Here is a 67,849-nt window from a genome sequence, read left to right as displayed (position 1 = left end):
CCTCGTAGTTCACCACAGAGCACCGTGCCAGCTCGCTCAGCCTGCCCTGAGGACCAGTACCCACCATCTCACAGTCGATGGCCACGTACTTGCTCGGGCGCAGGAGCGGGGAGGACGTCCGCACCCTCTTGGAGCTGCCATTCCCCTGGGACAGCAGCACGGAGTGGTGCCTGGCTATGCTGTCCGGAGAGGCGGATGGGGACAGGGATGTGGAGTCAGCCTGTTCTGGCTTGGGGACCTTCCCACAGTGCAGTGCTATGGTGCCATCCACCTTGGTGAGCATGCTGCGTGCCTCCAGCCCTGCCATGGGGGTCTGGCTGCCTGGGCGCTTGGGAGGGCTCAGCAGCCCCTTCTGCTCCAGCAGTGCCCGGCGCTCCAGGAACCGCTGGTGCTTACGGCTCTTCTTCTTGCTGCGACCCTCGGGGGGCTGAGCGTGGGCCCCTGCAGCGGCGCCATGGGTGCTGCGTGGGGTGGGTGCCGCGACCTTTGGGGTGGGCAGCAGCGGGATCATCTGCCCTTTGCCAGGAGGCATCCCTGCTGGATGTGCACAGGGGGGTATGAGTGACATTGCAGCTCCCATACCCCTCTCAAGTAAGACCCACACACCATCACCCCCCCTGCGGTGTGGGCTGGCATACGGAGTCCAAGCAGGAGATATGGAGCGGGGGGGGGGAACACGGACACTTTGTCACATCCTGTCCCCACGCCCCTGCCTCTCGCGGCCCAGGCCCTGTCTGCCCCAGCCCGGATCCCAGGGCCGTGCACACCCCCTCGCCGGTCCGCAGCCCCCTGCCCACCCCATTACACACCTCTTAAGGCCCTGTCTGCCCAGTACCCGGGCCCTCTCTGCCTCGCTCCCGGCCCCAGCCCTCTGCCCGCCCCATTATCGACTCCGGTCCCTGCCCACCCCATTGCTCACCCCATTGCCCGTCCCAGGCCCCACTTCCGACCCCGGTCCCCCTCCGGACCCACCGGGCCCGGCGCCGTTCCCACGTGTCACGTCCGGAAGCGGCCGTGCTGACATGCCCGGGCAAGTCCGGGCGTGGCCACGCCCTTCACTTCTCCCATTGGCTGAGCGGCGGGTGATTTGCATACAAGGGGCGTGGTCCACTGCTGCGGGAGGATATGGTGGGGCCGCTTAAGGCGCCTCGGTTGCAGTGAGCTGGGAGGGGTGGTGGTGGTCGCCCATCTGGGGCTCCACATCTGCTGGTGCACATCTGGTGGTGCACATCTGGTTCTTGCATCCCGGACCTGAGCGCTGCTCAGGGCTTCCACCTGCTTTGGGGTGGGATGATGCTCACCAGGTACCCAGCACCAGTTCACTGCGGTGTTGCTGTGTGTTTGCTGGGGTATACTGCTGAACCCAGTTAAGTCATGCTCAGGCAGCCAAAGAGGCCAGTGGCATCCTGGGTTGTACCAGAAATAGTGTGGCCAGAAGGATCAGGGCAGTGATTACCCTGTGCTCCGCACTGGCAAGGGTGCAGCTTGAATCCTGTGTTCAGTTTTGGACTCATCGCTGTCAGAGAGACACCAAGGTGATGGAGCAGGTCCAGAGAAGGGCAACGGAGCTGGTGAAGGGCCTGGAGTACCAGTGTGATGGGGAACGGCTGAGGGACCTGGGGAGGGTTTAGTGTGGAGAAGAGAAGGCTCAGGGGGGACCTTATTGCTCGCTACAGGTACCTGACAGGAGGTTGTAGTGAGGTGGCGTTGGTCTCTTCTCCAGAGTAATAAGCGATAGAACAAGAGGAAACAGCCTCAAGCTGCGCCAGGGAAGGTTTAGGCTGGATGTTAGGAAAAATTTCTTCCCTGCAAGGGTGCTCAGGCGTTGGAACAGGCCCAGGGCAGTGCTGGAGTCACTGTCCCTTGAAGCGTTCAAAAATCATGAGATGAGGCCCTCAGTGGCATGGGTTAATGGTGGACTTGGCAGTCCTGGGGTAATGGTTGGGCTTGATGATCTCGAAGCTCTTTTCCGACCTGGTTGATTCTATGACCCTGTGCACATCCCTTCTCCTGCTGGCAACACTTGGGCTGCTGGCTGCGGAAGCACCACTCCTTGGGGTGTGCTGAGGGCTTGCAGCATGGGCTTTGCCCCCTCCAGGCTCTCCCATGGTGCTCTGTGGGGGCAGCTCCGGCTGGGACATGGGTGCGGATGGGGTTTCAGACCAGCCCCTCGTTGCTTCACTCTCAAGACTCACAAAAGCAACAGCTGAGGTGGTCAGAAGTGCAGGGCCACGGCAGCCCCAGCCACCAGCTTGTCCCTGTGCCTCCAGCATGGCGGAGAGGCCGTGCGCCCTAGGGCAGACTGTGACTTGTTGTGGTGGGATGAGCCATACAACAACAAAATCACTAGTCTTCCAGAGGGAGCCAGGCACCACGTCGTCCCACAGGGCCCTGTGCTGAGCATCCCCTCTCCCTGCCACCGAAGGAGGGGTACAGGGAAGCAGGACAAGTGTTTTCACGCTCCATCATTCCCCCTTTTCACCACCCATCAGCTGCTTCAGCCTAGGCAGAAAGAAATGGCTTAGATCACCCTGTGATTTATATTTTCCTCTTTCTTTCATGTTTTTCTTCTGGCTAGTAAATCTCTTCCTTAAATCTGTGGCTCTGTGTTGTGCACCTGTTGCTTCTGTTCCTGCTGTTCAGCTAATTAACCCCCCCTAATGAGAGTCGTTCAAATGTCCCACAATACCTTACTAGGGAGCCCTGGCAGGTCTCTGTATAGGAATTTATACCCTTTTCTGGTGTCTTTGATGAAACTGTGCGTTCTAGCTCTTGGGGATGTAATGATGTAAACCTCACTGGAGGTTCCTGGGCCTCTTTGCCCCTTTTTTCACCCCCTATCAAGGTGTGAATGACTGTCACCACACGAGTGGGAGCAAACTCAAGCTCTGGTGTGAGGGAGATGGGCTTGCATTGCTGGTGGCATTTCTCTGCCAGCTCTGAGGAGGTGGCATTGCTGGCTGCTCTTCACACCCTGCACTGGGACAGGAGATTCAAGTGCCTGGACCATTCAGTGCTTCTTGGTTGGTAGCTTCTCCCCAGGCACACTGTTGTTGCACTCATGGGTCTGGTCACTCTTGGTTTGTCCACAAATGACCCATCTATCTCCCCCCAGCTTTGCTTGTAACTCCTTCCTTCCCAGGCTGCATGTTTAGCAAGAGACAAAAGATTCTCTTTGGCAGGACAAACTTTTAGCTGTGCCCTTATGGTTCCTTGACGGGAGAAATTATGGGCACATAGGGAGGAAAGGAGAAGCTCTTACCCGTTTCCCAAGGCCATGGTAGCCCAAGGAAACCATGGTGTCATTTTTCTTCCTTACCCCAGACGCAAGGATGGAGGTGGAAAAAAGTCAGAACAGCTTTGAATGGGTCCATCGGTGTACCATGGCCTCCTCCGATCCCAGCCTCTGCATTGTCAATAGACGGTTCTCACATGGTAGATGGTTCTCCCTTTGGCAGAAGCCTTGTGCAGAACAGGGACGCCACTCATCCCACAGGGTCCTGCGGCCTCTCTGGGGATGGAGGTTTTGTCACCAGATGGTTGAAATCCCGTTTCAGATGTGGCAGATGAGCCGAGAGCTGAGATGAAGCCAGAGCCCGGGAGAGGTTTCTGTGGTGTTTGCACAATTTGAAATAATGATGAAATCTGTAAAACTCTGGGCAGAGCACGACTACAATAACAGGCTAAATTTGTCAGATGAATAATTTACTAGAAGCGATTGGCCTTGCTCCAAGCGAGACAAGCACCAGCCTGATCTCGGGCTGAGCAGCCCCACTGGCTCTGTCCTGGGAGCTGGTCCCTCTCCAGCCACCTCGTCATTGATCCTGCAATAGAAACAGGTTTCCAGCCAAGGTGCCTGTCCCCAGGTCATCGCTGCCAGGGCTACAGAGCATCCTGCATTGCTCCCCTCAAGAAGGAGTCTGTGGTTTGCTTTCAAGGCGCTGCTTTGCAGAGCAGAGTGGTGCAGTGGGTGTCTGTCACCAGCTCCAGGCTCATGGACTCACCTGTCCTCTGCCTCTTCCCCTTCTCTAACCACCTCCCTGTCCTTAACCAAGCAGGTGTAGGAGCAGACACATGGTGACAGTTGGGATGGGGAGGGAGATGCAGTCCCAGCGCAGGGAGGAGATGGAGGCTGCAGCCACGACAGCCAATTAACGTGATCATGCTTATGAATGTGGATCAGTGATTCCAGGTAAGCTCCCTGCGAGCAGTGCTGCGGGTGAGCCGAGGCTCCTACACACCCTGGAGCCTGGCAGCGGTCCCTGACAGTGCCAGCACGTTCCTGCTGTGACTCTAAACCACTTCATTTCCCAGTCCCAGCCTGGACATGGCTCCTTTGTCTCCTATCACTGCTGGTCTTTTCAGGGCTAGTCGTATCCCCTGGACCTCTCTGCTCCTGCCCTGCTATGGTGAGAATCCTCAAGGATAAACTTACCCACAGTAGGCAGCAAGGCCCCAGCTTTGCTCCATAGCTAATGGGGGACCACTTCTCCATCCTGGGCTCTGCAGGCTGCATGGTGCCTCCCCATCACCCACCCCACCGGATCTCCCCTGAGCTGCTCCCATCACTCCAAACAGGCTTGCGGCAGTGCTGGTTTATGTCCACCAGCATCTAGAAGATCAGATAGGAGCTACAGAAGTAGGTCAGGGCTGTGACCAGTCCTTTGCTTGACCTGGTTTCCTTTAGAGAAATACTGGTCATGAAGGGAGCACCTGGGAACACCATGACCATTCTTTGGTGCGAGGGACCAGGCAGCTGGTGCTGCCTGGCTGCTGTTGTCACCAGCATGAGGACATCAGAACAGACAGGCACCATGTCGCTTCCTGGCCTTTGCCATGATGCGGCTCAGAGCTCTGCAGCTCTCTTGATCCATAGCAGAGGTCCAGGACAGGGGTCCCTGCAAGACCTTCTCCTTTGCCATGCCTCAGTCCCCTCTGAAGAGGGCAAAGTAGTCCTTCCTTCAACACTCAGCCAGTCCTTGGCTTCTCTGCTCAGGGGAGCTGGGCTGGGGCTGGACATGTGCTTCAGCTCAACCACTTTAAACCTGAAGGGCTTCAAGGCAAGATGTCAACATTAGCCACAGACACCAAGGGTTTCTGCAGCTCCCATTAGCAAGGACCTTTGGAAAGAAGTGAGGAGTGTCCGTAGGGTGTCAGTCAATGAGTGCTTTCCTTATTCCTGCTTTACACCCTTCATGCTTCAGCTGTAGCTGGTCTTGTGAGTTCCTCATCCTGAGCCCACTTGTGCAAAACCTCTGGGGGAGCATCCCCATCCTGGCTAAGGACAGGGATGGACTCAGTGTGACAGCACCCACCCAGCTTTGAAGCCTTCTCAGTGCTGGAAACTCCTGTTTGGAAGGCAGAAAACCTTTTCCTTTCCCTTCTGACACCTCCTCCACCACTCTGTGGGAATTGCCTGCATCCCTCCTCCATAGCCTGGTGGGTGCTGATGCTCTGGGGATGCTGCTGGGGATAAGGAAGGATGCTCCCAAAGCAGGAGATGAGGACAGCTGCTGCCGCCACACATCTCTCTTCTCACTCCCCGTTTTCTGGCTCTCCCCCAGGAGAGCAGTGAGCAATTATGGGCCATGCGGAAGCTTCATTATCGCCCTGTCGTGGCCTCATTTGACGAGATGTTTTATTGCCAAACTTATTAAAAGTGAAACGTGCGGTTTCTGCGCAGCAATTTCCTGTCTGCAGCGATAAGCAGGGCTCTGCCTGCTGTGTAATAAACAGTTATTTTTATGTACGGCTCTGGCTGGGGCTATGAAGAGGAGAGAGGGCCTGGCTCGTGTTAATTGTGATGGTTGATGAGATCTATTCTGGGACCAATGCGGGAGGAGGTTCGTGCCCTTCCCCTGCCATCACTGCGGCAGAGGTGGCCTCAAGTGGCTTCGTGCTTTGGGTTCAGGGGGTCCTCCCTGCAATGCACTGGGGGGTTTAGTCCAAAACCCACTTGAAACTCCCTTGACACCCCTTTGCCTGCCTCATCTCAACCCTTCATCACAGCTGGACCTGCTGCACATCCCCACAGTGTGAAACTCCATCCTCTACAAGGGATGTCCTCCCGTGATACAGACCCAAACCCCATTCAGCCTCCCCACATCCTCCCATCAGCCTCAGAACCACCCCATCTACAGCAGCATTTGGAGGCAATGCTGGTGTGCAAAGCCCATGTCACCGTCCCTCCTTGGGTGCCCGCAGCAGGCAAGTGCTGGAGAAGAGATAAATAATAACAGCAATAAATTCCAAAGGCAAACTGATGTCACAACAAACCTGTGTCGCTGCTGGGCTGGGACCAGCAAAAATCTGATGGGTATCAGCAAAGCTGATAAATATGGTTCCATTTTGTCAGAAACAAACTGTCCTCATTAGGTGTGCAGTCTGTATTTGGGTTTAATTGCATCTTTTTAATGCGTTTCAAAAAGAAACAGCTTTTTTAAATGCACCATGTCAACACTGCATTTCCATAAACCCTGACTGCTTTCTTTTCCCCCTACCCCCATACCTGGCCAAGGCTTTTTGTTGAACTCCACCTGAAACTGCATAACTTTTCCCAATAAAGAATCTGTCAGAAAAATTCCTCTTGGCTCTGGGAGACCTCGTAGTTATTTGTCAGCACTCAAAAACCCTGTTGGGCATTTCCCATCTGACTTCTTTTCTTAACAGCAGCTTTATTGGTCTGGGAATTAACGGCGGCAGATGCGATACTTGCTATTCATTGCAGTCATCCCAAATGCCACTCATCTCAGCAGGCTATGGCTCTGCAAAGCAAAAGCCCTTCTCCTTCCTCTCATCCAGCTCTCTATTTTTTTGACACCCGTGGGGTATTTTACCCTAAATTTGCTCCCTGCATCCTCCCAGTCCTGCAGTGCACACCGTTATCCCCAGGCTTGGAGCCACATCAGATCCCCGCATCCCATCCCCATCCCAGCCTCTCGCTGGGTGAAGACCCCTCCGTCGCCCTCGTTAATCTGTCTTGCAGCGTGTGTCACGGGCTGACGTGTAATTAGAGATCCTGAAGCCTGTCTCATGCTGTAATTGCCATGACAGGGGCCACAGCATATCCGCTTGTTAATTAGTAAACCACAATATCCCGGGGGCACGTTGAGAGCTGCCTTAATTGTATTTCAGCTGGAACAGAGGGATAATTACCCAGTGGGAGCGATGCCACTTTTTAATTCCTCAGAAAAAAAAAAAAAAAAGGAAAAAAAGGGAAAAAAAGAAAGAAAGAAAACCCCAAATTGAGCTCCTGTTCCACTCGGTGGCCACTGCCTCAGCCACCCAGGGGACCGGGTTTCTCCCTGCATTGAAGGGGAATGCCTGTGGAGCTCAGGATGCCAAGAGATTTGCATAGGGACACGCTCTTGGTCCATCCTTTAAACTAGTGGTGGTGGAGATGCGCTGGCTCCGAGAGTGATTCCTGTGTCCCTGCACTTAGAACTCCACCAGAACCTGTGTTTGCAGATGCAGGTTGGCTTGCTGGGAGTCCTGTTTCCTGGGAAACACATCCCTGGTGGTGGGCAGCCCCTGGGCATCACCACCAGCAACAGCCTGTGTCCAGGGAGGAGCGAGCCAAGGTCTCCAGGCTTCCCATGGGACAGAGGGGCTGAAGTCCCCTTGAAATGCAAGTGTGAGCTGCAGGGAGGAGGCTGTGGATCTGCAGGAGTGCTCTTGTATTTCACATCCCCAACACACTCAGAGAACCAGCCTTGGAAGGGATCTCAGTGAGCTTAATGCTGGAGGTCTCTCCTCCTACAAACCCTGCAAAGCATGGCCTCAGCCCACTTGGTTTTTAAGGACCCACAAGTGGATCATCTTCCTTCTCAATTCCCTTCCTGGAAAAACCTCATCTCATTGGGAAACCAGGAGTCTGGGACCTGGTTAAAAGCTTTTCCCCCCACAGGAATAATGTCCCTGAAGGGTATGAGTGTGTCTGTGTCTCTCATACTGGTCATGGGGGGACTGCAAAGCTTTGATGTGAGATGACGGAGGTGCTAAGGCTCAGCATCACCCTATTACGGACACCACAGGCTCTAGAGCCCCTCTGCACAGTGCCACAGGGGAGCTATTGGGTGGCCCAGGATCCTGGGGGAAGGTTAACCTGGGAAGAGTTGCACAACATCCATCCCTTTTCCTATGCTTCTCCCTGAACTGACACTAAGAGCTCGGCCACCATCATCCCTGCAGATTCCTGCTGTTCAAAAGATCATATAATGGACAACTGGCCTTCGGGAGCTGGTTTGTGAATTGGTTTAAATAGCAGGCCAGGCTCCCTCTTGGGAAGCTACATGAAGGTCAGCCTTGAAGAAAAGATCAGTGCAGCGGCTGCAAGCATTAGCAAAAAGAAATAACCCAAGCAAAAAGCCTTGAACATAATTACAGCCCTAAGAGCTGCGGTGGGAACTCGGTGACCTGAAGCCATCTCCTGGACTTTAGTGCAATCAACAGATTGACACTGCTGGGTCCTGCAGGCTGGTTTTTGGGAGCTGAGCACCAGGGCTGAATGCCAGAGCAGGCAGAGAAAGCAGCACGGATGCCCATTCCAAAGGCTGGAGCTAGGGAAGTGTCTCAAATGCCGTGGAAGAACCAGATGGAGGCAACCACCGGAACGCTCTGTGTGTAATTGAGGGCAGCTTCAAGGGTGAGCATAGGTGGCTGCTCACCTCCAGGATGCTCTCTGCTGCTGCCATGCAAGTCAGCGTCATTAGAGCTGGGGATGGAGTTTATAGCTGAGTAACCACAACAACTTTACACAAATTAAACAACATACTGCAGGTTAATTAGATTTCTTACCACTGCCTCCATTAACTCAGCCCTGTGGTCTGCTGTCAGAAGTGGCTGGAGCCCCTTTGAAATTCACAGGCATTATCCCTGGGAGATGTGGATGGCTAAGCCTCTCCCTGGGCAACCATACCCGTGTGGGCACGGGTGGGAGATGCTGCCTTCTCTTCTCGGAAACCCCTTGGTGCAGCAGATGAGACCGAGTGGAGATGCAGTTGTCCTCCACCAGCACAGGGGCCAGGCTGGATTTTCCCATCATTTCAAACCCACGTTCTCCAAAGATGATCTTTAAGGAAAACCAGGTATTTTTGCAGCAGTCTCTCATTGTTCCACTGGGTGCCACGTGAATGCAAATAAACTCAGAAGACCCCTTCAACAACATCTGAGGACTCGGCTTCATAGTTTTAAACCAATTTCCTTCGACTGTGTCAGGGCCTGTTTTGTGTTTGCCCGGCAATTATGTGGCTAATGAGGACAGCCACGGTTACACCAGGCGGGATTAGGAAGAATAAGGCTACAAATGTTGCAGTGCTTAAGACAACTGCTAACTGATGGGGGCTTGGAGGACATGCCCCAAGGCCAGGCGGCTCCTTGCAGGGCTCCTGGTGCTGAAGGAGCTGGAGCAGGCAGCAAGTAGGTTGGGCAGAACATGAGGGAGGCTTCTGGTCCCTGCTGCTGCCCATGGGAAATGAGAGTATCTGTTGGTAATGAGGAGTATTTAGGGAAAGCCGTGCTGAGTGTGTGACCCCGAGGTTGTCCCATGGAGGCAGAGCCAGACATGGCTCTGATGGAGCAGGAGGCACCAGCCCTGTGGGCTCAGCACAATGCATTGAAAAGCAACAGGGGAACCAAGCCTTGCAACTGAGATCACTGAGAAATCGGTGTTTCGGTTGGAGCCTTCCCGTCCTGACTCCCTTATGGTAAGCATGGAGCTTGGTGCAGCGTTTCTGTAGTGAGACCCTGCTCCCCAGATCACCTGCGAGACAGGAACAGCCAGCAGTGGCTTTCAGATGCCTCGTCCCCACTACCTCTCCATTGGCTCTCCAGCTTCCCATTCCACATTGTGCTGGCTTTCCCAGCAATCCCGTCCTCAGAGTCCCCCTCTATGGTGCACCACTGTGCCAGTGCTCCCTGCATGAATCACATTCAGTGAATTCTTGCAACCACAGCATCCCGCTAGCTCCACCGGGAGAGTAGCCAGTGTGTCCGTGCCACTGCCCAGGGAGGGTTTGCTTGCTCCCCTTTGAACCTTCCGCCTCCTGAGCTCTTATCCCACATTTCAGCTTCATCTTCTAGAAGACCCTCTTGGCTAAAGCTAACCAGGAGAGGTTCACCCGCAGATGGATGAACACACAGCCATGACCGCAGCAGAGGTCCATCTTAAGACCTGAGCGGGAGGCTATCCAGGCCAAGCAACCTCGAGATTGAGATATCAACCACCCTTAAACCACATTTCTGTGCCAACACTGATGCACCCTCGGGTTGGATGCTGTCACAGAAGGGCACAGCACTGAGCATCTCATCCTCAGATCCCTCTTCCTCCCCTGTCAGTGCTATCAGGGAGCTCCTGGCTTTCCTCCTTGATGTGTGGGCTCAGTCCTCCAAGGCTGGAGGAATTCCCTGTCCTCTTTCAGCCTTCCTGCCACGGAGCACAGGCGGATGGTGAGGTCCCTGCAGAAGGACTTGGGGAGCAGCTGGCTCCTTGCTCTTCCTCACACCCTTTCTGTTCCCATTCTTTTGCCATGTGCAGATTCTCCAGCATTTAGTCCCAGTGCTTAGTCTCAGAGTCCAGCAGCTCACCAAGCCATGCCAAGGCCGAGCAGCCAAGGAGAAGCACACACAGCTCATGGCGATACCCTAAGCCCTCTTGCTGACTCTGTCCATGCCCAGCCCAGCCCTGGGCTGTAACCACCAGCCACAGACCTCAGCACCCCAAGGACCATGCTTGCCCCTTCCCTGTCCCTGCCATGGTCGCCTTGCCTGTCCCTGCCACCACCTTTCTGGAAGAAGATGGCACATGTGCTGGAGAGCCTCCCTTGAGCACAGCCACTGAACTGCACTCCTGATGACTAATTTGCACCCCAATTGGTGTGGAAATGAATGCCAGAAAGTGCTGGAATGGAGCTCTCCATCTTGGCTCCCTTCAGGAAAATGGTCTTAATTAAGTATCTGCCTTGCAAAGAGAGAGAAGTTCCAGCTACGCCTGTGGCAGGAGGGTTGGAACTAGATGGTCTTTAAGCTCCCTTCCAACCCAAACCATTCTGTGATTCTATGAACCAGGGGTGGAGGTTGCGGCTCAGACCAGCATCTTCTCACTGGGTGTACTTGGCTGTTGCAAAGCAGATCTGGGGTGCAGGTTCCTCAGACCTCTTCAGAACACCTTCCCATGCTTATCCACACATTGGGCCCCACCAGCAGCAGGTCCCATCAGAACTGGTTGTATTAATTGCAAGAGGTCATTTCACCAGCCCAGGCCATGCTGGCTCTGATGGGGTCGATTCCATACCTATCATATCCACCAGTATTGCATTATGGTTGCTCAAACTTCATGTCTCCCATTGATTAACCTTGGGCTTTCCATTGAGGCTTCTCCCTGGTATATTTGCTCTGGGCAAACAGTCACATCCTTGCTTCCCATGGCAGCTGGTCTTGGTGATCCCACACATAGAATCATAGAATGGTTTGGGTTGGAAAGGGCCTTAAGATCATCTAATTCCAACCCCTATCTGTCACCCCTTCCTGCCCTGGCCAACGGGAGCATGCCAAGAGGGGTTGCACATGGCAAGCAAACTGGATTGGCCTTGTGCTGCTTTGCTGGAGCTCACTGCACCATGCTGGCACTGTGGGAGACACCCTTGAGCACTGTCCCTGGTGGGAAGGGGACCCTGGAGGTACAGGCTGCCATGCCGAGCCGCTGGACCTGCCTTGAGCGCATGGCTGGCACAGAGATGCCCCAACCCCTTCCCCTTCCCCATGGCCTCACCGTGCACAGCTGTTCCCTTAGAAATAGCTGTTGCCATGGTTTTTCCCAAAGAAAACACATTCCCCCCCCTCCCCATTCCCCACCACCACCACTCCCCACCGCCTTAACCTTGTGACAGCAGTGATGACGCGGCTCCCTGAGAAAGGCCACTTCACGTAACTATGGTAACAATTAGCTTTCCCTTGATTTTACCTCCGGGGGGATGCTGGGGAGAGGGACCCAGAGATGCTCTCCCAGAGGAGCGGGTGCTTCCCCCAGCCTTGAGCCAGATGCCTCACTTGGACATAGGGATGTCTGCAAATCCCCTTTATCTCAGGTGGTAGGGACAAGTCCCCTGTGTCCTGTATAGTGGATGTGCCCCTATGCAAGCCCTAAGCATCTTCTGCTGGCCTCCAGCAGCAGGGAGCAGCAGGGGAGCATCCCTCAAGGCATGGCGAAGGGTGGGAGCATCTGCATCCCTCACACCAGAAACATGGGAAAAGGAGGAGGGGAAGCAGCTGGGTGTGCTGGAGAAGGGTTGGGAGCCAGCCAGGATGGGGTTGGGAGCATGGCGGGGACATCCATAGCCTGGATAAGTGGTCTGCAATGGTGCCTCTGCTCCCAGTAGCGGGTGAGTAAACACGGTGTGAAGCAGCTCCTTGGGTACATCAGAGTCACAGCTGCCGACTGCAGCGACTAAAATAGGCATTTGCCTGCTTTTTATTCCTCCGAGCCCAGCAGAGCCCACTCAGCGCCAGGAGCGGAGCTGGAGTCTATTCTTAGCCCTGCAGGGAAGGGAGTGGGAGTCCCTGCGCTGCCACCACGCATGGATGGAGGCTGCCGGGTCCCATCCCTTCATGGTCCCCAGGAGCCTGTCCTGACCGCAGGTGCGCACCAAGGCAGGAGGGACTGTGCCCCAGTAGGGACAAAGTCATCCTTTTTAGCCAAGGAGACAGTGGGAGGGGGGGATGTCCCAGCATCTCTGTCAGCATCACTGTAGGATTTGGCATCCCTAGGGAGCGGCTTTGGCAGGGGTCCCCCCTCTTGTAAAGCTGCTTTTCTGCCTGGGCACTGGGGGAGGGGGAGACCTTGACTCACAGCTCCCATTGCCTCCAGGGATGGGAGGTTTAAGGGGAGTTAAGGCGTGTGAGCTGAGTCACCCTTTGCCCCATGCTGTGTCGGTATCTGCTTTACCCAGCCCCAGCCATGAGATGCTGCTGCTGCTGCTGCGCATCCCAACACTTCCCAGCAGTTCCGATGTGTGCTGTAGACCAGGGAGCTACTGGCCACCAGCATCACACTGTCCCCACACTGCACTGGGCGTCCAGCTCTGAAATGTGGGGAGATTTGGGGTGACCTCCAAATGAGTCTGGGTAAGGAACAGGAACAGTGCAGGGATGAACACACCTGGGGTTGAGCATACCATGGCCAACCCAGCGCTCAGTGCTACTCTCCATCCCACCCCTGTGAAGATGAGGGCAGGATGGGGCGCAAGCAGGGATGCAGCCGTGCACGGGGGGCTGTGGGGAAGAAGGCCCAGCTCCATAGCAACAGGTCCTTGCCACGTAATGGAGTCCCTTCGCTCGGCCTCCGCAGCCGGCAGCCTTATTCGCATGGCCATAAATAATTCAATTTTCTCATTCACACACATGAATGCTGCGGGCCGGGGCTCCGGGTGTGCTCAGCCTCCATCTGTCCAGGAGGGAAGGGGGAGGCAGGGCCTGATAATAGACTCCAGCATTTGTTTAACATGGATGAGTGTGGCCAGATGGCCTGGGGACAGGAGGTGGGGATGATGAGGTGGGAGGTGAGGGATGCTCTGGGGTGTTCTTGGCACCCTGAAGCCTCCCTTGGATGAGGAGGGGAAGAGAGCGGGGGACCGGTGTGGGGATGAGCTCTTGTACCTCCAAATCAACTCTGGCAGCTCCAAAACAGCCTTGGAGATGTGGACGTAGGCGAGTGGGTTAGGTGAGCTCGGTCAGCCCTTCCTCGCACTGTACCTTTGGTGCCTTCCCGATAGGGAAGACAGAATGGGAGAAGCACTGCGCTGTGCTGAGGATCACCATCATCCCTGGGAACACCCCATCTCAGTGTGAGCCGGAAGCAAGGGAGTCCATCAAAGATTGACATGATTCATATGGAGATGGTAAAGGGGAAAGGGCAAACAGAGCTGCTGCTCACTGCCCCATCCCAAGGGCCAGCAGTCCCCAAAACAACCCCGGAGAAAAGCTCCCCAGTGATGGAGAGACACTGAGCTCAGTAGTGCAATTAACAGGCTCCGGGACACCCCCTGGCAGGGGCACAGCGGGCCTGGCAGGAGAAAACAAGGGAATTAGCAGGGTTAAGAGGCCATGCTGGAAAAGCCTCTGAGTCGCTGCTGAGAAGCCAGTGCCTGCTGTGTGCACAATCTGAGCGGGGATGCTGGATACTGCCTGGTGGCATCGGTTCCTCCCCTTCTCCCCCTGGCTTGGGCACAGACCAGCCCAAAGCGTGACAAGGGTGGGATGAAAGCCATCTTCATCCCCCCTTGGTGTTTGACTGCTCCAGCACACAGTAACAGCCTGAGCCTTGGGTGGGCTTGGACCCTGACGAGAAAACACAGCCCAGGGAGGAGCCTTGAAGGTGGAATTGGTCACTTCACCTTAACTCTGCCTCTCACAGGGAAAGGATCGGGCTCCTTGCTGCTGGATCGAGGTCCCGACCTCATTCCCCACCTGAACAAACCCCTTTGGGAGACCTTATCCCTGCTTATTACAGCGGCAAGCAGGCGCTTAGCCTCGAGCTCAGGCGCCGTTTGGAACTGGAGCCTATGAAGCCAGCAAAGGGCACTCGGATGCTGCCAGAAGGAGGGTCAGGAGGAGAGCCCGCGCTCCGGTGGCGTTATCCATCACCGGCACTGGAAGTGTTTTCCCTAAGGGATCGAGGGGAGGTGGAATCGCCTGCCAGGGGGAGCTGGGAGTGTAACCAGCTTGCGTGCTGGCGTTCCCCAGTGCTGCGACGTATTTGGGTACGACACGTGTGTCTGAATGTATATTTGGGTGTCCTCACACGCGGGCATCAGTTCCCTTCTGGTTACGTGTTCTCACAGGATTATGAAGCAGCAAAAGGTGCTCAGCCAGACGGCACATCCCTCGACCACCAGGCACAGCCAGCCGCTACTCTACAACTCCTCCCGTGTGTTGTGTCCATGCACATGGACCAGAGCCAGACGCTACACCCCAGGTTTATTCAGCTCGACTTTTAGCCCCGTTGGAACAACAGGCAGCCCTCATCTGTGCTCATCTAGGACTAAACTCACTCCTGATTTCTGTGGCTGCTGCTCAAGCAGCCGCTGCCCCATACACAGTGCAGGGAGGGGATAGGGATGCCCCCCCCAGCAGGTCTCAACCACAGGTCTCCAAGCATCCCCTTGGCAGCTGCCCATGGAGCAGCCTCCCCAGAGTCCCCCAAAGCAAGGTGGGTCCAGCCAGGGCTGCCCCATGCCATGTTGGAGCCAGAGCTCCCCATTTTGTCCCCAGTGTCCCCCTGTGGCAGTGAGGAGGACAAAGACTGAGCATCACAGGGGACTGCAGGCGTTCCTCCCGATCTCCCAGGCCATGTGCAGCAAAGTGCGGGTTGTGTCCCTGCGCTTCAGCTGCTACCAAGTGGGCAGGTGCCAAAGCCATCCAGGCAGAGATTTCCACCTATCAGACAATCTGCATTTTGCCTCTTCCGCCCCAAAACTGGGCAGCTGCATCCTTGGGTCTGCCCAGCTCCTCCAGGATGGACCACAGAGTAACCGGAGCATGGTCCCCTTCCCCTCCTGCCCCATGTGCCCCTCATGCAGAGGCAGCCCAGGCTACTGTCCATGGGGTTTACCCTGATTGCCTTGCTCCCATCACAGCCACTCCTGCGGGACCAGTGGCTCTGCAGCTGGTGGGAGTTAAGTGGATCTGGATCTTGGGAAGACCCTCGAGGGATGCCCGGTGGGAGCCACCAAGGAGTTTGGTGACTTGCTCATTCACCGCTGGATTACGTCCTGTGGGAAGGGACATCACCTTCCTCTTGCCGGGAATATGCATGCTCTGGTCCCTACACACACATCTCCACCCTGCTCTTCTCCGAGCCTCTCCCAGGTCCCAGATCCCTTTCCTATCCAGCTCCCTGCCCGCACATCCGAGTGACACCAAACAGAGGCACTTACCTGCTGCTCATCCCATCGGAGCTGGAAGGCCAGTGGGACAAAGCCCTGGGGACAGGGCAGAGATGGTCCTTTCCCCCCATCCAGGATAAGGAATGCTCCTCACCCCCTGCCTCTGTCTGCTCCTACAGCATCACCCATGTCTCCTGGCATCACCTGTGTCCCCTCAGGGCTTGGCTGTGGTGGGTTTCAGGTAGCAGGCATAACATCAGCTCGAAGGGTCCCCTTGATGAGGACCACAGCGGGGACAAGGAGATGCCCAAGGCTCTTGCCTGGGGGGTGTCATAGAAGATACCCAGTGGTGAGCATCTTCCAAAGTGGTTTAGGAATGCCAGAAGGGATGAAGAACACTGGAGACCCCCACATCCCGATGCTACCCCAGGCAGGAGCATCCCAACCCCTTTATGTGAGTGGGGACCTGCCACCCCAGGGGTTTTGTTGTCCTGTCTTCTGGAATGAGCCCCGTGTCCTGTTTGGAGGTGTGGGGAAGGTGGCAGTGTCCCAGTAGAGGATAGAAGTGACTGGTCCCAGCTGGGGATGCCTCGTATGGGGTTAGGATTATGAGGGGATCCCGATGGGCTGCGGCTCCGAACGCCGCTAGCGGCGTTCGGAGCCGCAGCCCATCGGGATCCCCACTGGGATATGGGATATCACGGAGCGCAGCCTTACCTTGGAAAAGCCTCCATAGAGAAGAGATACAGGACTCAGCTTGGGATGCCCGGGTCCCGGGAGAGAGCTGCAGTGATGAAGGCAAGGGGGATGCAGGGATAGAGTGGGACTGGATAGGATGGATGCATGGATGTTGGTCTGGGTCGTCCCTGCTCTCAGGTGAGGAGACAATAGCCGGGGCTCCTGTTAGAGCTGCAGACTGTCTCTTTAAACCCCTCACCAGCCCACAGGTGGCCCTGTCACCATCGTGGTCATCCATGACGTCATCGGAAGGGAGGGAAGGGGAGGAGGAGAAGGATGAAGGAGAACGGGGGGGGGGGGGGGGGGGGGGGGGGGAAGAGGAACGCGATTCCCCTCCACAGCAAAAGTCCCCGAGCGCCCATGGCAACAGATTGCAAATGTCACTGCGCATCAGACGGGCTGCACCCCCCATCATCGGGTAACACGGGAGGGGACACACGGTGTCACCCTATGGTGGGTTACGGTGGGTATAGGGCTGTCACCCTATGGGTGACACGGCGCTGGGGGACACAAGGCTGTCACCCTATGATGGGTGTACGGTGGGGTATAGGGCTGGGGGGGGGGGACGACGGGGACGGACGACATACACTCCCAGGGGTGTCATCCCGTGGTGGTGGGTGCATTGGGGGGGACAAGGCTGTCACCCCATGCACAGAGCTGGCTGTGGGCTAAGCTTATCCAGCTCTTACCATGGGATATGGAGCAGACGGGTGTCACCTCCCAGCTTGGACACCCTGCTGCAGTGGGTGATGCTGCCTCCCTGCCTGTCCCCTGTGCTTAGGGGATCCCCATTATCCAGTAGTGGCACCCTCATGCAGGCACCCCAGAAGGATGGGGCTCCCCAGTGAGCCCCCACCTCCTGCCCCTGGACTTTTACCTGCACTCTGCAAAGGCCAGGAGAGTTCTGGGGGGTGTTTGAAGCAGATCCTGCCTTCAAGCAGGGAAATGACAGCCCCAAGAGCAAGAAACCCATGGACTCCAGACCTGCAGACCCCATTCTGATGGTGATGATCCCATTGGAGCCCCTCAGTCCCACTTCAAAAAGAGCCTCTGATGCCAGTTAACACCAGAGCAAGTTTTAAGGACAGGACCTTTTCATCCCATTTATAAAGCCTTGTGTATGTGGTTCCCCATCCAAAACTCTGCAGACATGAACGGAGTCACTGCCCAGGCTTGGGGAAGATCTAAATATGGAATTACATCCTTGCTTCCTTGGGAAAACGGGAGACATCCAAGGTCTCCTTCTGTTCCCTTTGCTTTTTTCTCACTTCAGCAGGAGTTTCCCCCTCTGAAGTTTGTTGCTACCAATGCTAGGATGCTTCACCCTAAAAACACCCCATAGAAGCAGCCAGGTCCTGCAGAACGGCCATGGGGATGCACAGGCAGGGCTTGGGGAGGACTCAAGGCTGAAGCCTTCCTCCCCACACTGGGCTCTTGTGCATATTTCACCCTCATTTTGTTATCTTAAAAGCAACTGGGTTTTATTTTCCTCACCCTTGGCACAATGGGGAAGTCAACAGCAGCCAAGCTCCGTGGCCATGGGAGGGGAATGGTGATCCCTGCAAGGGGACAATCCAGCTTTTCCCCACAGTGATTTCACGCTGGGGGCTGTATCTGGCTGATGGTGCATCACCCTCCATGTGATCTCCCCAGTGCGGTTGTCCTTACACACCCTCTCCAATGCTGGGAAAACAGCCATGGGATCCAGAGCTGGGAGGCTTTTGGGAATCAGCCAAAGAACAGCAGAAGGGTCCTGGCTTCAGGAATGGCAGAAATCCTCCAAACCAGCCCCAGTGGGCTCAGATTTATTATTTTCATTTTTAACCCACTTTCTGCCTCCGGAACGACGGGGTGGATGTAGATGTGGCACTGGCAGGGGGTGTTGGGGCTGGTGATACCCTCCAGTGCTGAGGCTCATTGTGAAGGCACAGAGCATGCTGCTGCAGCGGAGGTAAGGGACTTCCACCAAAACCAACCCAATGAGACCCAAAGCCATTGACCTGTGAGGCTGGAGGAGCCCAGTAACCCTCATATCCATCCCAGCAGCCTCTGAACGAACCCCACTAACCCCTGTGCCAGCGCTCTGGGATCGGGTTTGCCATCTCCCCCTGGCCTGGGGGTGCGCAAAGGGGCAGCCCGCTGTCCCCTAGCAGACAATGATGGGGACAGTGATGTGTCCCCCACTGCTGGACCCCCGAGGGGCGGCACAAAACACTGCAGAGGTGGGAAATAGCAGCTGGTGAAGCATCCCAGGAGCTCTGAGCCTTCAGCATCCACCTCAATGGATGCTCCCCAGAGAGCCAGGACTAACTTTGCCCCCAGCCTCATGCCCACAATGAGCTTTATTGCATGTGATGCAAACCCTGCTAAGGGATGAAACGGCTTCAAGTGAGGGTCCCCCGGCCCCCTCCTCAGCACTGTGGGGGCCGTGGCTGTGGGGATATTGTGGTGATGAAGTTATTAGCTCCGGAAGCGTTAATTGCAGGTGTGTTAATGGCTCTTTTGTCCAGCGAGCTGGCTTTCGCTGTGTGTGTGCGCCGGGCGGTTGTTTTTCTGCCAGCTGCTGTGTGGTTGGATGCTCTTTGGTATTTAGCTTGATCCTATTAAGGTGGATCTCAATTAATTAGGCAGGAGGCAGAGACAAAGAGAGGCGCTGGGGCCATTCATTTTAGTCTTGTCATCGCGCCTCCTGCCACTGGGAGAGAGGAAATGGATGCGGGGTATGGCTGGTGGGCATGGAAATGTGGGAGATGGGAATGGGGCAGGCAGGTGGGGTGGCAGCCACAAGAATCCCCCAGGGACCCCTTCCTGCTGCATGGAAATGCCAGGCAGGCTGCCTTCCCTGTCCCTGCAGTAGGGAAGGCAGCTGGGGACATCCAAGTCCTGCTCCACCCCAGAACCCTGAAGCATCCCATGAAACACATGGAGGACCCCTGGGAATTTCAACAGATTTGGTGCAGCAGGAGCATCCCACTCCATCCTGGTGCTGTTAATGCTGTGTCCCTGTGGGGCCACCTGCCCCACGGGAAGGGGGTGCACCCATCAGGCTCTCTGGCATCCCGGTTTGAGCATCCCTTCCCCTGCTCCCAACTCCTGCACCCGCTGATGGAACGGCTCCCGGTGCCGACGGGGCAGCTCGGCCCCAGTGAGAGGCCAGCAAATGGATCTCAAGGGCCCCCCTGACATTCCTCCTTCCTTCCCTTTGAAGGACAAGTGCCCCTCGGAGCTGCCCTCTCTGCGGGGGGCACAAAGGGGGATGCTGCTGAAAGCCTGGGCGAGCAGAAAGCTTTCAAGCTCCTTGGAAAGCCTTAAGGGGTGCCCCCAATCTCTGCCGCTGGTGCTGGAGGGGGAGATGTCGGGGTGCTGATACCCTGCAGTGCTCCCATGCAGGGATTCGGGGTGCCTGGGGATGGAGAGGTCTGGGGTGCTCAAGGCATAGGGGGTATGGGAGTGTCAGGGGGCACTGGGGTGTGGGATGGGGGTGCGGGATGGTGCAGGGGGCTTGGGGGTGGTTGGATGGGGATGCAGGGAGTGCTGGGATGGGGCGGAGGATGGGTGTAGGGTCGGAGACCAGGGTGCAGGGAAAGGGGTGAAGGATGAGTGCAGGAATAGGGTGCAGAGGTTGATCAGGCTGCAGAGTGGGTGCTGGGTTTCAGGGGGTGCCAGATGGGTGCAGGGTGGGTTCTGGATGGGTGCAGGATGGGTTCTGGATAGGTACAGGATGGGTGCAGGGTGGGCTCCGGATGGGTGCAGGATGGGTGCAGGGTGGGTTCTGGATGGGTGCAGGGTGGGCTCAGGATGGGTGCAGGATGGGTGCAGGGTGGGTTCTGGATGGGTGCAGGGTGGGCTCCGGATGGATGCAGGATGGGTGCAGGATGGGTGCAGGGTGGGCTCCGGATGGATGCAGGATGGGTGCAGGATGGGTGCAGGGTGGGCTCCGGATGGATGCAGGATGGGTGCAGGATGGGCTCCGGATGGGTGCAGGATGGGCGCAGGATGGGTGCAGGGTGGGTTCGGGATGGGTGTCCGGGCGTGCCCCGCAGTGTTCCCTCCTCCCCGCCAGGTGGCAGAGGCTCCCCGCTCTGCTGACACTCTGGCCAGCCGAGGCCGCCTCGCTGTTCCGGCGTCCGGAAGCGGAAGTTGGGGGGTGATCACCCCTCGCCTCCGTAGTCGTGCGGTGGCCGGAAGATGGCGGCGGCCATGGCGTGAGCGGCGGGACCCGGCGCTGGCCCGGCGGTGAGCGCGGCGCGGCCGTTCCTGTGCCCGGGGCCCCCTCTGCTCTCCCGGGCAGCGGGGGGGGGGGGGGGGCGGCTGGGAGCCCCCAGGGGCTCCCTGGAGCTCGGGGTCCCTCCAGAGCCGCCGGGACCCGGAGCTCCCTGTGCGCCCCTGGCAGCAGGCCCGTTCGCCTCCCGGTGCCCTCGGTTGTTCCCCGGCAGCCGCCGTGCTTTCCAGGCAGCCCTGTCCCGGGGCCTGTTAGCCAGTAGGTCTGTGGGTTATCCGCGGCTCTCCGGATACCCTCCCCCGCGCCTGCCCACTCCCTTCATTGCCTCAGTGCTCCCCTGTGCCTGTCCCATGCACCTATCCCCTTCCCGTTCCCCTCAGTGTTTTCCTTAGGCAGGTTTGCAGGTACTGTCGCCCCTCAGTGCACTGGGGTTACCTCCCTGCTCCTGTCGTTTCCCCTGCCATCGAGGCCTTTTTCCCAGATTCTCCCCGTAGCGTCTTCCCGTTTCATCTGTCCCTTCCCAACGTGGGACTGCACCTTTCAGCCACTTCCACTGGGTGCTACAGGGCTTTCCACCACCCTATCCATGCAAGCTGGTCTCCCAGCACCCTGCATTCTACCGCCATTTCCATGTGGTTCCACAGCACATGTGTGCTCTCTCCCCATCAGGGTGAAGATGAAGTAGAGCTCTGACCATGGACCATGATGCCCCCACAATCAGGCCCCGCCGCATCCAGAACCAGAACGTCATCCACCGCCTGGAGCGCCGCCGAATCAGCTCGGGGAAAGCTGGCACCCACTGGCACCAGGTCCGTGTCTTCCACCAGAACGTCTTCCCCAACTTCACCGTGGTCAACGTGGAGAAGCCGCCCTGCTTCTTGCGCAAGTTCTCCCCTGATGGCCGCTACTTCATCGCCTTCTCCTCTGACCAGACCTCTCTGGAGATCTATGAGTATCAGGGCTGCCAGGCGGCAGAAGATCTCCTGCAGGGCTACGAGGGGGAGATCCTGGCCAACGGCAACGACCAAAGATCTGTCAACATCCGCGGGCGGCTCTTTGAGCGCTTCTTTGTCCTGCTCCATATCACCAACGTGGCCTCCAACGGGGAGCACTTGAACCGGGAGTGCAGCTTGTTCACCGATGACTGCCGGTACGTGATCGTGGGCTCTGCCGCGTACCTGCCCGAGGAGCCTCACCCTCCCTTCTTCGAGGTCTACCGCAACAGCGAGTCCGTGACCCCTAATCCCCGCTCCCCCCTGGAGGATTATTCCCTGCATATCATAGACCTCCACACGGGCAGACTTTGTGACACACGGACTTTCAAATGTGACAAAGTCATCCTGTCTCACAACCAGGGGCTGTACCTCTATAAGAACATCTTGGCCATTCTCTCTGTGCAGCAACAGACGATTCATGTCTTTCAAGTCACACCCGAGGGTACGTTCATCGACGTACGGACGATTGGCCGCTTCTGCTACGAGGATGATCTCCTGACGCTGTCTGCGGTGTATCCCGAGGTGCAGCGGGACACTCAGACGGGGATGGCCAACCCCTACAAAGAGCCCTTCATAAACTCTTTGAAGCACAGACTGCTGGTGTACCTGTGGAGGAGGGCCGAGCAGGATGGAAGCGCCATAGCAAAAAGAAGGTTCTTCCAGTACTTTGATCAGCTGAGGCAGCTCCGCATGTGGAAGATGCAGCTTTTGGATGAGAACCATCTCTTCATCAAATACACCAGTGAAGACGTGGTCACGCTGCGGGTGACGGACCCTTCCCAGGTACTGCGGCCTCCTCAGGCTGCTCGTTGCTTTGGGGCAGCTCAAGTGTGTGCAGTGCTGTGAGTTGTGCTTCATAGCTGAGCCTGTGAGTGTTGTTTAGGCCACTCAATGCTTCATTCTTGTGTGAACATTTGATACCTCTGATATTGAATAACTTTAATAGCTTTTGCTCTCATAATTTCACTGCTTCCTTCTCAACTAAAAATGAGAGAGAGACATCTGATGTGTTGTGGAGTCCCCTTTCTCCAGGGATTGTTCCCCTTGCTCACAGATGCTGTACCAGCCTCTTCCCCTCCCAGATCCCCAGCTGATTAATTTTTTAGCTGGTGTTCCAGGTAGTACACTTCAATTGCAGAGGCAGCCTCTCCCTTCTCTCACGTATCTTCAGGCATGTTTTTCAAATAGAATAGTCTTCATTTTTCCCCAGTAGAATTCCCTTTTCTGTTCTGCCTACACGCTCACTCCTTCAGGCTTCAGTGAGTTAGTGTATATGATCTCTCCAAATTGGAGTAGCAGCTTTTAGATCTATTTAATGTGCCAATTGCTTCTCCTTTCAGTTTAGTACTAAAAAAGTCAAATTAGAGCACATGTAGCTCAGTCAGTGCTGGGTCCCTCCAGACCTTTCACCATGCCCCAGGTTGATCATCTCTTTCGCTACCATTAGAGCTCTGTAAAACTGAGGATGGTTTATTAGCTTGTTCTATTCCTTTAATCCACTTGGTTTTGATTCTGTTGAGAGTATTTAGCCAGAATTCATAATAAATCTCCAGTGCTGCATGTAGGTCTGATTGTTCCCTAGATGTTTGGTTTTCTTTCATGCCCTTCTCCTCCCTCCTTGTCTTTACCAGATCCAGGACTTAGCTCCTAGAAGAGACAGTAGTTCTTTGTGTGTTGTCATAATCTAATTCTTCCTGGAAGATAACTATCTCTATTTTTCTCTTAATGTGGTGTTTGTTTGGGAGAGTTGCTTTGGAAGGGAATAGGTTAAGGTGTAATCTCTTCAACTTTACACACTGTGTAAAACTGAGCATCTGCCTCAAAAACATTGAAGCTTTGTGGAAGTGGCCTGCAGCGTTTTGCACAGTGCTTCTCACCTGATGTCTGTGGCTGGCTTAGCTCTTCCTTGCACTGTGGTTACCAAGGCTGCTGTGCCCAGTTTGCTGGAGCTCCAGACTCTCTTCTCCCAAAGGTTACTTGGAGGTGCAGATTGTGGTTGGTTTGTGGCGTTCCTTGGACAGTGTGTTTTATGCTGAAGGAAGGAACCTCAGTTCTTTCAGGAGATAATTCCAGATGTGGAGCAGGCTCCACAGACCTGCCTGAATGTAGGCTTTGTGTTAGGACATCCTGAACAAAGAAAACCTGGCTCACAATATACCTAAAGCTCCAAATTTTCTTTTGTCTGTCAGAGAAGAACATTAAGTTTCATCCAGTTTCAGGCTCCTCTCTTCTCTCTGGCTTCTCTACCAAGAAGGTTGAAGAAGGTGCTGTTTGTGCTTTATATTGTCAGGGTCTGTATGGAATCCTTCAAGATTTTTATGCTGTGTGTATGTAGCTTGGGGTTTGTGGTTGTTACAGGCTTGTGTTAATAGATTTGGCAGCCTTGCTATATGATTTCTGCCACTTGACTTCTGCTACCTCTGCTGTGATGATGATTTTTGCATGTGTTGCAGGTGCTGCTAAAGAGCAGTTGAAGGTAGTTTCTCTGGTCAGGGGCATCCTGTAGATGTGTCTATGTGTTAACCTGGCAAAGGAACTTTTTATTTAAGGTTATCCCTGCAATCTCCGATGATGTAAATAGGTTTTCCTTCTGCTGTCTCCTCTTATTTTGTCTCTGCTCCAGCCCTGTATTCCAGAAGGGCTTTCCTTTCCTTAGGCAGTAGTTGAGTGAGTAACCTCATGTAGAGCTCTTGATTTGAATGTGTGGGGGCTGGATTGTATTATCACAAGTTATTTTGGGGCCATAAACCAAACAAACCTTGGGAGATTTGCAGGTGGGAGGGTGGGCAGAGTGCCTGCATCATCCCTGAGCTCTGCTTGGGAGCGGGAGGTGAAGCAGTTAGATAATTGCCTTTATTGACAGAAGATTTAACCAGGTATGTGTGCAGGTACCATGGGAATTGGTTACCTTTGAAGTCGGGGCAGGTTCTTGCTTTGGGGTGCTGGGTTGTTAGCACTCGTGTCTCTAATGAGTGCTACATTTGGTCAAGGATTAAACGTGCCCTTTTCCAATGGGATGGGAACCTTGTCTCCCTTTGATGTAGCTTCACTGACGCAATGTCACCGTCTTCATAGAATCATGGAAAAGTTTGGGTTGGAAGAGAAATTAAAAATCTCCCGAGTTCCAACCCCTGCCACGGGGAGGGACACCTTCCACTAGAGCAGGTTGCTCCAAGCCCTTGTGTTCAACCTGGCCTTGGACACTGCCAGGGATGGGGCAGCCACAGCTTCTCTGGGCACCCTGTGCCAGCGCCTCAGCACCCTCCCAGGGAAGAACTGCTGCCTAAGATGTCATCTCAGTCTCCCCTCTGGCAGGTTAAAGCCATTCACCTTGTCCTGTCCCTACAGGCCCTTGTAAAAAGATCCTTCCCCAGATTTCTGGAGAAGACTCTTATAAGGTGTCCTCGGAGCCTTCTCTTCTCCAGGCTCAACCAGTTCAGCTCTCAGCCTGTCTCCAGAGCAGAGCTATTCCTGCCCTTGGAGCATTTTCGTAACCTCCTCTGGACTTGCTCCAACAGCTCCATGTCCCTCTTGTGTTGGAGGCCCCAGAGCTGGACACAGGACTGCATGGGGGGCTCTCAGAAGAAAGTAGAGGGGGAGAAACAGCTCCTTTAACCTGTTGCTCACGCTGCTTTTGATGCACATGGGGGATTTCGGGGCTGTGAGTGCACATTGCCCATACATGCAGAGCTTATCATCAATCAGCACCCCTTCTCCTCAGGGCTGCTCTCAATCTATTCTCTGCCCAGTCTATTTATGCCTGGGATTGCCCTGACCCAGGTGCAGGACCTTGCCTTGTTGCCATGAAACACTGCCATTGCCAATCTGCAGCGTGGTTCAGGAGCCTTCTTGCACAGGAATGTTGTCATTAAAAAGAAGCCATTAATGTCTTTCAGTTTTTAATTTCTGTACCAGCAGCGCATCAAGGTCGCAGCTCCTTGTGGGCAGTGCTTTAGTGCACAGTACACTAAAAATGCTCATCTCTGTGGGATGGAAATATTAAGAAGAGGATGAAAATGTATGTCTGAAAAACTAATTTGTGGCCAGCTAGCTCTGGATTTAAGATCATTTTGTCAGCAGGAATGAAAGTTAAATTTGGCACTTTAGAAAGCGTTTTGTGTTTGGTGGAGGGCAGAGGAAGAGAAAACAGGAGTACTGACATCCAATTTGAGTTGAAAATTGGAAGCCCATTAAGTTTTCTTCGTAAATAATCACAGCTAAAAGGTAGATAATTCGGCACCTGTGGAGGCATGGATGAAGGCAAAATGTGGGATGTGGGATGTCAGAGTGTGGGGATGTGGGATTCTCCTGCCCTGCAAAGACATTTCGGTAGGGTCTGTGGTGTCATGTGGGGGTAAAGGGGGGGACAGCTTCCCCTGGGTAACCTCTGCCTCTCTTCCCAGCCTTCGTTCTTCGTCGTGTACAACATGGTGACCACAGAGGTTATCGCTGTCTTCGAGAACACATCTGACGAGCTGCTGGAGCTGTTTGAGAACTTCTGTGACCTGTTCAGGAACGCCACCCTGCACAGCGAGGCCGTCCAGTTCCCCTGCTCAGCCTCCAGCAACAACTTTGCCAGGCAGATCCAGCGCCGGTGAGCCATTCGGAGCATGCTTTATCCCACATAGACATGCGCTCAACCCCATCAGCTGAAGGCCAGTATCAAATAACAACAGCAACCCTGAGAATCCCTGAGTTCCTTTAGTTGCATGGATGTTGCTTGGACATAGTTCTTCTTGCAGCCTCATGCATCTGGTTTCATATTCCACAGCATCTGTCTCATTGCAGGAAGGAGCAAAGCAGCAGCAATCCAATGGGTAGAAGAAGTAAAGGGAGTTTTGAGGGAAAGATGTTTCAGGCCCTCCTGGAGCAGTAACTCTTCTGGAGGTTATTAAAGCCCAGTAGCTTAGGTCCCTGAAGATAAGATTTGTCAAGATGCTAATTGCCAAGTGGCATTCTCTGAATTTAGTGTGTATCAAACTGTTCTGTAGTGTTTTCTACAACATCAGTCACAGGATTGTGGCTCTCATCGAACTCTGTTAGGAGAAAGGAAGCTCCTCTGATTAGGCCTATTGTGGGAGCTGAGCGAAACATCAAAATAACCTGTATTTCTAGAATGTACTTCAGTCGTCGGATGTGGTTTTAATGAGGAAGAGTGTGTTATTTCTCTTGGAATATATTTTTATGTGACTCAGGGTGTTTTGTTCTTCCAGTGGCTTGTTTCACATCATCCAAAGTACTTGGCAACCACTTCTGGGCACGAAGCTTCTGTTGATTTTAGGTTGACGTCACATAAGTAAGAGGAAGTTGACTGTGTCTGTAACTTTCTAAAGCTGCCTGTCAGGAAATCCATAGTGCTTAGTGGGAGAGGAGAGAATGAGAGAGCCCACTGCAGACACCCAAAGAGCAACTCTTGCCTTCTGTTAAAATAGAGAGGAGAATCTTTTCATCCTCTTAGCTACAAGGGCCTTTAACAGGAGTGCTTATCTTCCACAGCAAAGTATAATAGAGCATAGGCCACAGTGAGGTGGCTTTTGGCTGTGTGTTTCTGGCCAAGTGGAAGTGTTTTACCCTCCTTGATGTATGACATCTGTGCAGCTGATCTGATTGTTCTTGCACATAGAAAGCTCCAGTTTTACTTGGAAAGGAAATCCAGCCTCTGTTCATCTCTCCACCAGGAAGAACTTTCAGCTCAGTGGAGTTTCTGAAGAGCTTTAGGTTTCCTCTCAAGGTTCTTCCTCATCTCAGGTTTTTCCCTTTACGCATTTCAAACATAGTGGCTATGTCAACATTAAGGGCTCAACTGTTACTGTGAAACCCTCTGACTTTTGCTGTTTCCAGGCTTCATGGTAGAACTTGGATTGACTGATAAGCTGCTAATCCATCTCTCTCTGTTTCTGATCCTGTTCATTTCCTGCACTGCAGAGCAGCTGGGGCCAGGCACAGTCTTCTCCTTCTGTCAGTTTGGACTTTCAGAGCAGAAACAGTAATGATGAGAGAGGATAAAAAGGTCACCAGGTCTGGCTGCTGCTTGAATCCCTTGTGATACATCTTTGGAAATGAACTGGTTTAGTTCTTACACTGCTGCTGCTTTTCCTTCCCTATCAATTTTCCTCTTTAGTTTATTTGAGCTGTGCTGTTCACCTGTGGCCTTTGTGAGTAAAACCTGTTCCTTGGCTTGCTCCAGGTTCAAAGACACTATCGTGAATGCCAAGTACGGAGGGCACACGGAGGCCGTTCGGAGGCTGCTGGGCCAGCTCCCAATCAGCGCCCAGTCCTACAGTGGCAGCCCATACCTCGACCTCTCTCTTTTCAGCTATGATGACAAGTGGGTGTCAGTCATGGAGCGGCCCAAGACCTGCGGGGATCACCCTATAAGGTATGGAACAGGCCAAGAAGCTGTGTGTGAGGAGACCAGAGCAAGTAAATCACTGCCATGTGGCATCATATGTGCAGAGAAGGGGGTAAATTGAGGCCTTTCTCTCATGACATCCTTTTACCAGAGGGTTTATTTCAGCACAAAGCTTGGCTTCTCTCCTTGTGACAGCTGTTTTATCCTGTATGTGTAGGAGGGCTCTTCAGGTCTTCTCCCTAAGCTGCCCTGGGGAAGGTTTGGGTAGTGAAGCCTGAGCCTTTTCCGTATGAATACTCTTGTTCCTCCTCCTCTTCTTGCACTCCTGCTGTTGTGTTTGGGCTGCAGTGTGATATATATGGTTCTGGGTGCCTGCTTTCCTGTGCTGGAAGGATCCTTTTTGAGCATGTGGGTTTAGCTGGCAAGGATGATCTGGTTTATCCTGTGAATAAAATAGTAGCTGGGTTAGGTGATTCTCAGAATGCTCGTGGTATTGATTTAGCTATTTTCAGACTGGCCTTGTTTACAGTTCTCACGCTGGGAGCTGTACTCCTCTTCATACCCCCTTCTTTCTGTGGTCTGGAGGAAATCTGCTTCCCTACTAGGAGTTTTAGCCAGGTGTAAGGACCATTCTGTGCCTTTTGCATCTGAGCCTTTGATACAGGAGTAAGCCTGAGCTTGGGCATAAGGAGATTTGCAATGCTTCTTGCAGAAACATACTTATTTTCCTTGGCTGCAGCCATGGCTGCAAGTAGTAGCGGTTAAAAACCCAGCATCTCTGGCCTGAGAGGCACAAAGAGGCTGAGTTCCCCAGGCAAGAATAGTCTTTCCACTTATAGTACTGCAAAAGCAAACCTATGCTCTGAAAACAAGCAAGCCTTCAATGCCTGAGTGCTTTGTTTAGCAACTGCACACATGGTGAGGGCTCGGACAGACTGGGGAGCCCATGCTGGCCGGTTTCCCAACTTCACTTTCATCCATGCATTCTCTAACAGTGGTTTCATGTCTCACCTGGCCCTGACTCAGGTGCTGGGGAGCCTCTGCTTATTCCTGCATGCTCAATTCCCAAATTATATATATTTAATTGCTTTTTCTGCCCGTATGAGTTGGTTTGATCTCAGCCTCCCCTGTTATCTGCAGAGAAAAGCCTAGCCTTTTCCCCCTTGTCATGCCTGACGTTGGGAAAACTTGCAGGGCTGCAGTTGTCTGCCAGCGCCAACCTGTGTATGGCTCCAGCAGACAAAAGGGAGCAAAACCGCAGTCTTTGCTGTGGTTAAGTCTTTGTAGTAAACAAAGCCAAGTGCCACCTTCCCTCCCTCCCCTGAGCAAACCGGCCCTTCAGAGCCAGAGCTTTTAAAGCTCAAAGCTGTGCAGAGTCAATTAGGACTTGAATAGAGGCTCTGAGCTGTGGGGCTCCTGGTTTTTGGCAAGTAAGCAGAAGACGAGGCTCTAACCTTAACCATTCAGGAGCTGAAATGGTGCCGCTGTGCTTCTCACATGCAAAACAAAGGGATTAATAAAGTAATGCCACTGCCTGCTGTGGTTTGAGGGCTTGGAAATGAGGGGCCACGGGATTTGTAATGTAAGGCCTGTAATTGTCTGCAATGGAAAACCCTTCAGCAGCTCAGGGTGTTAGAATCCATGTGCAGTTTCCTGGCACTGTGTACCAGATAAGGACTCCATACCTTTTACACATCAGCTTCAGTGCCTCTGTGCACTGTAGCACTTTGACCCTTAGTGTCTTTACTGCCTTTCTGCATCCCTGAAGGTTCAATTCTCAACTTGGGCTACATGAGGGACCAGTGGCTGTTTGCTCCTAGGCAAGAAGGACTTTAGGTTCTTCATCACTGCCATCTTCCAATATCTTTCCAGGAGGCTTTAAGAGATATTCAGTGGGCAAAATGATGGCACTTGGGAGGAAGAGGCTCTAACATAGCCTTGCCTGTAGTAGGGGGTCTCAGATCCATCTGGATGGTTAATAAGGAGCCATTTAACCAAAAAAAATTGGTCTGCAGATGAATCCTCCATTTTCATTCAGTCTGAAAAGGCTGGTCTTGCTGTTTCTGTTGACATACAATTTTATATTGCAGTGCCTAATTTATCCCCAGAGTGAGAGCCCATGGAAATGGCCTCTGATTGCAGAGCACTTTTAAAACTACATTTAAAAATACCAAACTGAGGCCATCTTTGAGATTACAGGGAGCTTCATCTCGAGTAGTAAATTGTTGTGAATTGGGGAGAGAGAGGAGCAGACGGGGGACTGTGCTTTATTTAAAGAATGACCCTCTGCATACCCAGCCTTGTGTAGGAGGGAAAGGGCTTTTTGAAAAGCCAAATACCAAGATTGTGACTCTCTTGCTGGGTTCTTGTGTGCAATTTTCAGGCAGGGCTGGCTGGCACTTTGATTCAGAGGAAGGGAGAGGAGAGTGGCCCTCCAGGAAGAACATGAGGTTCTCAATAGGCTCTGTTGTTAAAATGTGGAGTATTTCTGCTTCTGAAACAGCGTTGCCTCTATCTGTCATCACCCGTTCTTCCAGGCTGAGAGCCGACTGCATTGTATTGGTGGCGGGGGGGAATGTGCTCTGAGATTAAAAGCATTCTCGGAGTGAAAACCAGAGGAAAAATGCAAAATACCCACATGTACTAAGTGGTGGTAGAAAAGGAGGCAGCTGGGAGGTGAAATGGCAATGCTGGGAGAGCAGAGAAAATGGGTCTAACGAACTGAGACAGCTTCAGGCTGAGGACTCGGGTTAGAGCCCAGCTGCTTGGTGAAGGTACCGCATCCAGAAACCTCCATCACCGCATCCAGAAACCTCCAGCACAGTCTGGGAAGTATGGGGTCATCGCAGAGAGTCCTGTGTTCCCACAGCAGCACAGGATCCTGGTGTTACCTGGGCTCATGTTGGTTACACAGAGAAGGCTCCAGAAGCAGAGAGCTTCCCAGACTCACCTGTCTCTTCAGCAGTGTTTGCCTCATCTGCTTGGCAGTGTTTGCTGTGTGCTGCAGCTGGGTTCCAGAGCTCCCCTGTTTGGAGACATAAATGAGCCTGACCCACCGGCAGGCTTGTGAGTGCCAAGAGAAGGATGCAAGGCTTCCCTTGACCGCTTCCCTTGCTCTGATTGTTGGATGCAGTCCACTGGGTGCTTTCTGCCCAGCCTATCTTGTTAATGCTTTTTATTCCTGATGGAAATCTAAAAGGATCTGCAAAACCCTGCCTGAGCTGCACAGTTCATCTTGGCACCCCTGAGCAGAACTGGATCAAGCTGTTCACCTTCCTTGGCTGAAAGGGAGTGTAGCAGCAGCATAAAGCCTACCTGGCACCACTAGGAGAGGGAAGGGGTGGCCTTACATTCGCAGTGAAGGCTATTACAAAGGGAAGTAAGCTCAGTTCAGTACAGTATATCTGCCTTAGGGATGAGGGGGAGCAGCTCACACTAAGAGAGGATGGAGAGCCAGCACAAGTGGGGTCTGCCCCAAGCTTATTCCCTCTTGTGAAGTCAGCTTTGTCCACCAACATGACAGGCACTGATGATACTAAAATGAAATTAGGCTTCTCTAGACAGTGGAAAACTAGCTGCCCTGAGAGGGGCTTTCTGGCCAAGAGCCAGACACCCAGCTGAGGACTTCCTGCCCCTGAGGGAGTACCAGAGCTTGAACAAGGTACTTGTCTCTGTGTGTGAAGAGCCCAGATGGCAAAGTCAATAGTTGGGAACAGCCATAATTGACTTTCTCTTCCTTTCAGATTTTACGCTCGTGATTCTGGCCTCCTGAAGTTTGAGATCCAGGCGGGCCTCCTGGGGCGCCCCATCAATCACACCGTGCGGCGCCTGGTTGCGTTCACCTTCCACCCCTTCGAGCCCTTTGCCATCTCGGTGCAGCGCACTAACGCTGAGTACGTGGTGAACTTCCACATGAGGCACAGCTGCACGTAGCATGGCTCTGCTGCTCTTCCTGAGGCTGGGGCTCTGCCACAGGCACACCAAAGCCAGGCACTTGCGCCTTCTAGGAAACCAAACCATTGCTCGTGTCAAGCATCCTGACCTGGGAGCCCCGACCAGCCGGCATCTCGCAGGGCTTCATCTGCCCTAACTCAAGTTAGGCATGGGAATGATTCTTCTCACCCTGTTTGTACCACGGAGGTCCCGCTGCATTAAGTGCTGCTGTTGTTCCCTTTTCCTGTTGTTGAACAAAGTGTAGCTGAGGTTCCTTTCCTGGTTTCCCAGAGATGCATCTGTTTTCTCTCCTGTTGTAGGTCTCAGGATGGCAAAGCTGGAGTTTTGCACTGCATGTGTGGAGTGCTCCCATCTGCACTGGTGCTTTCCTACTTTGTTGAGACAAACATCATAGAGGGAATGGATGGGAGCCATGGGGAGGGCTTAGAAATGCAGCTATCAGTGTTTGTGTCTCCAGTGTTAGTAGGGAAATGAAATCCTGTTCTCATCCACACAATCCACTCGTGATTTTAATATGCAAGAGATCAGAAAAAAACAGTGTGAGAAATCACTGCAACTGAGAGACATGAGGTGCGTCCCTGACTCTTATGCAAGTCACTTAATCTTTGTGCCTTAGTATCTAAAAGCTCCTAAGTGAAAGGTGGTGTGTTAATACCATTAAGCCAAGGCAGCTGGCTGTGTCTCTAATGCATGAGGAGGTGGGCACAGAAGGAAGATGAGTGTCTGGGAAGCATGTGGGGAGCAACAGCAGCTCCTTGCTCACATCAGAAGGGCTTTTCTGCAGCATGGGGGTGAATCCTCACTGCCGTTTGCTGCTGAGAGCAAGGGAGACCCAGCTGCTGGCACCCTCCTGCGTGCTGGAGTACCAGTGTGGAGAATTAGTAGCATTTGGGTTTGCCCAGGAAAGAGAGAGGAAACCTGAATTAATGTGCATTGCTGCAGGTTTGCAGTTAGGAGATGAGCTTGTTGACTTAGGAGATGAGCTTGTTGATTTAGGTTGCTTACCTATCGCTGTCTGATATGCTGTTCTCTGTGAGAACCTGATTTGCTGTTCCCAGGCTTCAAAGCACAGTTGGCTGGTGCATCAGTGCTGATTGAACCACTGTGGTGTTTATGCTGCTGATAAAATAAGCTCTTGGGTATAGTATTACCTGCCGCCGTGGGCTGGTGAGGATGCTGGCCTGACCTTCTCTCTTAAACATGTTTTTAGTTCTAGGCCAACATTTGGGCTTTCCTGCACACAGGCTGGTTTATGGCTCTGTGCTGCCAGGCACTGCACCCGTCCCTCTGCACCCATCACGAGCCTGCTGTTGTCCCATTCTATAGGAGGTATAGAGGAGGCATTAGAAAATTGGTGCTTATACATGGGAAACCCTCTACTTTAAAGGACCCTTGGGGATGTCTTGTTTGGACCAAACTGAGCTGTGGGTGATGTGTTGTGAAGAACAACGTTGAAGTCATGCGTTCATTTTGCATGGTGCTGCATAGGAAGAGAATCATGTGGGTTGTTGGTGCTTGCTTAGTATCAAGAGTGGACCTTGTAACGGAGGGTACTCTGGGCTTCCCTGAATCAGCCTTTACTCTATCTCATGGTACTTCTCTCCTCTCCTGGCCTTGCTAAACATATTTCTAGGGTAAGGTATTGTATTTCACCGCTCTCTTCCTCGTGTTTGCACTGTTGGTTTCTCAGGTCTGTCAGGAGCAACTTTGGGTCAGAAGCCTACTAATAGAGGAGGTGTCAGGCCATGCATGCTTCAGCTCCAGGTTCCTCTCCATCTAATAACACTATTTGCCAAGGGTTTAGGTTTTTATCCTGTGATTTGTTCCTCAAACATTTAGTTAAAGCTCCAAGTGGAGAGTCATTTGCACATTGTAGATCATGGATTTACCTCCTCCTGCACCACTCTCTTATTTGTTCACATTTCCACTATGAAACTTATTCTTTTCCAAAGCTCTCAGCAGCTCCATCCAAGACTGAGTTTTCTCCTTGGCATCACAGCCTTGGGAAATCAGTGCTTCCTAAAAGAGCTGTCAGATCCCCATTTAGACTTTTATTTGGTGGCAAAACCATAAACCACTTCATTTCTGAAACCAGAGCTTTTGCCAAATTCAGGCTGTCCTGTATGAAGCAGAGAGCATGGCACAGATTGTGGGATATGGGGCTGAGACATAGAGATCTGTTCTTAGCTCAGCTAGTAAATTGTTCTGTGACTGGGGCAAATCTCCTCCTGCTCCAGCTGGTGTTTTCTTCTCTGTAAATGAGGCCAAAAAACGTATTTTTCAGCTTTTGTAAAACCACTTTGAGATTCATGGATAAAAAGTGCTGCCTAAGTGCGAAGTATTTTCTTACTCTGTTTGCAGACAAACTGATTGATCATTCCGGGTACTAATTGCCTGGGAGGAGCACAGCAGATCCTCTGGTCTTGGCTGCTGCCTTTTATATCTACCACAGAGTTAATTTTATTACTGAGATGTATTGAGCAAAAAGCTTCTCATGCTTGAAATTTGGATTCTTTTGTTGAAGAAACAAGAAGTGTGTGTGTGTGTGTGTGTGGTGGGGAGGGCGGGAGCAAAGGGGAGATCTTTTCTACCTGCTATTTTTTTCCTAGGTTAGGATGAAGATTTGTTAGCAACACAAAAGACAGAAATTGAATAAACACAATTTGCTTTAAGAGCCTCATTTGTTGTCTTTGTCTTCCAAAAAGCTTAATGGTGCAGATGGGAATTCCTTTGCTAAGAAGGGAATTAGCAGAGGTGTGCCTTGGACTACGCAGGCATGTCACATGCACCTCTTCCTGGCATTTGGGATACAAGTGTGCTCAAGGATGTTCTTCTCTTTGGGAACATTCCTTTGGTTACTGTAGATTTCTCAAGCTCTTGTTTACGTGAGCTAAGGCTGGAGGAGGCATTCGTGGCCTTCAGTTACGTTTTCCCTTTGTATATTGTTGCTAGCCCAATTTGTATTTACAGACTCTTCCTTTATCCCATTTATAGCATTTGTCTAACCCTGGGGCTGTTTTGTGCTGATGGTTCATGATCAGAAGATGCCAGCTGAACACACCCTGCTCGGCAGAAGAGCCATCACCTCTCCATGGCTTCTAGGTTGGGCTGAGGCACTCAGATTTCCCACTGTGCGTTGCTCCCAGCTTTGCAGAACATGTGAATGGCACCTTCCCAGTGTCTGGAATCCCTTTGTAAGCTGCTCTGTAACAAGCTTGCAGCATCCCTGTTTGTGTTAGTTCCTCTGAACATCCACATCTTGGGCACAAAACCGACCTTCTTTTGAACCCCACCTCCACTTTCATGTGTGTAGAGCTCTGATGCTTTCCCTTGGAGACCTTGAGCATATCAGAAAGCACTTGAGCCTGTGGGTTTTCAGACAGGCGCTAAGTGACGAGGTGATGCTTGACTTGGGAGCCATGTTTGACTGGCAGCAGAATCCATCTTTTGTTACTTCTTGTGCTGCCTTTGCTTTTAAAAAGAAGCAGTAAAAGCAGGACACTTGCAATATTTCTTATATAAACTGCATTGGACAGTGAGCCACAGAATCCCATTAGACTCAAGCCTCTGTATCCTGTAATGGTGTGTCCCTGCTAAAGACTCCTTTCAGTTAACCTTCCAGCACTGAGTGACTGGTGCTGATTTAGCTCCTGATGTTCTCAGTGCACTTTTGTGACCTTCCTTTTGCTCAGGTGCTGGTGCCTATTCTGCTTCCCTTGGTCCTTCTGACCCAGCCAGCACAATCAGATTTCTGATGCTTTAAGAAGTCTATTTGTCTGTCTTGTGTCTGTCCCCTGTCTTGCTGCTTTTCTGCCAGCTTTTCCTGCAGGATCTCGGGGCTATGGGCAGAGAGATGGTAAAGGCTGGATGGCAACGGGACATGCGGCACTCCAGCAGCTTTCATCCTGTGAACCAGGTGGGTGCATGCTGCAGAGCACATTGATGGTTCTGTGGGCAGGCAACAGGACAGGATTTTGTGGGTTTGCTTTTGCCTTGCTTCCTGAGTTTCAGAGCCCTGGTGATGAATGCATTTGAATCCTCGTGCTTCCCTGTCTTGTTATATGGTTGTAAAAGCTTTTCTGGCCAAGCAGTGCTCAGCAGAATGGTGAAAGGACTTTGATTTCTTTAACTTTTCCCCTTGCTCCAGGGCTGCAGGACATGGGCTGAGCTGTGCAAGGTTGGTCAGTGTAGCAGTAACAGCCTGGCGCTACCTGCCCACCAGGCTGATGCCTCATCAGGCAGCAGCATCCCCTGCTCGAGCCGTTTGCTGGCAAAGGTCTGATTTGCCTCTCTTTCTTCCAGGGAAGAGCTGCAATGACTGTATAAGGAAAGGAGCTCTCAAGAAAACACCTATGTGGGGAAACCCTGAATTGCACATTCTTCTTCTAATGTTTTGACATAAAAATACCACACTGGTTTTAGACTGGCTTTTTCCCTCCCAGAAATCAAGTCCTTTCCTAGGACACCTTTTAGCTGTTGCCGTTTGCTGCCAGGGTGGATTGATGTATGTTCTTGGGTATGTGATGGCGCCAAGAGCACTGAAAGGACTGTTTTAGAGGACCAAGGCAGGAGATCTCAGTGGGTACCCAGGGCCCTTGGCAGGTTTTAGGGAGGAGGAGCACAGAGAGAGGTGCCTCCCAAGGCAGCTTTGCCAGAGAAGCAGCAGCACTACTACATTTAGCCACTGTAGAAGAAATTCCTATAAAACTGCAACAGGGCAATGGCAATTTGTGGGTAACACTGCAAAGCCCTCAGTGTGTTCTGCATTCTGCTTTGTCCAGGTTTGAAGTGGAGCTTTTGGAGGAGTTCATTTTCTGTGGGTGACAGAACTAGTGTGAATTCAGCCTTCTTAAAGCAAGGAACATGTTACTTATGCTCTCCATGGCTATCCTCCTCTTTCTCCACAGTAGCTTTGCAACATGCCAGGCATTGGCTTTGCCTGGAGGATGCCCTGAGCCCCTGCTCTGGGCAGTGCACCCTCCGCCTCTGAAAGCTGCTCTTGCACAGGTTTCTCTTGCCTTCCAGTGTCCTTCCCCCATTTGGGCATGTTGTGACAGCCTCAGGTACGGTCTCAGAGTGGTACAAGACAGAGGAGGGTGACCCAGCACCTCATGAACAGGGCATTAAGGTTATGTTGGATGAGGATTGTGAGGATGCACTGGTGGGGCTGATACCTGACACTGGGCCTGAGCTCCAGGAGGATGTGTGGAACTGGCTCTGTGATGGGGGTCACAGGGATAAGAGCCAGGTAAGTGCCAGCACCATCCAGCTGCTGTTCAGCCTGATTTCAGGGTGTTAATGGGAGCAGTGGGCAGCGCCACATCGCCCCCAGCACTGCTCCCTGCCTCCCAGCTGGTCATTTGATAGCTCCTGCGTGCTCCTCAAAGGCGTAAAATGGAGCGATGCTGGATTAGATGTACCTGCTGCCCTTGGAGCGCTCCTGGAGCTTCGGTCCTCAGCCCTCCCGCCTCCGGCCTGCTGGTGCTGTCGCCACGGCAACAGTGAGAAACAGCCATCCACATGGAAACGGCCTTGCTGCGCCCAGCAACCGATCCGGGGGGGATAATGGATCAAATGGTGAGTTAGGAGAGATGAGGGGCACCGGCGGGGAGCCCTGGTCTGTGTCACTGCACTGAGCCCGCATCCTGTGGGGAGCTGCAGCATTGGCACTATCCCCATTGCTGGGGTGCCCTCCTGAAGCATTGCCCCCCTCGCACAGCCAGTGTCTGGCCCTGAAGAATGGTTTTTATTGCTGCTGCCCTATTTTTTTAGGGCTAAGTCCTGAGGTCAGGGTAAGGTCCTGATTAGCTGTGCTGTTACCTGCAGCAGTGTAGGTAGGTCACTGGTTCAGTCCTGTCAGGTGAGTCCTTAATGCTGGTGAAATCCCTCTCTGTAAAGGAGAAGTGGCAGCTGGCAGCCAAACAGGTCTCCTGTAACATAGGGCAGACAAATGTGTGTCGTGCAGCCCATCTGGCTTCAGGCAGCGAAGTCCGAGTTAATCTCTCCCCATCCTGCCTCCTACCTTTTAAACCCTCAGACAATTGCTCTGCCCACGCTGGCTCCTTCCCCAGAGAGAGCTCAGATTTGGAGGTGATGTTGGTGCTCTGATAAGGGCTTGAGACCCAGCAGGGTTTGTCCCACTTTTACACCGGCCCTTTTGGTGACAGCGCTGCTGCTGTTGGCTGCAGGATTATTAAGGGATGGGATCCCCCCAGCCGGCTGCACCGCTTCCCTTGCAGGGATTTTGGTAAACGGGGTTGTTTTTACAGCCATGTTCAAGGGCAGATTGTTCCAGAGCATCTCCCAGCTGCTTCCCACCTTTGCCATTACAGAGAAGCCCAGACAATTGGCTCATCTCAAATAGTTTGCATTCCTTGGTCAGGTTGACCCCAGCAACTCAGGAGATTGATAAATTCCTTCTGTGGGTTCAATAGCAACATAATGATAGGCAGCATCCAGGCCTGGGCAAGGGGCTGTGTGAGAGCTGTGGGTGGCAATTAGGAGAGCAAGCTGTTTGCCTGCAGGCTGGTGCATGAAGAAGCCAGTCCTGTTTCACCAACTCACCCTGGGACATGCTGAAGGGACTGGGGGATGAAACATGTCTTTATCCTGCCTGGGGCCCCAGGTTCTGTTTGTTACCTAGAGCCCTGTATATGGTGTGATGCTTGGTCTGCTCCTGCACTGAGAAGCAAACACAGGGATGAAGGGCCAAAAGCTGGAGTCTCAAGCGATGTGGCTGGGGGGTACAGCAGGCATCAGTCCCAGCCCTGCTGGTTTAGTTTGGCTTTGCAAAGTGAATTGTTAAGTGTAAAGGCACAGAGGAAGGATTTCAGAGCCAGTTCTGAGGACTGCCATTGCCTCTTGGAGAGGCTTTGGAGCAGTTTCTAAATACAGCTTTGGGATGGCCTTTGTGCCTTCTTTACAATAGTGAATTGAAAGCCTCTAAGAGCCGGACATGCTGGCAAGGGGCTCCTGAGCAGAGTCACCCTGTGCTTCTGATGTGGGGGTCTGGCTGTGGGAACAGCAAAAAGGGGAGCACATCTAGCCTGGTTCTGGAGAGCCCTTTCTTGCATCCTTCTGCTCATCCGTGCTGACTCTTGGACCACCAGGTGGGAGACTTTAGCCTTAGGAAAGTATTTTGGGGGGGGATATGTTCTATTTTCTCTTCCTGCATTTTCCCTCTGTGTTCTCTCTCTTTCCTCATCATCACCTAGCATCCAGCCCCTTGCACCCAACCTTTTCTCCCTCCTGCAGACTTTAGAAGCACAAGCTTTGAAGCCTCTGTTGGGAGCAGCAAATAGCTGTCAGGGCTCCGTGGCTGCAGGGGGGGTTGGGTCCAGGGGCACAGCCTCCAGCCGTCCATAGATGGGGTATAGGAAGAGAGTTATGAACTCCTGAGGGATGAAGGGGCCATGATAAGTGCCACTGGCTGGGGAAGCTTGGAAAGCACACAAGAGGAAGCATGAATCAGACAAAAAGGAATAGTGTTGAAGTTTGGCTTCCTCTGCAGCTACCCAAGAGGACACCATGGCCCAGCTTCACCATCAGCATGGGAACTTGGATGCTATTAGGCAGTTCAGTAGTAAAACCTCTGAGCAGTTCCCACTGCTGTTGAGTACCCATTAATGCCTCTTGAGGGGAGAGGAGAGCATTGGAAAAACACAAAAACAATGTGAGGGTCCTTGATCTCTTTTTTTTGGTCTGAAAGGTCATGGGATGAGCTTAGAGGGGCAGCTGTGAGGGGAAGAGGGGCCAGGCAAGGACAGCAGGCAGGAAAGCAGCATCCTGATTATCTGCAAAAACATCACCTAACTTGAACTGTTCTCCAGAGGCTCCAGAGCCTTGAAGAGCTCTATTCACCACCCTGCTTTGTGCATTTCTCCAGCCAGGTATCCCCACAGCAGAGGGAAAGCCAGCAGGACCTACAGATGTCCCCAGCAATGAGGCTGTGGTTAACCACCCCTGCTGCTCCAGGCTATTAGCTGCTCCAGGTTATTAGTCGCCCTCTCCTCACTAGCCTGTACATGCAATCAGCTGTTGAAGGACACTGACATCGCTTACTGCTTTAATTGAATCTCACAAAGGAATTGAAATTGGCTGTCCAAGTGCTGTTGTTGAAATGCTCACATAAGAAATAGTAAATCACCAATTCAGTACATAAAGCTGCAGCTCTGGGTAGAAAGTCCTTGTTGCTGGGGTTAGGGAAATAATTCCTCTTTGCAGAATAATGTACTATTAGGGAGAAGGCTGGGGGCTATTTTTCCAAGCTACCAGGTGCTCTCCCTGTCCAAAGGAAGGGTAACTGAGTTACACCAACTCCCCAAGACGGAATGGACCTCATTACGGGATAAACAGACCTGAGGCAGCATTGTATCTGTAAATCAGAAGACTGATTTGTATTTCACCCCCTATATGATGAGAAAGGTCCACGTGGTGTTTTGGAGGGCAAAACCCCAGAAAGAGCAGGGTCGAACCAGGGTGAAGCTTTGCAGTCAGTAGCAGTTTCTGAGCTTGTTTCACAGAAAAAGGCTTATTTGAGGGTAGGGAGTCAAAAGTTAGGAGGGAGTGGGGAAAAAATGTCCCAAAGCAAAGGGGAAGCCCAAAGGGAGAAGATGTGACCCTAATGAGGGTTCTAATGCTGTGGCTGTGCTATTGACAAGTGAAGTAATGCTGCTCAGGAGGAATGTGAGCCAGTCAAAAACAGGATTCCACACAGGCACTAAGAAAAGCAATTGGAACTGGTGAACAGCAGTGGCTGACTAAAACCAGGCCCTTCATAGGTTTATCTCAAGGGTAGGGAAATCATGAAGTGCCGTTGGTGTCTATTCATCCCCTGCAAGATGAACAATAGTACAGTGTGTGCAGGAAGGAGCAACACAGAGCTTGTGGAGGGTGCGAAAGCTTGCCTTGAGTGCTGTGTTCTCCCTCTTCCCTGCCCACTGCCCCAGAGGCCCAGGATGTGCTGTGGAATCAACAGCTCAGACTGGGCATTAAGTGAGGATTTGGCTTTGGGGGTGCTCCAAGGGGGCAGGTAGGTGGGAAGTGTGACTTCTATGGAAAGCTGCACAACTGGAGCACCATGCTGGAGAGCTGAGGATATGGTGCTGGGGACTTGGAAAGCAAATATTGCATGATACTGTACAGACCCAGCCACTGAACCATGCAGAAGTGTCAGCCTCTTCTCTCCAGCTCAGAGTGCTGTGTGAGTGTCAAGGAGGAAATAGGGGAGCTACCAGAACTAGGTAGGGAGATAAAACTTAGCACTATGTAAGCAGTACAGTGTATTGGTAGACTTCATGGAATGCTCACAAATATTCAGAGACCAAGAGTGGCCTTTGCAAAGGGCACAGCCTTGAGCCTGGATAAGACAGAGCTTTATTGTCATTGCTTTCTGACTCTTGAGTCACCCACCTCCCCTTCCCTGAATTTCAGAGACTGCAAATCTCTTCCCAATCTTATTTTTCCATTTGTTCTCTCATCTTTATCTGACGTGGGCACTTCTGCATTGATGCAATGAGCAGCTTGTGGTGGAGAGGGGTAGTGTTCTGTTTTCTCAGTGTGTTAGATAGTACATCACTGACAAGCCTGCCAGTGCGGACTGGTGCTCCTCCCTTCCAGGGCTGGCCACTGTGCTCAGCACAGGAGCCGGTCCAGCCTTGCTTAAGGCACATCAGTGCTCACACATGCCCTCCCTATTCAGCTACCTGGGTACTGGGAGGTTTGAGCTTTGCAGTTTATAGCTGACCTGAATATCTTCTCCTTTAAAAGAGGAATATGAAGTCACTTTAAATTCAGCCATATTTCTGGAATGAGGGGGAAGCTTTTAGTGTGTCAAACATCTATGGAAGAACCTCTCTTCTTTGCTGTCAGATCTGTGACAGCTCAAGGAACTTCCCTTCAAGATAACCTACCCTCTAATCAAATTGAGATAGCAGGAGTAAGGTAGGGGGTTCACCTGAATCTTGTTCTCTTCTGTCAAATGCAACTCAACAGGCTCTTCTAAGCAGGCAGATTTCTTTCAAAACCTGCCGTATGCCATTCAGTCCCATGAAGGAGGTTCACTGCCTCGTTGCCATGGTAGCCCTTCTCTAAAGAGGAAGAGAATAGTTAATTATGCAATTTAAGAAACTAAGGAGGAACGACAGAAAGAGGAATAACAGAAAGGAAGATGCTAGGTTTGTGACAGAACTGCTGCCTTCACCAAAATACACTGTTTACAGGAGAAATGCTTGCCCAGTGTGTGCTGGATGTGGCCAGGGCTTCTCTGGCAGCAGGATTTTGGGGAGATGCCCTTTGCCTCTGCTATCCAGGAAAATCAATCCTGTAGTCAGTTACTGCTGTTGCCTTCCCTGCTTAATGCTCCAGAGAGCCTCAGACATATTACCTTGGCAGAAATTCTCTCTGGATGGAGCTGGGATAGCAGTAATACATCACAGCTCCGTGACATGCCCATGCTGCCTGTGGCTATAGAGTGGTACAGTTCAACACTTAAGTGTTTTAAATCTCCTTTCAGCATTTCATTGTTCCTCAGGCCTCCTGCCCCTCTTGCTTGCTTTGCCCAGGACCTCAGAAAACAGAGTTCATGGTGCACAAGGCAGGAGCAACGAGGCTGCCAGCATCAAAACTAGCAAGATATCAGCCCCTTTAGGACTGGTACTTTCCAGCAGCACTGGCAGCTTGGGTGAAACAAAGCACCACAGCAGCTCTTTGCCAGTAGGGGATCCAGACATGCAGTTGCCTCTTGCATAGCACCCCAACCTCTGCAAGCCAGGGGGAAGGGGAAGTGTTAACCCAGGCCTTGTTTCCAAATGTGTACAGTAAGAGAAAGAGGGAAGGAAGCTGCTGTGACCCCATGCAGTTGTTTACTACACGACTAGAAGGAGATCTGCACCTCAAGCTCCCCTTCATCTAACAAGGACAATAATAGCACAGAGAGCGAGACAAGAGCCACATACGGTGGTAAGAGTGCGGTCGAGAGGCAATAATAATACAAAATACTTCTGGGAACACAGCAGGAATGACTGTCAAAAGGCCAACATTTTAATCAACAAACTTTATACACAAGAGGCTTCCCACTAAGGGAATACACATGTTCCTGCTTTTACCACCTGGGCTTTTAAGGCCCAGGATGGTCTCTCTTCAAGCTTCCCTCAACAAGTATTTCCAGGGAGGGTGGATTCCCAGAATCTATCACAGGAGCAACATTCAGCTGCTTTTGCATGAACCAACGTTGGGATGCTGTGTGTCTCTTCCACTCCCCCCTCACATTCTCCTGGCCTTCCGAGGGCGGCAGCCGTTGTGTGGCACTGGGGTGTTGTCAGTGATGGAGATGACCTCCAAACCTCCCATTGTCAAACCCCTGATGGCAGCCTGGAAGAACAAGACAGCACACGACACAGTGAACGGCAGAGAAGGGAAAAAGCTCTGGGAAAAATAGCTTGGTCCCTGTCTGAAAATCAACTTGTTCCAGTGGTTTTACTTTGTAATTAACTGGCACCTACTTTGCGTCCTGGTCCCAGGCCTTTCACCATCACTCGTACGTGCAGCACACCTTTCCCACGGGCTTTCTGCAAGAAGAACTGGTTAGTGTTCTCTGTGATCTGACTACTGCTGCTCTGGCTACCCTGGGCTCTCTCATTGCCTTTGACCCACTATCATAGTATTCTTAAGAGCAGGTAGTAATGGATACAGAAGGCAAATATGGGGATTACTGCACAAAGATGCTAGGAGGAAAGGAACCTGGGTATAGCCATGGCAGCTTCAGAACTGTGCCAAGCTTTCAGGGCTGCATACACAGAACTCAAAACTATCTGTGACCTAAAGCCAGGGCAGAAAATGACATATCCACAGATATGTGACTGAACTGGCAAGGGACTAACAAGGCCTAACTTAAAGCTGTTTTCCTTTCTCTATTGTGACAACTTCTCTCCTGTGAGCAGTGCATTCCTTCTAGAGGGCAAAAGAGAAAAGCAGACAAGCTTTATATTTGCTGTGCAGGAGTCCACACCTTCAGTGCCAAAATGCAAGGGGCTTGCAAATTGAAAACGAGAATGTGCTGCAAAGCATGGCCGTGCTGCCACCACGTGGAGGCAGCTCCTCCGGATCTCAAGCACTGAGAGTGAGGCATGGATGGACCCAGGTGCTGGGGAGGTGGGGAGGTGGTGGGTGCTCCCCTCCAGGAGGATAAGGGTCACCAGTGCAGACTCACCACTGCTGCTGCCATGGCTGCAGTCTGTGCTGCAATGGCAGTTGCCTTCTTGGCATTCTGGAAGCCTTCTGTGCCACAGGATGTGTGGGCCAATGACATGTTGTCAAAGGTGACCACTTGGACGTGGGTGCTACAATAAGACAGGGGCAAAAGAAATAAGCTATAACAAAACTTTATTCTCACTCAGCTTACTGGCATAGGCCTCTGGTCTCCTTTCTCCAGGCCACCCTCACTTAGCATTCCCTTTTGAGGTATCCCACCTACATGAACCAACCAGAGACCTCCCAGCATTTGCCTTTCCATCATCCCACAGAATCTGAACAAGGTGGTACAACCTTCCTGGATAAGGTATACTTTATCCAGGTACACATCGGACACTGCTTAGCCCTTTCAGACCCACCTCTTGCAACAAGCATTTTACCTCTTCTGGTTATTAAAATAATGCACAAAACATTCCTAGAACTTGAAACAGTAAAATATCATACTATGGATCCCTACTGAAACACAATCATCTCTCACTGAGAACATGTTGCCGTACAGCTGCTGAGAAAACTGACAGTGCTAGAGCAGCAAGTAACCTATCATTAAAGCCATCAGCATGTAATTATTCATATCAGAATGTAGTCAAGGTATGTAATAACAATCTTGCTGCTCTTAAAGACACTATAAGGACAGTTGTGCTTCCTGAACAGCACCGAGGTTTGAATTCTTCCTAGTAATGACCACCACTCCGCTGGGTTTTTTCCTTTAAGCCTTTTGGTGAAACACTGACTGACCAAAGCCCAGGTATGTTGTAAGCCTTTCTTATGCATGCTAGCAGGAGTGCAGCTGCTGATTTGCTTACTTATTGTAAGTAGCTTTGATGTGAGCTATCGGGATCTCTTCATAGACCTTTCCATCCCATCTCATGGAGCTCCTCTGCAGGATTAAAGGGCTGAGGAGCAAAACAACAGTTATCAAATACTCACTCTTTGCAAAGTTTTATTTCACATTCATCAGAAACTGTAGTGATAGGACAAGGGGTAATGGGTTTAAACTGAAACAGGGGAGATTTAGGTTGGATATAAGGAAGAAATCCTTCACTATGAGGATGCTGAGGCGCTGGCACAGGGTGCCCAGAGGAGCTGTGGCTGCCCCATCGCTAGCAGTGCTCAAGGCCAGGTTGGACGGGGCTTGGAGCAACCTGCTCTAGTGGAAGGTGTCCCTGCGCAGGGCAGGGAGTTGGAACTGGGTGATCTTAAGGCACTTTCCAACCCGAACCAGTCTGTAATTGTGAGATTCTGCGACACTGGGGGAGAACGAGGTGATCAAGTCTCCAGCACACACAAACCGCGTTTGTGACTGGATCAAATCACCCCTTCCTCAGCTGCGGAAACACCGAGCTTGATGCACGCCCCCGCCAACCTGCAACCGGCAGAGCCCTCCCGCTTCACCTCACCTCAGGTCGGTCGCGCTTTGCGTCTCCGCCTCCTTCGAGGCCGCCGCCTCCGCGAGGTCCGGCGGGCCGGTCCGCAGGCCGCGGCACAGGGCGGCAGCGCGGCCCCTGCGGGAAGCAAAGGACAGTTGGCGGGGAGGACACCGGTGTCCCCGCACACACCGGGGTCCCCTCACGCACACACCGGGCTCCGCACCCCCGTCCCCGCGGCCGCTCACCCGCAGGCCGCGCCGCGCAGCCGTTGCCAAGCGACCGCCAGCGCCGCGTTCATGGCGGCTTCCACGGCGCGCCCGGAGAGGTCGCCGCAAAGCACGGCGGGAGCGGGGAGGAAACATGGCGGCGCGCAGCGCGGTGCATTGTGGGCTGCGCCGCTGCGCGATGGCGGCGCCCGGGCAGCGGGCGTTGGGCTGGGCACGGTGGGTCTGCACCGCGGCCCCGGCCCGGTCCTGGCGGCTCTTCGGGGCCGTGTGCCTGCTGAGGCTGCCCCGCATCACGCAGCCGCTTGAGAGGGAGGAGGAAGAGATGACGGCGCTTATGGGGCAGGTAGAGCGGGGTGTCGGGGGCGTGCTGGCAGGGAAATGGCTGCTTCAGGCTTGGAGGAGTGAGCACACTGTGGGGCTGGCCGGGGGCCGTGGGCTGGGGGGAGATAAGAGCCCTGCACGGCCGGTCTGCGGCACCTGAGGTGATGTTTGTCACCGCGAAGCCGCGGTCAGTGCTCTGTGTGAGACTTGGGTACTGTGGGGATTAATAGTGCTCCCATGTGCTTCCTTGGTGCTGTTGATGTCCCTGCGAGCGGCTCCTGCTGTGAGCACGGAAATTCCCCTCGTCTTTCATTCACTGAGGTAGAACTAGCTTAATTCTGTGTGCCGAGTCCAGCCCGAAGAGCTGGTGGCTCAAGAGCTCCCTGCATTGCCCTTCTAGATAGAGCTGGAGAAAAGCCACTATTCAGACCATGAAATCCGCAAGCTGGAGGAGGAGGAGCTGCTCCGGAGGAGGAAGGAGAGCGCCTACGATGATGAAGTGCCCGGCAAAACGGTCATCATGGCTCGGGACCTGGAGGACAAGTGGGAGCAGAAGTTCCTTCGATTCAAAGCTGCTCCGCGGATAACAGGTACAGGCTGAAGGGCAGGTGGAGTGAGAACACTCTGGTTGGTTGCTGGACACAACTGAGTGCAGCTCTGTAGAGGGAACGTATTCGCTGGGTCTTTTTGTTTTAAAGAGAGTTGACTGTGACAGCACTGTTAGCACATGAGGAATTGACTGGCTGACAGGGGAATTGGTGTTCTCATGACACAAAGATGTTTCCAGACGTAGAAATGTTCGGTTTCTTGGTTCACCAGCCCTGCCTAGTTCTCATAGAATCATAGAATAGTTAGGGTTGGAAAAGACCTTAAGATCATCCAGTTCCAACCGCCCCTCCATGGGCAGGGACACCTCACACTGAACCATCCCACCCAAGGCTTCGTCCAACCTGGCCTTAAACACTGCCAGCGATGGAGCATTCGCAGCTTCCCTGGGCAACCCATTCCAGTGCCTCACCACCCTAACAGGAAAGAACTTCTTCCTTATATCCAATCTAAACTTCCCCTGTTTAAGTTTTAACCCATTACCCCTTGTCCTCTCACTACAGTCCCTGATGAAGAGTCCCTCCCCAGCATCCTTATAGGCCCCCTTCAGATACTGGAAGGCTGCTATGAGGTCTCCACGCAGCCTTCTCTTCTCTAGGCTGAACAGCCCCAACTTCCTCAGCCTGTCTTCATACGGGAGGTGCTCCAGTCCCCTGATCATCCTCGTGGCCTCCTCTGGACTTGTTCCAGCAGTTCCATGTTGAGTTTTATCAAGGTAGAGGTCGAGGCTTCTTGCTATAAGTTCCTTCTGAAATGGAATGCAGTCTAACCGTGAGTTCCAGCTGAATCCTGCAGCTCTGGAGCATTTCTGTCTAGATCTTGTTCCATGTGTTCATGTCTGTGTATTATTGCTGGGAGGGTGTGAGATGCAGCGGGTTGATCGAGGGATCAGAGCAGTGCTGCCAGGAGACTTTGTTTCCAGCATGTGTTGGTTTTTGGCAGATGCTGATGAAAGCAACAGTCGAACATCGCTGAACAGGAAGCTGGACAGAAACCTGATGCTTCTGGTGAAACAGAAAATCGGCAACCAGGAGCTGTGGCTCCTGCCTCAAGTGGAATGGCAGCCTGGGGAGACACTGCGAAGCACGGCTGAGCGAGCCATGGCTACCTTCTTAGGTGTGTATTTTGCCCTGTGCCCAGCCCTTCACTTTGTTCCAGTGGTTTCCTTCCTGTGCCCTGTCTGAGGGGTTTTTGCCATCAGCTGGAGTGCAATCACCTCCCATCTGCTGGGAAAAGGCATTTCATAGCAGAGAGATGGAGCTCAATGGGATGGGCTTTGTGGCAAGAGCTGTGATCCCAGCTCTGTAACTGCTTACTGTCACAGAGCAACCATGGTGGGCAGAGAGCTGATGACACTGACAGGATCTCTGCCTGCCACCAGCTGCACTGCTGGGTCTGGCCCTCACTGATGTTGCGGGGGCAGTCTGGTGATGCTCTGTGGCTTGCTTCAGGTTTATGGCTTCTCCTTCTCTCTTGTCACCCTGTGGCAGATGAGTGATGGCAAACTCATGTCCTTGCTTTTCCCCGTGGGTTGACAAAAGCTCAGTTCCCTCCTGTGGGAGGACTTGCTGGACTCCAGACAAGCTTGGTTTTGTCATGAGAAGAGGTTTACAGTTGGCAGTGTTTCTGCTGAGAGGGAGCAGCCAGTCTGAACCAGGCACAAGGAGTGGCTTATGCTGCTTTTTTGTTACTACAGGAGAGCAGTTGCTGTTGCTTTGTGTTCTTACCTGTTGTTTTCTTTTTCTTGCATTGCTGGGATCTTGCAGGAGACCACATTGAAGCCAAAGTCCTGGGGAATGCTCCATATGGGATTTACAAGTATAAATTCCCCAGGGACATCAGGACTGAAGATAATGTGGGAGCTAAAGTGTTCTTCTTCAAAGCCTTCCTGCAGAGCAGTGACTTGTCCCAAGCAGAGAAGAAGGGGAATCACCTGTGGGTCACAAAGGATGAGCTGGGAGATTACTTGAAGCCAGAATACCTGAAGAAAGTCAATCGATTCCTTTTGGACTTGTAAGGGATGGGCTGTGCTCCAGCAGATGGGGAGGATGTGGGATGCAACTCCAGGGAGGAGCACAGCTGCTGCTTTGCATGGTCTGTGTGTATGAGATGTTAATGTGGGCTCTGGAGGATAATTTGCCTTTGCCTTATTTGCCACTTCTCTTCACCAGGCCTGTACTGAATCAATATTAAAACTTCTACTTGGAAGTGAAGTTCTCCTGAGGGAATTCTGTGCTCTTGTTGAATCTCCCTCCTCCACCTCTGCTGGAAATGCATGTTGTGATCTTTTCCTTTCCCAAGTGTGTGATTCCCTGGGGCTGCGGTACCCAGGGGGCTTGCTTTCCTCTCTAGGCTTCTATCATAGCCTCAAACTCAAATGATTTCTTCTATGCAGTGGCTAATGCTTGTCTCTGGTACCTGGTCTTTAAGAGCAGCATTGGGGGTTATCTGTGTGTCCAGGTGGGAACACAAGGCTGGGAAAGGTGGGTTTCTGGGGAGAGATTGAAGCTTGGGGTATTCACAGTTTGTTAATGTTTAATCTGTGTTGGAGCTGCCTGTGGCCTAGAGCCCATGATACGTGGTGGCTATGGAGCACACAGATGCATGAGGAATAGGCAGCAGCTCTCTCTTTAGCTGAGTGCTGCTTTCCCCACCCACACTGCCCTCCTCTTGAGCCTCAAGCGATAATAACAGACACTGAAGGAGGTAACACTTGGGCAGCAACATTCTGGGCTGGGAAGGCTGCTCTGGCATTTGCTACCTCCTGGGGGCAACCCCAAAGGCGGCTCTGGGGAGTTCTTGGCTCTCATTTGTGGTGCATTAGGCCAGCACTGCTAACCCAGGCCAGCTGGGTCTGCCTCAGGTGGCCTGACACTATTACCCCAATTTCTTTATTAGAAGATCTATCCTGGGCTTATATGGTGCTGTCTGTTTCTTGGAGGGTTTTTCCTGGTTGTGAATGTTGCTTTTTGCTGGTCAGACTGTGGGCTCAGGGCTGGCTGGACTTTATAGACTATAATCAGTGGCAAGGAGAGAGGGAGGAAATAGCCATCGTTAATCATTGGGAGAAAGTTCAGCTTCCAGAGTGGAACTGGAGAGAGATTGCTATATGTATTTTATCAATCCTTTGGGAACTGTTGAGCTGCAGGCCTCAAATTAAAGCTATCCTTAATCATGCCGCAAGCCATTGGGGTTGGGGGTAGGACAACAGCCTTCTATTTTGTAATGCTGGACTCTTTTGGGAGGTGCAGGCTTACCATAAATTACCAACAAAACAAAACTTGGATTCTTGAAGCACCCTTCCAGGAGGCTGTGTCTGCAACAAAGAGCACTTGAAAAGAGGAAATTAACATGAATATGTGCCTGAAAAACTGCAGATGCTTTGGCTCCTGCCTGGGATCAGCATTGCTGAATGGGATGCTCTTGCCTTCTCCAGCACTGAAAGCCCCTGCAGAAGGGAAAGGTGAGTCTTTCTCTTCATCAGCCTAGGGGGCCATGGGTGCGATCAGCCCTGATTAGGCTGTTCTCTTCCCCTCTGTAGCATACAGCCCCTGAGCAGAGCTTTGTGGGCAAAGGCTTAGTGCATGGCCTTTGCCAAGATCTCTGCCCTATTTCCAATGCCAAAGGCAGGTTTTAGGTAGCTGGAACAGAACTTTCAAAGCATATAAAATGCTGTTCAATCGTTCGCAAAACCAGGAGCACAAAAGAGAGAAAAGGCTGCAGTGAGAGCTTGCTGATCTTCAAACCCAGGCAGTTCTTGCCCTCTGATTTGAGTGATGAGGCTTTGGGCATTCTCTGCGCTGAGGGAGGTGTAGCTCCCTTCAGCAGTGGGAAGATCAGAATCAACAGTCTCCATGGCCTTTGCTCTTAACCTGTAGCAGATGTGTGAAAGGCTTGGTCTTTTATGGAAACTGAAATTGTTTTCACCTAAAACACATATTCCTGCTCTCAGCCTGCATAGGAACAGGCCCTTTTTGAAAAGCCCTTGGCCATTTGCAGCAATCAATCCTGGATCTTGCACCTCAGGTGCTTTTGCTCAGTCCTGTGTGGCCTGTTCCTTCCTCTTTAGCCTGAGAGGAGAGGATGGTTTGTATTTGAGTTTGGATTGATGGTTTGTGCTGTCTGTTATTTTCCTTTGAGAACTTGGTGCCTGCAGGCCAAACCTATACCCATACTCCTTGCAGAAGTCTCATCAGGCAAGCTGGTGGGTTATATTTTGCTGGTAACTACTGGGAGGATAGCACCTAGTGTTATCTTCCCCTGAGTCTGCATGTTGAGGGGAAGCTGGAGAGCAGTCAGACTGGGGTGAAGTTTCTGCTCCTTAAAGACTTTCAGCACAGGATACTTCTGTTCATGTGGGTGATGCACAAAAGCCAGATCCTTTTCCCCTCCAGGGGGGAGGAGGCATATCAAGATGACCTTTCCCTGATGTGATGCAGTCCAGCAGCTATCCCTAAAAGCCTCCAGGAGCAGAAACAAATTGAAGGTGCAGTTGCAGTCTAAAACACCAGCATCTAAACCATTGCCTAAGCCAGCATGTTAGAAAAGAGAGATGAAGGTTTTCTGTGTGACAAATTGATGCTAGCACACCCCTCCAGCGAAGGAGAGAAAACAAGTCCTGACAAAACCGCTTTCCGGCTTCACTTATACAGCTTTCCTCTACTTGCCCTACAAAGTACATTCCCTAGCTGATACCCCTCCCTGTCTGGGAGGGTTGGCGACTGGTGCTCTCTAAGCAGAGCCCTGCTAATGTGTTTTGTGATACACCATGAACTGTTCAGAACTGCACGCTTTCTCACATAATAGGAAGCTACTGTTTGCTGCTCCTCCTGGCTGGCTCCAAACAGCCAAAGGCTTCAACATTGGGAAGATAAATACATGCAGAGCCAGGAGAGGCCATTGGAGCCATGGGCTATGCTGCTTCCTGCTCTCTGGAAACAGGGAGGAGGAAAGATGCTATTGCTCCCAGACACAGCCCTGAGCTTGTTAGAGCAGAGAGCTCTCTTCTGGTGCAGGGAGCACCCAGGGAGGGAAGGAGTTTTGCTGCCTGTGGGCTCACTCCCTGTCCTGGAGGATGAGGTGTCTCCAGCAGCATCAGTCACTTTGCTTTTGTTCAGTTCACATTCCCATGCTTGTGTTGGAAGAGATCTGGCTCTGTGGAGGAAGTTTTTCAGGCAGTGTCTGGGGTTTCTTGCAAGTGCTGCCTGTTCCTGCTGCTCTCAGCTGCTTGCAGGGGATGCAGCATGGGGAGCATTGCCCATGGCAGCCCAGAGACCCACAGCAAATGGTGTGGTTGAGGTCACCTGTGATAGGAGTGTGTTAAGCCTCTTTATTTTGAGGACATCTTTTTCCTCCCTTTTGTGAAAACACCCTGTGTTTTGGTGTGACCAGCATATTGGAAGGACACAGGACAGGCAGAAAGGAGCTCTTTGAGTGAATCTCTGCAAAGGTAAGATGGATATAAAAGAAGGCGTGCTACTGTGAAACTTGAATTCGGGGTAAAACTGGTCCAGAAGCTTTGCTGATCATACCTGATCCTTAACTCCAAGCGCTCAAAAAGCAAAGCCAGGAATTTGTGAGAGCAGTACAAAGCGCTGACAGCAGGAAACTGCTTCAGGTAGTTCTAACTACTGCTTTGCTGTCGAGGCTACTTTTCACAAACAGATCTTTTGGGAGGTATAAAATCCTTTGGCAGGACTTCATAGGCAGTGCTGGGAGACCCAGGGGCATTCCTCAATTGAAATGTGAAGGATTATTCAGAAACATTAAAATGAAGCTTCTTTAAAACCTAGGCAATGCAATGAAGCCTTTATGCAGTGTACACAGGGCTTGAAGACTTGCCATCACAGCCTCCTCCAGAAACAGGACAGTGTGCTAGCAGGAGCTGGCCCATTCCCTGGCTATCATGAACATTCAGTCTCATAATGGACCGAGGCAAAAGTTTAGGGAAAGTTTTTACAGCTATCTATGTGCTGCTTAAACTGATCTGTGCTGGAGATGGAGGTGAGAGCTGATGTCTGAGGCAGATCATCTTGTGTCTAAGGGCTGCCGTCCCACTCAAGCATCAGGGCAGAGGGAAGCTGGCGATGTCAGAGCAAGGCACAGGCCAGTGCTGCTGTTGGGAAGAGTGATGTCAGGGGTGAATGTGTGCTGCTGGCCTGCTCCCACCATGTACTGCCTGCCTGCATTGTGCTGTCTTTCATTGATCAAAGTAATTATGCCCATTGCATCTCTCCTTTCAGGTTTTACCCTCCCAAATGTTCCTCCACAGCATTAAACCTGGGGAGGAAGTGAATTACTGGGGAAAGTAACTAGATATAATCTAGGTTTAATGGGCACATAGAGAAAGCACATGGGGTTGGGAGCGTGGCTCAGCCAGCTTCCTCCTTCTGCAGGCAAATAGAAAGTTATCTTGAGGTATGTATATATCTAGCTCCGTGATCTGTGAGCTCTTAATAATTGGTTTGGTGACCTGTTGGCAGTGCTCTCTCTCTGTAGAGCTTTCCTCAGTCCCCAGTTAATATAATGGGTCACAAATCCCATTTACTTTTGAATTCTGAGTAATCCTTTTGTTAATATCACCTATTGCTTTTCTGGAAGCACTGGAGGAAATCGGAGCCATGTGCTAATCAGTAAATCTGGTCGTGTGTGTTTGTAAGCTCCTGCCCTGCTCTGCCTGCCTTTACCAAATGACCAGGGCAGCCCATTTGTGTCAGACCCAACACACCCCTCTGCAACACAGCAACTGTTTCCCAAGCCATGGTACTAGTGAACAGCACAGGATGTATGAGCTTGAGGAAGGCAGTCAAGTGATAAGGGGTTTGTAGAGGGAGGCTGGGTATTGGAGTGTCTGATTCTACCAGTGCCATGTGTGAGAGGCAGTGATTGCTGGAGGTAGCACCCATAGGGACCCACTTTTCTGCTCTGGCTCCATCAGTGCTCGCAGCTCAATGTCCAGCCTTGTCCTCTGTGCAGAGGTAGGGGATGTGGTGCAGGATGGATGTTGCCTGTCCCAGACCCTTCTGGATGTCATATCCCTTGATTTTTCTGTCTGGAAAACAGGACTGGGGTGAGCTGTAGCTGTCTTGCCTGCTCTCTCCTGCCTTTGTGGGTATCAGAGCCCTTTCAGAGGGGCAAGAACCTGCCAGATGACCAGCTCTGAAGGCAAGCACAGGTACACATTACCCCTATTGAAGGGAGGGAGAGCATCAGCCCCCCCCCAAATTGCCTGAAGACCTGTAAACTGCTCCACATCACCTGCTGTTGGTGCTAACCCAAAGGCTGCAAGTGGCTTGCAGGGACCGTGTTCCTGCTGCGATGGTTGCCCACAGATTGAACTGGGTGGGAAACTCCAGTAGTGTTTCCAAGTGCCAGAATATGAGTCATGAAGCCAGTGTTTCTTGCTTATTTTTATTTCCTGATCATCTGCAGGGTTTCAGGCTCCTGCACAGCTGACAGAGCCTTACCTTTCGCTCCTTTTCCTCGTGCTTCTATTTGTCTCCCTATTTTTAGCCTGTCTGTGGCATTCTTCACACAATGCCTGTGTGCACCGCTTTGATCAGAGCTGCTGACAATGATGGCAACACGACCTTGAAGGTAACAGCGTGCAGTGAAGCAAGATCTGTTGTATATAGTTAGTTTGCTGTGGCTGGGCATCGTGTTTGCAACCCAGGCAGGCACGCAGCATCACCTCCCCTCTCTTTGCGTGCTTTCCTTGACAGACCCCACCAGGATTTGGGCTATTTGACACCAAACCCTCTCCTTGGCCCACAGTAAAGAGCACAGCGGGGAACTTTCCATCTCTGGGAGCCTGATAATGCAGATGTCTCTGGCTCTACTTTTCAGAGCTAAATTCTCCTGAGGATGGAGGTGGATGTCACTTGCTGCCCGTGAAACAGCTCGGTGCTAGGCACTAGATGGCAGGCGTGACTGAGAAATCCCATTCGTGGAGCTTTTCTTTCCCTTTAAAGTCACCTCCTGCTACATCTCTCTCTGGCTCCAGTGTGGGAGCCTGCAGCATGGAGTCAGGATCACTGATTTTTAACTGCTGTGCCCAGAGGTTGGCAGAGGGTCATCTTTGTTCCATGGGGGGCTTGACAAGTAATGGGAGCCTCAAAGGAGTCTCTAGGACAGAGAAAAGAGGCAGGGAGTAGGCAGGCAGCATATGAGGATCAAGGGTGGATGGTGGAATGATGAGGGATGCTCAGGGTGCTGTGCAGGGCAATGGGGATGCAGAAGGGGTGCTTTGGGGGATTATCCCTAAAAAAGGGTCATAACAGTGGATTTACCTAGAAAAGGGTATGTAACTCTCCCCGTATCTCAGTGATGCAGCATGGGTTCCCATGCACTGTTATGGGATAGGAGTGACAAAATTCCTCCTTTATCCTCCTTATTGACCAAGGGTCTAAAGTTCAAGGTGTCCTTGGGCCCTGCTACGTGCTGCTCCCACCACTATGAAGCTCAGGGCAAGACAGCCCCTGTGGCGCTGGGTACCTGGTTGTCTTCTCAAGCACTAGTGCAGAGCCACAGCCTCTCTGCCGCACTCTGGGTGTTGTAGGTCCCCTGTAAGCACCTTTCCAACAAAAAGGGGATTATCTATAGCTTGTTAGAGTCCTTGCAGGGAGGGAGAATAAGGCTCTTTGCTCTGAAATGTTCTCTTCCCTGGGATTACAAGATAATGCATATGAAACGACATTAGCTCAGCCAGGTTTATGGATTATTTGAAAATCAAATTCTTTTAATCTCATCCACCATCTGGCACCAACGTAACAGCCTGCAGCGAGCTCGCTGCTGCTTCCACCCTGACTGCGCTGGAGCAACTGAAGCATCGGAGATGATGAGAGGACACCGGCATCCCTGGCCAGCACTGCGCATCCTGGCACCAGCACCTTGTCATGATTCGCAAGACACCGAGGAGGTAACATGTCTGAGAGGGTCTTCCTGGTGTGCACTGGCAATGGACAGGCAGGCTGGGAGCACCTCACTGCCTATGCCTGTGTGACCATGAGTCTCAAAGCCAGCAGCCAGAGGGGTCCCCGGGTCTTGGATAAAGGTGAAGATCCAGGCAGGGCACCTGCCAATCTCACCAACATGACTTGCGGTGATCTCCTGGCTGGACAGGGAGGGACAAAGGCACAGGAGCTCCTTGCAGGATGCTGATGCAGAGCTTTTTCCAAGGAGGTTGTTTTCCTTTGAACATTAAGGGTGCTGCCACGGTGCATCTGGGCTCTGTGATGAGTAGTACCAGGGAGCCAGTGACAAGTCACGTTGTTTGCAGGTGCTGATGTGAGCAGGTATGGTGTCCCAGAGGAGCAGGGCAGAAGAGCATGTCGGGGCTGCAGCATATGGAGCCCTTGAGCAAGATCACTGTCAGCAGCACCACAGAGGGCAGCCTGGCTCACAGGTGAGGGAGCAGACAGGGACCACTGTAGGAAGCTGGAGCCACCAGCACTAGGGACATGTGAGTGTGAAAGAAGCATGTGCTGAGTACTGTTGTCCCCATTCTGTAGGTGCAGTTGGCACCTCCCTGGGGAAGGGACAAGGTCGAGTGGCATCCCATCCTTCTCCCAAGCAAAAGCCAACCCCTCAGCTGATTTTTCAGATGTGAAGCCAGCTGTGCTACAGAGCTGTTTGGTCCTTGTGGTTTTGCATTCTTTGCTGAGCCTCACTAGGATCATCCATCACCTTTTGTCTCCTCCAGAATGCTTCTGCACCTACTACCAAGGAGTGCTATAATCTCAGTGCCCATATAACATGACTAAAAAGCCTTATGGGATAATAGGTCACGGTTATACAGTTTAGTTCAAGTAGAGAAAGGCCTTTATAGCTATGAATACATGAATACTTAAAATATATCTATATAACATTGGTTAACATGAGGACTTATAAGCATAATATGTATATAGCGCTGGGTTAACAGCCTGTTCCATGCCTCCCTGTACAGAAGGCTGTAGCTGTTCTGCGTGTCAGCTCTATCGCAGTGGCTCTTCATGGCTGGAGTCACAATTTGCACCATTTTTGCTGAGCTCTGGGTATGGAGAGCAGCTGTTCCAGGCAGAGGGATGCTGAGGAGGGAGGACTGGGTTTCTTCCTTGGAGCAGATTGGGATGCTAGAGGTGAGAATGCGGCACATCTGCCTGCAGGTAAGGAATTGCACACGGAGCAAGGTGGGGAGCTGATGCACCATGATTTAAGTTTCCTGAAGACAGTCACATGCAAGAGAAAAAGAAAACAAGAAGAGAGATGAATAGCTTTAAAGCAAAGAAAATGTCATTTTTGAGGTAATTAATTACTAATTATACACACACAGAATTGTCTGTCATTAACATTACTTGGGGTTTCAATACATTGTGGTTTTAATTAAACGAATCCTTAGATATTTTTTCTCCTTCTTTGTAGAACAAATTCATTTTTTTTATTGGTGCCAAAGAATAAATTGTGTAATTAGTGAGTATTACTTTGTTGCTTCTGGAAGGGTTATTTCCAGGTTGCTTGTATGCAGTGGCCAGAGAATGGTTATGAAAGAACCATTTGAAGGCGCTGGCACAGGGTGCTCAGAGAAGCTGTGGCTGCCCCATCCCTGGCAGTGTTCAAGGCCAGGTTGGACACAGGGGCTTGGAGCAAGCTGTTCCAGTGGAAGGTGTCCCTGCCCATGGCAGGGGCTGGAGCTGGATGAGCTTTATGGTCTCTTCTAACCCAAACCAGTCTGTGATTCTATGAAATGTTGTTTGATGCCAAGAGTCCATGGAAGTTGCTGTCTGTGGCTGGGTCTGTTGGTCGAGGTGGGAATTTGGCAGTGCTGGGACACAACTAGCAAGAAGGAGGCAAAAAACCTCTGCCAGTGCTGTCTGGAGGAGGCTGTCAAACACCAGTAGGTATCCTCTTGCTGACTTGCGTGCCTGTGAGTAAATGTGCTTCATTTTGATGCAGAAATGCCCAGCAGAAGGCAACTTTTGACCCTCCGGAAAGGAAGCAGTAGCGAAGCTGTGGCTGCTTCCATGTGCTCGCCCTGGCACAGGTGAGGGAGAAGCCCCAGGATGGTATTTTCAAGCATGCAGCATCACAGTCATCATTATGGGGGGTAAGGGCTGGCAGGGATGACATATCTCCGCCTGCCCCACCATGTGTAGGGTACCCAGCTGATTCCAGGCAGGAAGAAAAGAACTCAGTGGGCATCTACTGATAGGGTCTTAATAGAGCTGCACTTATTATTTGGAAAAGAAAGAATCAGGATTACAGGCTTATGAGGGATTAGCAAGCATGAATGCATATTTCTGCATATACTGCTCCTTTTGTAAACCCATTGTGCCATTAGGCTGATACGGAGTTATACCATTACTAGCATGACATCAGTGTATCAGATAGTCCTGATTATAAACCCCAGCAGCTGTACTAAAGAAAACAGCGCTTTCCCAGTGGTCTGCTGATCCTCTCCTGTTTGTAGCTTGCTTGGCTGAGAAACCACCTTGGTTTTCAGACAGCATCAGTACCACCAGTAGGACAGACACCTTGGGAGCATTGGCCCACCTCCTGGGGCCTGTCAGAGTGACCAAACTGAGGCTTTAAATGCTTCAGCTGCCTTCTCCTGTGGGCTTTTAAGCAGCAGAAGGAAAGTGGATGCATGAGGATGCTCAGGTGTGTGTGCACTCAGCTATAGTGGTGGAGAGAGATCTTTGACTGCTCAGAGGAGCTCGGGTCACTCATGGATATATGTATAGAGGCCTTTCAGTGTGCCTGAAACCTTGCATTTCTGGGTTTAGCTAAAATACAAAAAGGTCCTCATAATGCTGGTGTATCTGCTGGCTTCAAGTACTGCATGTCCTCAAGGGCAGCAGCTGTGAGGTCTCTGTTCTTGTAGGTGTGTGAGCTGCCTGGAAGTGTTGAATCTACACAAACGTAGGCAGTTTCAAGAGCCTGCTTGTATTTCATAGTCTGCAAGTCTTGACCCTGTGTGGCTCTTTCCATAGCCAGCATGGGTAACCTCAGCAATCCAAAGCCCGTGGCTGTAGGGTAAGTGGGAAACTGGGATGGAGGAGCAAGGAACTGAGTGCTTGTGAACCATCAGAGCCTCTGGGTGTGAGTGCAAGTTTTGATTTTTACTAAATATTTTTCCCTTTAAATTAAACTGCTGTTGGTTTTGTTGGGTTTTGTCTCTTTTCTAGGGAAATGCAATAAGAAGAGCCCATGTGTGTCTAACTAAGTGGCAGCCTGTGCTTCATAAACAACCTGGGTCCGGTTTGGATGGGATCCCTGCATTGATGTTTCTGGAAATCAAATAACAATCAAGCTAAAGGCAACTTGTTCCTTGAGCTGCCCAGAGCACTTTGCTGCCAGAGTCAAAGGGAACAAGAGCCCTTGGAGCATGTGGATCTTCAGGCAGGCTGTGTGACAGTCCCTGTGCCGACTCCTTTCCCTGCTCTCTGTCAGTTGACTGTCACTCCATATGACAGCATTCCAGGAATGATCCCAGCTCCACCTTTGGGCTCCCTTTAGCACTGCTGCTCTCCTGCCTCTTCATTTCACTTTGGGGTGATATCAGCAAGGAAATGTGGCTTTCCCTGCCTCTGTAGTCCCCAAATGCATCCACCAGGCACATCCCACCTCCACACAGGGATACAGAGCATTCCTTCTATGGCAGGTAGAATGGGCAACCTGTTGCTGGATGTTCTGGTCCCTTGGGCAGCTTCTGTTTTGCCCCCTCTTCTTGCTGCAGGTTCCTTCCCCTCCCATTCTCTGATCTCCTCCAACACCACTTGCATTGCTGACACCGGATGCTTTGGACTTGAACTGGACGAGTTCTCTATTTATTCTGGCCTGGTGCTTTTAATGCTTAATCCATTTTGAGCATGAGATTGGAATATTGGAAAATAGTGGCTGCTTTTTTTTTTTTCCCTCTCCATCAAAGTGGGTTTTTTCTTTTTCTAGCTGATTTTTTTATCCATGTTTAAGATTTTCGGCCCATAATTTCTTTTTGTGCTGTAAGTGTTCTAACAGACCTGACCCTCTGTTGCAAAGCTGTTCTGCACCAATGAACCAGGCAGGTCAAGCAATCTTCCTCCCTGCTTCCTTCCCCTGAAGTAAAAAAATGACCCTACAGCCACAAATCTGGTGCATAAAACCTGGTGCACGCAAGAGACCCTACGATAACAAACCCAACGTGCATATATCCCGCTGCTGATGAGCGCTAACATGGTTTCAAAGGTACTGATGCTCCTGCAGATGTGTCCTTTTGGAGGGCATCAGCGTCAGCAGTCCTTTAGCTGTGAAACCAGGAGGATGACTCATGAACCACGCAGACGCAAGCAGTGTCAGTGCCTCGATGGTCCATCAGGTTTCTGACCTGCGACAGCAAAACTGGGGGTGAAGAAGGAAATGGGAATGACAACCCAACCTGGATGTGGGGGGGAGAGGGCAGTGACATGGAAAATAAAGCTTCTTCTGAGCTTGTGCCCCCACAAATTACCATATGTAGAGGGGAGACCCAGCTCCATGCACCTTCAGGCATGGATTGTGACTGTCATTTATAGGCATTAGAAACACTGGCTCTTGATGTGCTCTCCGATGCTCTCCAACTTTCTCTTCTGCCGATAGCCTGAGAGCATCTTCCCTGCCTCTCCCTGCAGAGGCTTTCAGGGGACTGATTCTTGTGGGTTGGCACCTCCGTCCTCCTGAGTTTGCCATGAATGTTGCTTCTGTTGGTGCAAGAAACCCTCCTTAGGTCAAAGACAGAAGTGCATAACAGTCCTGAAGCAGAGAAAGCCATTCTCACCATGGGGTGCTGCCCCATGTGTGCTGTGACAGCTCTAAGAGCTGCCCATAGCTGCAGGGGCAGGAGATATAGAGATGCCAAGAGACGGCCTCAGCTACCAGCTCTACCAGTGCTCTGCAGGCACCTCTGCTTCCAGTCCAGCCCACCCTCCTTGGCAAGCGAAGCAGTCAGCATCAGCAGCCTCAGCACCCACCTTGGTACCTGCACCCCTCAAGCCTCCCTCCATCCCTTCCTCCATCACCCCCCAAAGCAGTGGGAAGCAGCCTGGAAAGCTGGTGGGCTGTATCCCGCCTCAGATGCTTAGAGATCGACAATGCTGCCCAAGAGCAAATCCAATACCACAAGCAAGACCTTTCCCAGCAGGCAAGCGAGTAATGAACTGGAGCTGGGCTGTAATGATCTTTATAAGGATGTTTTTTAAGGCTGATGGTGGAGGCCCCAGCTAGATGATAAAAAGGGTTTCATTATTCCTAGGGCAGGAATACAAGAGAGCACTCTGCATCTATTTACCATGCAGAAGGGTCAGAAATGGCTCTTCTCCCCCCTGGGTCTCTGCAGCTCCTCTGGCAGAATTAAAAGACACACGTGGAGGGTAAAGAAGAGAGGGAACAGAAGAGAAGAGCCCTTCGTTTCATCCCACCTGCTCTGTGATGGTGACTTGCCCTGAAGAGTCTCAGGAAAATCCTGTGTAAATGGAACATAAATGTTTTATGAATTCAGCCCTGGTGGAGTAAATTAAAGGGTCATTAATGGCCTCATTAAAGAGCTTTGCACTTTGTTCTGAATTACGAAAGCTATCATGCAATGTTAAACTAAATGGAGTTTTCGGTGAGGTTTTAAAACTCTATAACTAGTTCCCTTTCCCCCTTCTGTCCCCATTATTTTCTCCCCTTATTTTTTCCTCTGGTCTCTGAGAAATTGGCTTTCGAGGGAACCGCCTGTAGTGCTGCAAACTGGATTTCAATTATAAATCTTCTGCTCCACTAATTGCCCAGAGTTTTTCTCGAGAGCTGCCTGAGGTTAATGCTGGGGAAGAAAGAGCCCTTTTGTCTTATCCTGAAACGGTGTCTCCATCCCCCCCATCCCTGATGGGACAGCAAGCAGAGAATTACCTATAGCAACACCCAAACAGGACAAGGAGAGCTGCGCTATGGGAAGAAGGGTGAGTTTGTTGTGCATTTGCCTTGGCTCGCTGGGGCAAAGCCTTTGCCTCCTCTGGCATCTCCTGGTGCGGACCTCAGCAGCATTCCCTGGCTCTGGGCCCAGCACTGACCCTTTCCTTGCTGAGAAATCAACCAGTGCTCAGTGGGATCGAGGAGGCTTATCTGGGAAGCCCAGCCACCACGGGCTTGGTAAAGCCATGCATTAAACTGATCAGAGCTATGTGATGTGATCCAGAGCCCTCAACAGGAATGCACTGTGGTGCCTGATGGGGAAGAGGGATGGAGAAGGAGGTGATGAGCTGCTGGTGCAGTCTGCATTCAGCTTTTCCCACCAGACCTTTGTGTTCTAACAGGCTGAAACAGCCTGGACCAAAAGCTAGATCAGGTCCCTGTCTGTCTCCTCCGCCCTGCTCATCTCTGTCTAAGAGCTCACCTTTAACAAGGCCCAGCAGAAACCAGGGTTGTAAGGATGTTTATGAGAGCTGTTAACCACTACTGAGCATCCTGGCTGCCATTGCATGTCCTTTGTTCCCTGCCCCAGTCTTAGGGATAAAGAGTGCTGAAGCCTCTTCTGCAGCGTGACTCCACATAAAGACCCATTTAATGCCTTTTAAATATTGCTATGGATAAACACTCATTTCCAGCTTGTTTTGGATCAGGCAGGAGCTTGCTGACAGAGCTTTGCTGACCAAAGTGACTGGGTGTTGAGGGACCACGTCCTGATGTGACAGCCAGGACAGGAATGCAGAAGATCTGGGTATACAGGCTCAGTGCGCTTGGGCATAAAGACTTTGAAACCAATAATAAGGAGCAGCATCTTCACACATTGAGTGTATGGGAATAAAAGCTGTCCTGTGGTCACCTGCCTGCATTTTCCCAGTCCTGGGAGGATACTGGGAGCTGCACGTCTGCAGAAAAGGGGAATTGCTGTATCTGGGGCCAGCAGCATCTTCCTGCCCAGTTAAAGTGGGCAAAAATTGTTCATCACAACAAAAAACACCGATTTACCCCATTTTTCTGCTGGGACACAGTCATTTTACCACCAAGAGAAGCTCCTTAGGCCTGACTGGAAATCCTTATTGAGGCTGGAGGCAGGTCTCCCTGTGGGACATGGCCAGTCATGGTGGGGCACCTTCCCCTTTGCCAGCCTACCTCTAAGGCTCATAGCTTTGACTTACTGACTTAGCTTGCCCTCTGCAAGTTCTTCACACAGCTCCACAACAAATTAAACCCCTTATTAACTAATTAAGCTATTTCTCCAACCAGGCAGCAAAGGGAGAAGAGGTTGTTGTTATTTCTATTTTTAAACACCCATGATAAGCAGACATGCTTGGACAGAGCCTGGGGCACCAGTGGTGGACAGGGCCAGCCAAGAGCCCCACTGCAGCCTGGCAGCTTTAGCAACAAAACCCCCAAGGGGCTGGAACGTGCTGCTTTTAGCTGTTGAGTTTTCTACATCTGGGACTGATTTTGGGCATGAAGATGCCTGCCTCTGGGTGATGCAGGCAGTGACGGGGCTGTGTGGGATACCCGAGGGAGGGATGCTGAGCACAGTGTGCTGCTCCAGCGGGGAGGACACAGCAGCCCATGGGATCCCACCACCTCCGACAGCGAGTGCAAACAGAGCAGTGGGGTTTACCCCCCACGTGTGCATCTCAAGGCTGCTGTCCCACACGTCCCCCTTAGGCTGTGACTGGAGCCAGATTTCCCCAGTGCACAGCACCCCTGAGCCAGCATCATTCTCATTGCAGGGACAACTCTCACAGTTTTTGGGGGGGGCACCAAAAGTCACCCCATAGCAGCCATCAATGGGGCTGGTCCAGCCCTGGGGCACCCTACAGTGACTCTCCTGGCCATCAGCCTCCCTATAGCAACCGCAACCAAGGGCTTCTCTGCTGCACAGGGCTCCAGCAGCGGATGCTGTTATTGAGGCTTGCCGGATGCTCTTTAGGAGCATCCCAGCCAGCTCCTGGCAGCCTGCGCTGCAGCACTTCACTGCCGAGAGACTCTGTCTGCCTCGCGGCTCCTTCCCTCTGAGCTGGGAAGGGAATACTGCGGCTGCTCCTGCTGCGCATGGTGCGGGAAGGGATGGGGATTCTGCAAGAGCTCTGCTCAGAAACGCGGCTGATTTCTGGCAGGCTCTGGCCTCCTTCCCTGCACCGAGCCATCAGGCACTGGGATGGGGAGATGCCCAGGGGCTCGGGCCAGATGGTTTCTGCAGGTGAAACCGCTGATGTGAGGGCTTTATGGGTCTGGAGAGACCACAACTGCTTCATACCCAGCTTGATGTGGGCTTGTTAAGTGGGGTGTTTGCCCTGGTGGGTAGGAAACTGGGCATGTCCTGAGTATAAAAGGGTCTGGGGTGGGTGGCTTGGGCTGTGTTTGCTCTGTTTCTCTCCTCTCGGTTGAGCCATGTAGCTTTTTTCTCTTAGGGCTTTGCTTTTTCTTCTGTTTTCCCTGTTTTCTAAGTGTCTCCTTGCAGGGTGTGCTCCAGGGCTGACCTGCTCTCTGCCTGCTGTGGAGGCCTCCTTGCTGGAGGCTGCTCTTGGTGCCTCCATCAAGCCCCATCCCTGCCAGGTAGCTCTTTGCAAACTTCCCTTCAGCTCTGTTCGCTGTTGAGGGGGCTCTCCCAGCACCTTTAACCTCAGCAGGGGGTCAGGCCAGGGGCTTGGTGCTGAGGTAAGGGATGGAGGTTGCTGCACAGCAGTGGCAGTGCTATAAACCGTCTTCATGCTGATGGGATTAATGGAGCCACTGCTGTACTGGAGCCTTGAGCTGGGGTGAGCACTGGAAGGGGCAAAGTCCCATGGCAGTGGCCGAACCCTGCTGTAGGCGATGGTTTGCAAGCAGAGGATGCAGAGGGAGGTAAACCTGCAGGGCCAGGTAGGAGGATGATGCTAAGGGATCTATTTGATGCTTTCCTGCTGGTTTCTGCGGGTACGGCCTTTGTGCGGCACCAGACCCCTCTGCAGCCCATTGCCTCCATCGCATGGGGTGGCCAGGGCTTGGTGCTGTGCTGCTTGGGATGAGCAGGAGCAGGGTTTGGGGTCGGTGCTGTGGTGTGAATGCCTGCAGAGTGTGCTGTGGTTTCAGGGATGCTGCAAGGACCTGCAGCCCCTGTCAAGTGCTGGGGACCGGAGGATTTAATGGGTTTTCCATAAGAACTCCCCACATGATGCCATGGAGGAGGGATGCTGGGGAGCCACAGCTGGGCTCTGCTGCCCGCACCGTGCCTGGGGGCTTGGGGGCTCTGCCCCTGGTTAATGGCTATGGGGGAAACTTGGGGTGCTAAACTCTGGATGAAGTGGTAATGCTGGGATGGGAAGCATGGAAGTGTCAGGGCAGATCCATGCGTTAATGCTGCACGTGCTGCCATAGTCCCTGTGGGCTGGTGACAGTGCAGCACAGCCCTGCTCTGAGTAGGGAAGGATGTGGCTGGGATGCAGAGAACACGATGTACCTCTCCTGGTCTGCTCAAAGGGAAGGGCAAAGGGAGTTTGACAGCTCCTTAGGCAGGGAGATGGCTGCAGGAACAGCTGAGGAGCCCCATAAATGCTTTGCACTGATCCCACCACAGCGACTGAGGGAGGGGGAAGGACATGGGAGCGGATTTAGCGAATGATTTCACCACTGGTTAAGTTTCCTTTGCTCTAAAACAGTGCAGAATTTGGGAGAAGAAGCGCAAGTCTGGCACGTAACAAATCCCACACCCAGCTGTGGCTGGGCATGGAGGGGAAGGAGCTTGCAAAGTCATTGGTGATGCAAAACTGTGCCAGGAAAACATGGGACAGGGCAGGGCAAATCCCACCTCGTACACACGCCTGAAAGAGAAATCTCTTTCCCTCAGTCTAATCCATTACCACATGCTTATTCCTATAACAAATAACTGAGTCAGCAGGAGAAAACAAAATTCAATTTATATCTCAATCCAAGCAAATATGAAAAGGCTGCCAAATCTGACAATAAAACTGCAATGATCTCAGATGTTTCCCTCCTATATATTAAGAGAAAGGGGATCAGAGAAGCTTTTGGCCATGTGGTTGTAGGTGGGGATGCACGGGGATTAGCAGGACGCCTCGGAGCTGTGTCCTTAGGTGGTGAGCACAGATTTGCTCTGAGTGGCACCAGCCAGATGTGCTGGTACAGATGTGACATTGGAGCTATAGACCCTAAAGCTATGTTCTCTAAAGTCTGTCAAGTTTCAATGAGAGCAGAGCCGTGCAGCACAGAGCCGTGTGTTGGGGATGCTCTTTCCCAGCCGGGGTGGCGGGCAGCACATTGCTCTGTGCCTTGGGGGGCCCATTTCTGCATTGCCCAATGTGTGATAAATGGGTGCAGCCAGCTCAAAAGTTGTTCTTGCCTCCCGCAGAGACAATGCATTGTCTGTCCCCACGCCAGCACTGCTCAAAGCGGCCGGGATTCCTTTGGAGTGAGGCAAGCCTTCCTTCCCATCTGAGCTGTCCCATGGATGCTCGAAGCCCTGCCTGCCCTGCCAGTGGGGTGCTCAGCTCAGCTAACCCAGCTTGGCTGTTCTAGCTCCCTGCTGTGCCCAACCTGGCTGTACGCATGTGATGGCACCGTTCTGCTGTGTAATGGCACTGAAGGGATGTCCATAAAGCTGGAGGCAGGGCTGGGGTTCACTGCTCCTTGCTAAGCCAAGGTGACATCCCCGAACGGAGCTGTGCACCCCTGCCCATTGGGGCCCCATCACACTCAGGTGGTGCCGGGCTTCCGGCAGCTTCAGTGGGAATGGATGGGTAAGAGAGATTAAACCAAGAGTCAAAATAGACAGTTTGAGGAACTGTTTTCGTAGAAGAAGGCTTTTAGCAAGCTCAGCTGAGCTATAAATATCCCATAATGTTCCTCTAATATGTGAGGGGAGCTGGGGAATGGGAAGGGGGGGGGGGGGTTTCTTCATGTAAACAAATGCAGAACAAATAGTGGCACAAGGAACAAAAGGTACTAATGAATTCAAGCCAAACACCCCCATTTGGCTTAAGGATGCAGTGTTTCTTGGGGAACATGTAACCACATCCAGGCAATTCCTTAGTCCCTCTGGAACCTAAACTCGGGGCTTTTTGTTCCCAGATGCTGGGGGTTTGAGTTCTGCCATTGATCTTCCTTTTTTAAAGGTCTTAAAACCCCCCAAGTTAAGCAATGCGAGAACAAAATGAGATGTTTTGTGTTGGGCTGGAATGAGGGTTTTTGGTTTTCAGCTTGAAAAGTTCCCACTTTATGGAGCAGTGTACGTGAATAAGGGCTGGATTCAGCCTGTGGAGGACAGGCAGAGGATGGATGATGGGGAGTCCAAGCGGGGAGCAAGCGGAGACACAAACACCTGGGGAAAGCTCTTTGTTAGGCCTGTACTTTGCTCAGGAGAAGCCTATGTGCTCCCCGCACTGATTTGCTTTTTACCCACTCAAACCACAGAACAGGAGAAGGGAGGGGAAGGAAACGCTGTTCCTGGGCGATGCCGGGAACAGTTTGCTCTCATTAAAATCTGCTTTCACCTGCTACTAATTTTCCTCTTGTTACAAAGGCCGGGAATGGTTTGTTTGTTTGTTTGCCTGCATGAAGAGGGGGGAAAAGAGCTGTTAGATGCTGTTGACTGCGAGGAGATGACAGCGCGGCTGGCGGGGGCACGCGGGGTGATGAGCCAGCAGCGGGGAGAACTGCAGAGATGAGATCCTTCCCGTGCTGCCACAGCAGCATGAGAAGAGGTGGCGAGGTGGGAGCTGCTTTGCTGGCGCAGGCAGCAATGTGGGCAGTGGCTGCTCCATGGGGCATCCATCCCCAGCGGCGTTCGAGGCCAGGTTGGGAAGAGCCTTGGGTGATGTGGTCTAGGGTGAGGCGTCCCTATCCATGGCCGGGGGTTGGAACTTGGATGATCTTACGGTCCTTTCCAACCAGAACCATTCTGTGGTCCTATGTAGGAGCGGATGGGGGGCTGAGCCTTTGGGGCTGTCGTGGTTTCCATGGGGTATGATGTGCCACTGAGGGATCCAGAAT

At 52.1% G+C, this 67,849-nt stretch overlaps 4 protein-coding genes and 1 long non-coding RNA gene across 10 annotated transcripts in view; 3 read left to right on the top strand and 2 right to left on the bottom strand.

Annotated features, from left to right (window-relative positions):
- The window catches only part of AEN (apoptosis enhancing nuclease), a 2,762-nt gene extending 1,709 nt beyond the window's left edge, over positions 1-1,053 (bottom strand). Inside the window, exons 1-2 of one of the 4 annotated variants that reach the window (XM_065688156.1) lie at positions 973-1,053; positions 1-534 (exon numbers count right to left, since the gene is read on the bottom strand). The exon at positions 1-534 is cut by the window's left edge and continues 125 nt beyond it. In XM_065688156.1, the coding sequence (XP_065544228.1) occupies positions 1-534; positions 973-1,024 (586 nt within the window). In that variant the 5' untranslated portion in view covers positions 1,025-1,053. Of the gene's footprint in view, positions 538-919 lie in introns of all 4 variants that reach the window. The other 3 variants (XM_065688155.1, XM_065688157.1, XM_065688158.1) reach the window with 3 other exon arrangements.
- Positions 1,054-20,751: 19,698 nt separating this feature from the next.
- On the top strand, positions 20,752-36,567 carry DET1 (DET1 partner of COP1 E3 ubiquitin ligase). Of its 3 annotated transcripts, none has more exons than XM_065688488.1 (6): positions 20,752-20,852; positions 21,508-22,616; positions 26,237-26,427; positions 28,021-28,212; positions 31,929-36,055; positions 36,442-36,567. In XM_065688488.1, exons 2-5 carry the CDS (start codon positions 21,534-21,536, stop codon positions 32,116-32,118), a joined length of 1,656 nt encoding a protein of 551 aa, XP_065544560.1. In that variant the 5' UTR covers positions 20,752-20,852; positions 21,508-21,533; the 3' UTR covers positions 32,119-36,055; positions 36,442-36,567. The 3 variants fall into 3 exon arrangements, with proteins under 3 accessions (XP_065544560.1, XP_065544563.1, XP_065544561.1); XM_065688489.1 differs by lacking the exon at positions 20,752-20,852 and adding an exon at positions 20,928-21,096; XM_065688491.1 differs by lacking the exon at positions 31,929-36,055.
- Positions 36,568-43,157: 6,590 nt separating this feature from the next.
- On the bottom strand, positions 43,158-46,100 carry MRPS11 (mitochondrial ribosomal protein S11). The gene is made up of 6 exons (XM_065688510.1): positions 46,001-46,100; positions 45,786-45,890; positions 45,192-45,281; positions 44,348-44,477; positions 43,641-43,706; positions 43,158-43,509 (listed from the first exon to the last, which is right to left on the bottom strand). Exons 1-6 carry the CDS (start codon positions 46,051-46,053, stop codon positions 43,402-43,404), a joined length of 552 nt encoding a protein of 183 aa, XP_065544582.1. The 5' UTR covers positions 46,054-46,100; the 3' UTR covers positions 43,158-43,401.
- Positions 46,068-49,122, top strand: MRPL46 (mitochondrial ribosomal protein L46). The gene is made up of 4 exons (XM_065688511.1): positions 46,068-46,325; positions 46,704-46,893; positions 47,852-48,025; positions 48,676-49,122. Exons 1-4 carry the CDS (start codon positions 46,116-46,118, stop codon positions 48,924-48,926), a joined length of 825 nt encoding a protein of 274 aa, XP_065544583.1. The 5' UTR covers positions 46,068-46,115; the 3' UTR covers positions 48,927-49,122.
- Positions 49,123-64,128: 15,006 nt separating this feature from the next.
- LOC136019073 (uncharacterized) lies at positions 64,129-66,624 on the top strand. Its single transcript, XR_010614735.1, has 3 exons — positions 64,129-64,158; positions 64,323-64,417; positions 66,210-66,624. It is a non-coding gene; the product is annotated as an uncharacterized LOC136019073 (long non-coding RNA).
- Positions 66,625-67,849: the final 1,225 nt, after the last annotated feature.

The sequence above is a fragment of the Lathamus discolor genome, chromosome 8 (genome assembly GCF_037157495.1).
Source record: "Lathamus discolor isolate bLatDis1 chromosome 8, bLatDis1.hap1, whole genome shotgun sequence".
NCBI lineage: Eukaryota > Metazoa > Chordata > Aves > Psittaciformes > Psittacidae > Lathamus > Lathamus discolor.
Note: the sequence above shows the minus strand (reverse complement) of the source record. Positions and strands in the feature narration are given on the sequence as shown.

Bases quoted from the DNA above. Each gene is read 5' to 3' on its own strand.
- MRPS11 (XM_065688510.1), bottom strand. From the start codon at position 46,053: ATGAACGCGGCGCTGGCGGTCGCTTGGCAACGGCTGCGCGGCGCGGCC. The intron at 43,707-44,347 runs GTGAGTCTGCAC...TTCTTCTTGCAG, and splicing joins CAGCCATGGCAGCAGCAGTG to AAAGCCCGTGGGAAAGGTGT. The intron at 43,510-43,640 runs GTAGGTGCCAGT...TTGTTCTTCCAG, and splicing joins GCCTGGGACCAGGACGCAAA to GCTGCCATCAGGGGTTTGAC.
- DET1 (XM_065688488.1), top strand. From the start codon at position 21,534: ATGGACCATGATGCCCCCACAATCAGGCCCCGCCGCATCCAGAACCAG. The intron at 22,617-26,236 runs GTACTGCGGCCT...CTCTCTTCCCAG, and splicing joins GGGTGACGGACCCTTCCCAG to CCTTCGTTCTTCGTCGTGTA. The intron at 26,428-28,020 runs GTGAGCCATTCG...GGCTTGCTCCAG, and splicing joins GCCAGGCAGATCCAGCGCCG to GTTCAAAGACACTATCGTGA.
- MRPL46 (XM_065688511.1), top strand. From the start codon at position 46,116: ATGGCGGCGCGCAGCGCGGTGCATTGTGGGCTGCGCCGCTGCGCGATG. The intron at 46,326-46,703 runs GTAGAGCGGGGT...TTGCCCTTCTAG, and splicing joins TGACGGCGCTTATGGGGCAG to ATAGAGCTGGAGAAAAGCCA. The intron at 48,026-48,675 runs GTGTGTATTTTG...GGGATCTTGCAG, and splicing joins AGCCATGGCTACCTTCTTAG to GAGACCACATTGAAGCCAAA.